At 38.2% G+C, this 72,089-nt stretch overlaps 3 protein-coding genes across 5 annotated transcripts; 1 reads left to right on the top strand and 2 right to left on the bottom strand.

Annotated features, from left to right (window-relative positions):
• Positions 1 to 1,128: 1,128 nt before the first annotated feature.
• STOML3 (stomatin like 3) lies at positions 1,129 to 17,904 on the bottom strand. The gene is made up of 7 exons (XM_069467309.1): positions 17,853 to 17,904; positions 8,753 to 8,856; positions 8,599 to 8,671; positions 5,819 to 5,901; positions 4,892 to 5,095; positions 3,059 to 3,193; positions 1,129 to 1,353 (listed from the first exon to the last, which is right to left on the bottom strand). Exons 1-7 carry the CDS (start codon positions 17,902 to 17,904, stop codon positions 1,129 to 1,131), a joined length of 876 nt encoding a protein of 291 aa, XP_069323410.1.
• An 11,270-nt stretch (positions 17,905 to 29,174) lies between these two features.
• Positions 29,175 to 57,831, bottom strand: PROSER1 (proline and serine rich 1). 2 transcript variants are annotated; one of them, XM_069467306.1, is made up of 13 exons: positions 56,943 to 57,831; positions 53,485 to 53,550; positions 51,232 to 51,300; positions 49,029 to 49,123; positions 47,927 to 48,020; positions 45,927 to 46,037; positions 44,029 to 44,112; positions 42,609 to 42,687; positions 41,900 to 41,995; positions 36,833 to 36,877; positions 33,339 to 35,124; positions 32,691 to 32,841; positions 29,175 to 30,816 (listed from the first exon to the last, which is right to left on the bottom strand). In XM_069467306.1, exons 1-13 carry the CDS (start codon positions 56,985 to 56,987, stop codon positions 30,694 to 30,696), a joined length of 2,844 nt encoding a protein of 947 aa, XP_069323407.1. In that variant the 5' UTR covers positions 56,988 to 57,831; the 3' UTR covers positions 29,175 to 30,693. The 2 variants fall into 2 exon arrangements, with proteins under 2 accessions (XP_069323407.1, XP_069323409.1); XM_069467308.1 differs by lacking the exon at positions 53,485 to 53,550.
• A 358-nt stretch (positions 57,832 to 58,189) lies between these two features.
• Positions 58,190 to 69,709, top strand: NHLRC3 (NHL repeat containing 3). Of its 2 annotated transcripts, XM_069467304.1 has the most exons (7): positions 58,190 to 58,481; positions 58,902 to 59,054; positions 59,359 to 59,506; positions 61,582 to 61,782; positions 63,577 to 63,668; positions 66,882 to 66,994; positions 67,544 to 69,709. In XM_069467304.1, the coding sequence occupies exons 1-7, from the start codon at positions 58,398 to 58,400 to the stop codon at positions 67,794 to 67,796; spliced, it is 1,044 nt and encodes a 347-aa protein (XP_069323405.1). In that variant the 5' UTR covers positions 58,190 to 58,397; the 3' UTR covers positions 67,797 to 69,709. The 2 variants fall into 2 exon arrangements, with proteins under 2 accessions (XP_069323405.1, XP_069323406.1); XM_069467305.1 differs by lacking the exon at positions 61,582 to 61,782.
• Positions 69,710 to 72,089: the final 2,380 nt, after the last annotated feature.

Here is a 72,089-nt window from a genome sequence, read left to right as displayed (position 1 = left end):
CTGGCTAAGGCACCTTGGGCAAGTTATTTAACCTCTTAACATCACTGCCTCATCTGTAAAATAAGGATTTTTTTGGCATCTATGAAGGGCTGAGTACAGTGTAACCAAGAGAAGACAGTCAATAAATAGTAACTTTAAAAAATTCTAGCCCATTTCTCAAAACTGATCCTAACAGACAATTGCACCTTGGCAACAAAATTACCTCCAACAAAGCAATTTTCGAGATACATCCACATTCTGTGGCTTCTTTATTTTTAACAGGTTATTTACATGTGTGGGGGGAGGCATGGGGGTAGAGTTCACAAACAATTCTCGATTACCTATGGCTCTTGGGACACAGAACAGAGTGAAAACATGAAATCCCCAGGATGATGTTCCCTGGGGGCTTCGACCAGCAAAACCTTTGGCAAGCATTCTCCCTCCCTCGTAAGCAAACGAATTGACTGGAGCTTGCCGCCACTGTGCCTTGTCCCCGGCTCTGGCAAAGGTGCTGGGAAGCTGAGGATGGCCAACACGCCCAGCAGGACATTCAGCAAGAGTGCTGGGCTGTGAACCGAGGGCAGTTTGCCTTGTGGGGTTGGTGACATGTTTGAGGCTAGAAGCCTCTATACCTCTCTTGCCCTTAACATCTAAATCAATCATAATTTTCAGCATTATGGGGTTTGGTTGCAACTACCGGAGATTTAGCAAGGAGCTACTCTGGAATTATAAAGCAAATATGCAGTATCAATATGAGGCCTATGTCACTTTACAAATAATCTACAGCGCTCCTTAAAACAGTTAAAAAGTAGTTTTGAAATCTTAGTCTCAGTCACCCAATGATTTCCTCTCCCACTGCAAGAAAATTCTTGCTATAAGTCAGAGATAACCACTAATTAATTATATAAGGCTATTGCAAAATTGGTTATGTTCTTAAATATAAAAGCCTAATAGTATACAGGCCTCATTTTTGCCTTTTTTAAATTTTTTTCTTTTGTAGCCTCTACAGCTTTTCCCTGCTAATGCTATTCCAGCTATGGAGTTACTACTGCATGAACAGTGTTGGAATTCTCACTGCTTCTAACTGCTGGCTTCTCTGTGAGAGTAGATGGGACTGTCTAAGCAATGCCTGGCTACTGCAACAAGACCTCAGGCTCTGTTAGAGAGCTTCTTGTTGTTGTCATAGCTGACGCCACCAATGCCCTCTAGTATATTCATGGGCAGAGGAAACACGATGGTGGAATTCTTCTCCGTGGCCACCGTGGTTAATGTCTGCAGGTAGCGCAGCTGCAGGGCTATGGGGGACTCGGCCAGCACCATGGAGGCCGACTTCAGAGATTTGGAAGCATTCATTTCTCCTTCTGCTGCAAGGACCTAAAATGACAGAAATAAAATAGTTCAGAAACAGAAGTTTACGACTGTGCCCAGTGCTTTCTTTTTCTGGGTATGTACCGATACCTTTCCCCGCCAGCCCCAGCATTATACATGTTTTATCTACTTACTTCTTAGGCAAGGATAAGAGTTTCACATCCTAACGTGATTAGGGAAATTCAAGGAGATTAGAGGAAGCGGGGAGAGATATTTTACAAATTAGAGGTCCCTGGGTTTCATTTTCAAACAAATATAAAAGCACTATCTTTAATTCAAATGAATACTTGGCATCTACCCTACTAATGCTCTTGAAGCACATTGGAGCCCTACTGCTCAGTGTGTTTGTTTTCAGAGAAAGCTGAAATTCAAAGCCTCTAACTGGCTTTTTTTTTTTTTTTGTAGTTTTTACTTATCACAAGAGATGTTTTTATTTTATTCTGTTGCCACCTTAGTCTCATTCTTACAAAGAATTGTTCTCTCAGCTCTTGATTACAAATAGGAGCAAGTGCCAGCCTTACAACACTCGTGAGACATCTCATAGGTGCTTCCCTCTCTTTTCAGTTCTCAGACTGCCCGGGAATGCCCAGGGCAGGACCCAGCCGCCCCACCTGCGGGCACTGCTGCTGCCTGTGTGCCAAAGTGATCGCTCATCCCTCATGGCCACCTCCCTGCTTGGAAACTGCTGGAGCTGAACAGATAGACGAGATGTGAGTAAGGAATGAGGGCAAAGAAACACCCTCATCAGCGCACCAGCCAGATTTCCAAGAGGGTACACAAAGGCTTCTAATCTCAGTTGGTTTCTGACACTTCAGGAAACCCATCCACACAGACATGAAGGCTGCAGATCCAACAGATTTAGGGACACTCAGGGCCAGGGTGCACTTACACTTTGTAATTCTAACCTGGATTGTATTTAATCACCCCCCCCCATTTTTGCAGAGGGAGACAGGGTCTTGCTCTGTTGTCCTGCCTAGAATGCAGTGGTATCATCATAGCTCACTTAACCTCCAATTCCTGGGCTCAAGTGATCCTCCTGCCTCAGCCTCCTGAGTAGCTGGGACTACAGGTGTGTGCCACCATGCCCGGCTAATTTTTTCTATTTTTGGTAGAGACAGGGTCTCACTCTTGCTCAGGCTGGTCTCAAACTCCTGAGTTCAAGCAATCCTCCCACCTCAGCTCCCCCCCACAACCCTGCGCGCCGCCCACCCAGGAGTACAGGTGTGAGCCATCATGCCCGCCTAATTAACCCTTTCTAATCCAGTAACATGTAATATATTAATACTAGAACAATGATGTTCAAAAGACAGGCACCAAGCTGGCTACATCCACATCACCAGCTTTATAAAATTGTAGGTTCCTGAGCCCACCCAAGACCCTGCTTCAGGGGGTCTGAAGCGAGGCTGGGAATTGGTGTTTTGTTTTGCTCTGTGAAATTCTCTGTAGGGAATGCTGATGCGCAGCCAGAGTTGGCTCCCACTCTGCTAGGTTGCTCAGTGTGCTGCTGAACAGCCTCTAGCCCCAAGGCCTGCTACCAAGCTTCCTCAAGGTCCATTAAACTGCTCGTTACCTTTTAGATCAGGAAAAATTCTCAGTAAACAAAATAAATTTTTTTTTCTTAAAAAAATAATGGAGAGCCCCCAGTCTTCTGTTCGAGCTCTGTCCTCGTCTGCCCCAACAGCAGCTGGCCCACCCTCCACCTGTAACTTACCCTGGCTCTGGCTTCCCGCGTGGCCTCAGCCTCGGCCGCCATGGATCTTTGCAGCTGCAGGGGAATCCGGACATCTTTGATTTCCACTCGGGCCACCCGGATGCCCCATAGCTCGGTAGCATCGTCCAGTAAAGTCTGTTTCCAAATCAGAAGAAAAGACTGATCAGAAGACAAGGGATGTGGTGTGCATTTCTGATACGCTTTACACTTGCAAGATAAATTTTTCTTCTTTTTCTTTTCTTTCTTTTCTTTCTTTTTTATTTCTTTTTTTCTTTTTTTGCACGTGTAGCATTTGGAGTGAGATAATTTGGGAAGGGAGTAGAGGTTAACATTCTTGTTGATCACTTTCTGAAATTTAAAGAGAATCTCACAAAGAATTCAGGAACAAAATCTGACAGATTTTTCAGGGGGCGTCGACCAGCAGGATCTACCCCAAAACCATCCCTTAGGAGGTATATGATATCTAGCTAAATGTGAGCAAATATCCCAAATTTGCTTGTCACTGATACGAAGCATTCAGCAATGCATGGGCTTCTCAGACAGACCTGGATTTTATCCCGGCTTTGCCCTTTGCAGCTATGAATCATCAGGCCAGTTTCTTAACCTCTCTGGTCTGAGTTTTCTTACCTATAAAAGGTTTCCCTTCAGGTTGTCATGAGATTTGGAGATAATACATATATCTCTCAGTGCCTAGCAATGACTAATGAATATTATCATTACTGGGTCCTTTTTGAGATATTATTTACCTTGCCCTGTTTAACCTCTGCCCTATGGCCAGTTTTAAACAAGTAGCAAAGCATGTTTTTTAGAGCAGAAGCTGCTTAGAGACAAAGATATTCTTGTCCTCTGTAAAAGCTTAAAACCACTGAAGACATCTTGCTGGTTATCCTGGAGTGAAGAGTATCTTGAAAACAGTGAGCCGAGAAGGGTAGTTCCCCCGAGGGAACAGGGGACAGAGATCTCTTCTCCCAGAGGGCAAGTGATCCCTTGCCTTTCTGTGATGCTTGCAGGACCCCAGGACCGCGGGAGAAGGTGAGACCTCACAGCAAGTCAGTGACCTGCCGTGGATGGGAAACATTTGAGTTGTCAAATCATGGGGCTTTTGCAAACACTGTGGGCAGTCATGCAGAACCAATATTACCTCTTAAAAGCTTGGGGCCTTTGCTCTACCTTAGGGACTAGAAGAGAGAACAGGAAGGATCGCAGTTGAATTTCCTCCTAAGTTACAGAAACGGGGCTCAGGATCAAAATGGAACTGAGCTCAGAAAATACAGAAGTGTGATTGTCTATAAACTGGTGTGCAAGAAATGAGATCGATACCGGCTACATCTTCATCAACACTAGAATCATTGTTACTATCAATATCATTAGTGATATTGGTGGCAGGGGGTAAGAATTCCCAGAGATGGCAGGTCCATGCTGTCTCAAATGAATCCTCTTCTAACTTTCATACTCCACTGAAATGTGGGAATATTTGGGTTGCCAGAGAAATGGCTGCACTTCAGAAATAAGCTAAACTAAAAATAACTCTGATCTCTAACCTCCTCAGAAAAGACTAAGGTGTGTGATGTTAATTCCTAATTTTGAATTCCAGAGAAAATGGATAAAGGGCACAATTTCAATAACTCCTTTCTTCCACCCAGATATTTAAATCTATTCCTTGTGATAACAGATAAATGAAATCCCAGAGGGAAGCTCATCTCTCTGGAGCAGCTGTATGTGTGAGTGGGTGCAAATGCTCACGTGGGAGGTGCTTTGAACTGCTGTTTGATAATCACTGATAATAAAATGAATGAGTTACAGGTGCAGGCTGTTAGTTCTCGCCACCTTTACCTGGATGCTATGGGCGATCTCCTCTCGTCCAGCTAAGATCTGGGACAAGGTCTGTGTCCCTAAGACATTTCTCAGAGTGGTCTGAGCCAGCAGGAACGTGGCTTGGTGGACGTCATTGACGTTAGCCACTGCCGAGACAGCACTATAGATTCTGTAATAGACGACTCCGTCCACCTGCGTAGTCACAGAGTCTCTGGTGAGGATCTGTAGAGCAAGAACAGGGCAAAATCACATGTTGATGACTTTCACAGCTATTGACAAAGTGACAGCCAGCCCAAGAGCCACCCCCTCCCTCCACAAAAGGAGAGCATTAGTGACAGTCACGCTGCAGTCACCTAAAACCTGCCCTGGCTTGAGTAAAGTATCTTCCTAACTGATGTGAAATTCCTCCACAGGTGTGGTCACACCTACCCCTGTAGCTTTGTCTTAGGGAAATCTTATATCCCAGAGGCAAAGGCCCTTGATTTGCCATGGTGAGAACAGACACTTTATTTTTAAACGTAACAGTAGAACCCTTCTGGCATTTGACTGTCTTCTGTCTTTTAAGCAGAGGTAGAACACTTGTTTCCCTGATGCCTGTGATCTTTTTGGTTTCCAGTTTTTATCAGACTTGATGAAGCAATGCCGCTTAGAAAACGTAGATGGCAGCAGAGACCATGCTCTATCTTCAAGTAATGACAAGTCCGTTTACCTTAATAGAAAGGCCGGTACCCTCAATTCAGCCCTCGCCCCTGACTTCATTCGCATTCGGCAAAACCAAGGGCCAGTAGTTTCAGGGGCCACCTAGGGGAACTCAGGTAGGTCTCTGGGGGTATTCAGTTCAGCCTTCCCCTTATAGTTTAACAATATACCATTAAATTGTGATTGCCCATGTAATAGGGAAGAAACAGGTTTTATTTCTAGTGACATATCTTTAACCGGCATTACCTCTTGTGGAGGAATGTTGCAAGTGACTGTTCGGAGGTCAACTTTGACAAACACATCTATGCAGGGCAGGATCACGATCAAACCTACAAAAAGAAGAAAATCGGTTTAAAATTTTGCCCTACTGAAAATAACTACAACAGATAGTCTCATAGCTATATGGTACATCATTGTCATGGGGCTATATATGAATGTGTTTCCCAGATGATCTTCAATATGAACACATATAACTTTGGGGAAAATGATTTTTTCCTATTAGTCAGACATGAAGAAAAGTGGTTCTCTACGAATTAAAGTCTTTTGGTAAGAAGGTAAAGATCCTTGACGTTAATTTTTAGATTTTATTTTTAAAACAAGCTAGTTCTATCCAAGTGTCTAATTTGACATTAATTAAAAAGAACATTTTTTAATTAAAAAGGAAATTAGTTTTCTTAAAATAAAGGTACCTATATCCAATATTCAAGTAATAGACTTTTCGCCTTGAATATCGGTCGACTGCCAACATTCTCTGGCATCTTCAATAGTACTGAAGGAATATTGAATTAAAATCTTCCCAGGGTCTCAGATTCCCCAAAACCAATGTATTGCAGAATTAAGTTTCTCCATAGCCATGTTCTAGTTCAAGAACAATGACATTCCCCAATTGTAAACACCTTTACTTCTCTCTGAGTTGTGAAGTATTAGGTTCAGCCTAGGCCGAGGAAGGATGGGTATAACAAGACTCTTTTGAGAGCCCCGAGAATCCTTAACATCACCCTGGTGAATGTTCTTTCTGGACTCCAAGAGTTTCAAAGATCAGAACCACAAGGTATGTCAGCAATGTGGGGACACTAATCCCTTTCCATTTTTTAAAGAAGGTATTGTGTTATTGTTTTTGTTTTTAAAACAGAAACAAATTTTGGGGCCGAACACCATAGGGCTGGTAACATCAGCAGAAAATGCTGCTGAAGTGCTTTTTCTTTTGGTTTCTAAACCTTCGTGAGACTTGCGGTAAGAATTTCTGCCCAATTTACTTCCCTTTTTGGTGCCAGGTCACTGGTTCAGATCCTGGCCTTTAGAACTAGAGAGAGCTAAGTCCCAGCCCGAGCACCTAGTAGCCTTGGGACCAGGGAACTTCTCTGAGCTTCTGTCACCTAATATGTATAAGACAGTAGTGAAGATCAAGCACGACTTAACAGGATGTTGAAATAAAGCACTAAACACAGTGTCCGGTCTGTATCTAGTGCTTATGAAGTGGCAGTTCTTATTATGAATACTTTTATTACTAAAGAATAATTCTCAATTTATGAAAGTGGAGAGGTTTTGCATGAGCAACTTGGCTTGCTTCCCTCCGGTCCTTATGACATTCTGAGGTAACGCGTTAACCCCAGAGACATGTATGACGAGAGTTGTTATCCTGGGACATTTAACAGCGAACTCTTCTGGGAAAAATTATTTAAAAGAGATAAATTTTTCTCTAGAGTCCTCTTAAGTTATGGCTATTCTGCTTCTCTTGGATCCAACTTTATTTTAGCTTCAGCCCACCAGATGGAATATAACCGGAAATCGGTTAACTTTGCTCTGTGATACCTCAGTTGATTGATTCTAATACTTTTGTTTTGCCAAACTTAACATGCACAATAAGTAATTCTTGCCCTCTTTTTGTTAAGTCCTTTATGAAATTAGACAAGTAAGATTATACTGAAAATGGCCAATCTTCTTCACAAGGTTTTCCCATATTTTTTCATGTCACAGATTATCTGAGTGCCTCCCATGGGTTATGGTCAAGAGTGCAGCACACAGAGAGATTAGGTGCATAAGAAAGTTCTTACCCCCAGAGATCTTATAGTTGGGGAGAGAACAATTTATTCACATAAGCCATAAAGCAGAAAGCAAGTGTTATATTGTTTTTCATGTGCCTTCTGAGATGCTATTTTTGATGGCCTCTCCTTTCAAGAATATTAGAACTAACCATATGAAATCACCATTTTTGTGAGTCAAAACAAATATTATCAATTTCATATAGTTCAACGAAATATACACTAAGAGAAGTTATGAGGATTAAATCAATATCTTACTTCTAGGGAGTGACATCCTCACCCCAACCCCTGACCAAACACAACAACAATGAAAAAATCCTTTTATAATATGACCAGTGTGGAACATTTTTCCTTCCAAGGTTGTTGATAATGGATAGAAATAGATACTACATTAAGTGTTAGAAAGCCTGAAAACTTATGTTTACCTCCAACTGTGAGATAAACTTAGGTAACTCATCAAACCTATGTTGGCCTCCGATTCTTTATTTTCAAAACCAGGGGATTTGACAAAGGGAGTTGTACAATGGCTTCTAGCTCTATCATTCTACTAATCTACTTGCCATGAGAGGCAACTACCTTTTATGTTTCCATTATCCGTTTTCAAAGAGAATCAAAAATCAGCTCCTCGAATATTCTCCCTGAACAACTCGATGGTCTACTTCACCCTTTTACTTTCTCTCCCATCACTCCTCCCACATTCTCCTAGTGGCCCTGGTAATAAGTGATGTTCCTTTGCTCACATTCACTGAACCCCTCAGAGGGAGGGTTAGGAAACAGGTTCCCGTTTCCAAACTCTCAAACTGGTGGTCACTGCCATTATCTTTCACAATAGGGCAACTTCCTTCTATTGTACAGAAGGGCAAGAGCGCCAGCTTCCCGTGATTTTTCTTTGACCCTCAATAGGTGGCACCCAGGAAAATGTCAGAGGCTGTAGCTGGAGTAACAAATGCTACTGGTCAAAGGCAGGGGCAGCCGGTGTCATACCTGGACCCTTGGCTTTGCCAGCTTGGATGCGTCCCAGTCGGAATACAACGGCGCGTTCATACTCCTTAACGATCTAAGAGATTAAGGGAGAGCTTTTAGTCTTCGTGGTTCATCAGTTCCTAGGAAGAGTCCAATTCATTTCCCAGGGTATTACCTTTAAGCACATCCATATGGAGATGGGGAAGGTAATGATCATCAACAGGCAAGAAAGGGAAAACAGAATCCAGCCGCACACACCAAGCCGTTTATTGTTGATGCCTAGGGAATGAGAAGGGAGCAAGTGTGTAATCCATGGGGTTGGTACAAAAGCCTGTCAGCTGCATGGGTGAGGAAACTCTCTAGACAGCCGGCCACACCGGATGTGACTGAGGGGGAAACTTGAATCCATCCACACGTGTGAATGCAGCTAAACATACACACACACACACACACACACACATGCACACATGCATGCACCCACACACACGTTTATTCAGGTATTCAGGTTTTTAGAAAATAAAATTGACCTGTCCCTTCCAAGAAAAGTCTCATAGCAGTAAAGAGCAATCCTTATCACTACATTTATATAGGGCTGTCACGATTTATTATTCTCAAAACACATAAAACAACATTTCTCAAAATGTGATCTGTGGACCCACCCACACCAGAATCATTGGATTATCAGATTTCTGGGCTCGTGAATTTTCCAGGTGAAGTTCAAAGCAACCTCTAAAGTGGGTAGGTAGGTACTATCATCCCTGGAGGGGAACAGTGTGGCCCATGGGAAAACATCCTGAAGAGGCCTCGAGTATGAGTCCCTGTTGTGAATTCTCTCACTTGCCAACTCTCTGGCCTTAGGCTGCTCAGTCTGTCTGAGTTTCCATTTCTTCATCTGGAGGAGGGGGTTAGAAGTTACCTACCTTTAAGGATTTGATGGGGATTAAATAAAATTACTTTTACACGGCTCTTAGCCCATACGTTAACATCTACATTCATAAATACATATTACTACTAGTATTCCTATTTTACAGATAGATAGGTATTCCGGGGACTCGTCAGACCTTGATATTTGACATTTCTGACTTTTCAGTTTTGTTATATCGGCCCATTGCATGAGATCTCTTGCTAATCACACATGGTGATAGCAGGAGCATTTGGGCCTAATGAATTTTGCCCTGCAATAATATGGGACTGAGTTCAAATCCTACCTAAAATTGTATAGATTTAATCACATAGATCAAATAATTTCTCAAGTCTTAGAATTCTTGTTGTAAAACATGCACGTCTGGCCGACCCTTTTATTTTAGAATTCTTAATATTCTCCATGTTACTTCCTTTTCAATCCTTGTTGCTTGTTGTTCCCTTCACCTTGACAGCCACCCCCATTCTCATCCCATGTACTCCTCAGCTGATTTGCATTCTCCATACACGAGCACTAGACCTAATTATATTTCCTAGGTATTCCTAGGTCATCCAACAAACACCATGTCTGTCTCTATCCCAGTTAATGCCTTCACCCTCCACCCTGCGGCCCAGGATAGAGGCTCAAGTCATCACTGCCTCTTCCCTATCCTACCACAGAAGTCACGAAGCCTAAATGATACCACCTCAAATCCACCCCCACTTACACACTTCACTGTTGTTCATTCTTTGAGCCCTGAGCCAAATTTTTGAATATTCAGGATAGTTCTAGGCTTTCACTCTTATAAACAATGCTCTGATGAATGTTTTTAAATGTGTGTTCTTGTGCACTTGTGTAGGATAAATTTCTGGCCGTGGACATGTTGGGTCAAAGGGATCAGTGTTTACAATTTTGATAGATAGTGAATACCTGTCACAGTTTGGACCAACCTCCGCTCTTATAAACGGTGTATGTGAGCCTGTTCCCACATGGCCTGGCCTCGTTAGATAATTTCAATCCTCTCAATCGTTACATTCTGATAGGTGAAAAATATCTAAGTTTTAGATACATATTTAGCATTAAAAACTTTTGAGTACAAATGTCCTTTCATAGGCTCTAAGTACACATAAAGATATATTCTAAAATATAAAGGCTTGCCTGCATACTCTGAAGTTTAAATTCTCCAAATATCACCTTCCAAAGCCTTGGATCCACCTTGAGGTGGGTCAGACTATCATTATGCAAGACAGACAGTCGGTGCATTCTCAGAGAATCTTTATTGTATTTTCTCTATTAGTGCTTTCTTAGTATTGATAGCACAGCCCATATTTATATACATTCTCTTTGAAAAAAATTCAAGCAATAAAACTAAAGTCCCTCTAATGATCCTCTTCTCAGTCCCACTTTTATCTAGAGAAGGTCCATAGTGATCAGTTTGGTGTACGTCTTTATAGACCCATTCCTCTGTGTTTACATACATCTCTCTACATTTAGGACATAGGTGGCTTTGATTTGTAGATTGTATTTTGTGATTAATGGCACCACACTGTGCCTGTTTCTATTTTTAACTTAATATATCTTGTACATATTTCCATGTCATTACATACTTACTAATCCATCTCATTCTTCGTAATTGTTATATATTCTTCCATCCTAGACCTGCATCTCAGTTTACTTACCATTCTCCTATTGGTCAACATTAAGGTTATTTACAATTTTGCCTTTACAAAACAAGTAATAACTGTGCTTGTATGTGTCTCTCGGGGTCAAATGCACTTTCATAAAATCTTGATAAAAGTGTTGAGAAAGCAGCAGAGTTCCTGCCGATTTTGGTGTGTTTCCTTCCTCCCTGCTGACACTGCAACATTTGGTATTCAGAAACCTCGGGTTGTTCGGGGCTGTGATTTTAGCAATGCAACACACACAGGCAGCTGGGACCCCGACAAGGATGCCAGCTCTACTAAATGCCCACAGCCAAGCCCTAGACATTTCCAAAGTAGCCACAGCCTTAACACCAGCTTCATAAGCAAGTGTTTGTCACGGAGAAAATCACCCTGACCTTAGGAGCTCCTCCAGAGTCCCGTCAAACACTTGCATCATTACATGTACGTGTGAGGCTCACCTCTGTTAGGTACTAAACATGCTGAGCGAGACAAGAGACGAGGGTGCGATTAATCTTCCAGGATTTACACCTGAGCATGGGAGTCACCCACGCCACTGCTGCTGGGAGAATTGGTGGAGCCTGGGGGTCTCATTAGCTGCCAGTTAAAGTGGGGCTGTGAGCGCAGTTGTCACCTTCTCTGCAGGCTCCCCAGCTCAGCCTTCTGAGCTAGCAGAGCTGGGGGTGGGAGGCCCACAAAGTGCTGCTTTTGCAGCTTCCAACAGAGCAAATCTTTCCGGCAGCCTTTCCCTCTCTCCACTCCTTCCTACGGTTAGAACCAGGATGCTGTGCGGAGAACTGGATTTGAGGATTACGATCCTGCTGAAAGGATATGCTGGGATTGTGTTAGAGCATCTTCAGAAATCTCCCCATACTGCCTTTACTTCAACCTACACAAGGCGCAGAGGGGATGATGGAAGGAAAAGGGGCTGCACAACTTCTTTGTTGGCCACTAATTCCTGACCACATCTAATTACTCATTTTAACAAAATCCACAAATAGGTATTTTCTGTGAACAGTTATCATATAACCATAAAGCCATCATTGTCTGCTTACTTCCTGGTAGAGAACTGGATTTTCCTGCCCCCAACAGATTGCTCCTGGTTTCTCCTTCATTCATTTAACAAATATGTTATCAGTTATATGCCAAGCACTGTGCTAGAGCTGAGAATTCAAAGGAGAATAAGATGGGGAACTTGCCATCAAGAATTCAAATCTAAGAGGGGAAAGAGACAATAGGGACAGGTGTAATAACAGGTTAAGTTCTCTGCTGCGCTTACTTCTATGAAGGCTACAGCCAGTAAAATAAGTGGAGACTCCCTCCTGCGTGTGGCTGTGACAAAGAACAGCAGAGCATCTAGTCGACACCTTCCTTTCAATGTGCAAAGGGAAAGGGAGAGCCACACATACGGAGCCTGAGGCCTGCAGCCACTGACACTGGGAGCAGCACTAGGAACTTCTGCTCGATGGACTTCAGAGATAACCAAGGCCAGCCCTTCATTTTGCAGCCAGAAAATTCCCTGCTTAGTGTTGTCATCATCATCCTTAATCTCTTTTAAGTAAGGTGGCACCCACAAGTTCCACAAACTGACAGTAATTCATATCTACCTTTATTGATTTAGGCAGTGAGACAAAAAACCAAGCTTCACCTGCAGAGACATGCCCCTGGGCATCGTTCCTGGTGCTTAGATACAGCCCTTTGCATCAGAGGAGACTTACGTGCCCTTTAGGACCAGGGGGAAACACTTAAGGCAAGATTGGTTATTTGTTTGAGGCCAGGAAGTAGGGGAAAAAATTTCACATGGCTAGCCCCACTTAAATGACACAACTGGACATGAATTACAGCAAATAAAACAGCCTAGGTGACTTGGTTGCTTATTTCTCAACATTGGCTTGGTCAACAATATTTAAATATTAGATCAATACAACCATAAAATATTTGACCACAGATCTGTGTTACATTAATAGTTATTTCCTTTCTTAGCAGAAATAGCTGTTTAAGTATCATGATGTTATTCAAAGCCATCAAAATACAATGATGTACATAACTCATCAGGGAAATGAAGGTTAAAACCACAATGAGATACTAATACACAGCTACCAGAATGGCAAATATCAAAGACTGATAATGTCACATTTTGGCAATGGTATGGAGTAACCAGAGCTCTCAGATATGCTGTTGTAAGTGCAAATTGGTACAATCACCTGAAAAACTATTTGGAAGTGTCTCCTAAAACTAAACATACACCTACTTTATGACTCAGTATTCAATTTCTAAGAAATACCTGAGAAATGAGTGCTCATGACAGTGAAAAACATATTCAAGAATGTTCATTGCTTGGGAGGCCGAGGCGGGCGGATTGTTTGAGCTCAGGAGTTCGAAACCAGCCTGAGCAAGAGCGAGATCCTGTCTCTACTAAAAAAATAGAAAGAAATTATATGGACAACTAAAAATATATAGAAAAAATCAGTCGGGCATGGTGGCATATGCCTGTAGTCCCAGCTACTCAGGAGGCTGAGGCAGTAGGATCGCTTGAGCCCAGGAGTTTGAGGTTACTGTGAGCTAGGCTGATGCCACGGCACTCTAGCCCGGGCAACAGAGTGAGACTCTGCCTCAAAAAAAAAGAATGTTCATTGAAATTTTATGTATAAAAGTCAAGAAATAAAGTTTCACCCAAATCCATCAATAGTATAACGGATGAATAAAATTGTGGTATATTCACACAAAGGAATATTACTCAGCAAGAAAAAAGACAAACTTCCATATGCAAAATATAGATGCATTTCATAAACATAATATTGGACAAAATAAGCCTGACACAAGAGGACATACTCTTTGATTCCACATGTAACAGTACATACAGTATGATCTGACTTGTATTATTTCATTCAAGAACAAGTAAAACTATTATGTTTAAAGTAAGAGTAGCAGCTATCTCTGGGTAGCGGGGCTATTGGTGGTTGGGGTATTAACCGGATGAGACATGAGGAAGACTTTTGAGGTGCTGGAAGTGTTCCCTATGTTTATATGGGTGATGATTACACATGTTCACACATATTGAACCTGTGGAAATAAATGAAGACAAACCAAAACAGAAAAGCAAGCCTATGTATTCTGAACCTGCTGTATCAAGGGAGTCAGCCACCATCACTTGTGTTTCTGCAGAGACTCAAAGGCAGGCAGAGGAGTGGGAAGTCTTTAGAGTGGATAAAAGGGAAGGCTCGGTGTGCCCTGACTGGGGCTGTTGGCGTGGGGAGCTGCAGGCAGGCTACCCAGGAGCCGGGCATCCTGTGGGATTGGTTAGCGGGGACATATTTGACTTTCGCTGGTTTGTCCTAAGTTGGAAACGAGGAGAAAATTAGAGAAGCTGTCAGTTATTCATCAAATCTTAGCTATTTGGGGATGATTCTTCCAGCAGTTATTGTTTGGCTTCCTGGATTGTTACTAGAGATGACAATCTGCTTCCTGCAAGTCTGGCTTAGAGCAAACTGTCTTCCTGGGTTGCTTATTGCAGATCAGGGAGTTGGTTTCCTGAGCAGGTTGCTGCAAGTTGTGGGTCAAAGTTATATTTTTATGTATGATCTGGCCATTGTCTGTTTATATATTCAATCTCTCAAGCCAGACACTGAAGACTTGCATACTTTACTGTTTACACATTATATGGGTTGAGCATCCCTAATGTAAAAATCCAAAATCTGAAATGCTCTAAAATTCTCAACTTCGAGTGCTGACATGATGCTTAAAGGAAATGCTCGTTGGAACATTGGGGGTTTCAGATTTTCGGATTAGAGATGTTCAACTGGCAAGTATAATACAGATATTCCAAACTCTGCGGAAAAAACAAAATCCAAAACACTGCTGGTCCCAAGCATTTCAGATAAGGGATACCCAACCTGTATCTCGATCAATAATTTACATGAAGACCAGAGTATGTGAGATCAGGCTAGTTGTGAGGATGGAAGATCCTGTTTGCTCGGCATTCTCAGGAGGAAGAGAGTGGAAAACCCTGGGCAGAGCCGGCCTGTGTGTGGACAGGAGCGATGCAGAGCAGGGTGGAAAGGGCGGGCCCTGCACCTGTTGGCCACACATTCTAACTCAGACACCTCCATTTGACTGGGAGGTGACATCTCACTAGTCACCAAACCTGCTTATATCCTAGTTTTCTCCCCCGGAGCATGATAATAATGAGAGTAATAGCTAGTCATGAGGCTGAGATAAAATAAGACACTTAAAGAAATGATTTGTGTTTCCAGAGCGGGAAAGACCAGATGTTTCCCAGGGGGAAAACAGAAGGTGTGTGGAGTGAGCACCACCACCCTCCTTGGCTTGGGGATGAGTGTTAACAACCCTCTCTCTGTATTCACCTCCAATCGCGTGAAGATACAGTCAGTAAAACAGAACTTCAGCAACGCACTGGTTCTTTCTCTAGACAGTCAAGGACTTCAAGAATCAAGCGTGAAATCTAAAGTAAAACCCTAGGGGTAAACATTATCTTTTCATCCCCTGTAATTCACCTTCCCTCCTGCCTTTTTCTCTAAAATATGCACACAGCTTGCGTTAAGGAACACTTTACAAGCAAGTACAGAATTGCTGAAAAGAAAAACAGTGCTACTTAAAATGTGATCTGACTCTGACAACTTCACCAGCCCCTGGAAGCTTGTTTGGATGCAAAAGCTCCAGCCCCATCCAGACCCGAAGTACCAGAACTTCTAGGGGTAGGGCCTGAGAATCTGTGTTTTAACACGCTCTTCAGGAACATTCCTTTGCATGTTAATTTTGAGAAGAGCATCTAAGATCTAGGTGATCTAGATTTCAATTGACTTTAACTCTTAAAAAACGAAAGAGCGACAAAAGGAGGCAGGAAAGAATGTCAAAAGCTAGTAAGTGCCACCACTTACTAGCTAGTAAATGCCTAACAACTGGGTCTCTATGGGGGAAAGCCCTAATTTATAGAACTTCCGTGGTGTCAATACTTCCCCTTACAGGTGAGTCTAATGTACCTTTGTGACGTCAGGAGCTTGGATTTGGGAAGAGATGCACACAAGCAAGAGGCTTGCAAATGCCAGTAGGGGCACACTACTGCATCCCGCGTCTGCTGGAGTTGATAACAAGGACTCAGCTATTCATGGAATTCCCTCACCATTTGTAAACAAAAATGTCTGTACTGCTTAAGAGACTGAATAACATTGTCCTGTTAACGTATCCAAGTTAGAGGTGAGCAAGAGCAAACTTATCCCCCAAATCTCAGAGAATGGTCCACATTGCATCTCTCATAGATGCCAAAAGCATATGAAAGTACTGCCAAAAGCACAGGAAATCAGAAGCTGTAAAAGGGAAACCCCAGCTCTGTTCATTCTGAGATAGTGCAAGTTTCTCACTATATTAAAAAATCAAAACCAAGAAAACTCATGCGTGCTTTCAAATATTTCACTGATGACGCAACTTCATGCCATCCACCCAGCTGATGTCTTAATCTGTTCAAATGGAAATGAACGTGTCTCAGAAAACTTCTTGTCTAAAAAGATAATGAAGGGGACTCTTTTTTTTTTTTTTTTTTTGAGACAGAGTCTTGCTTTGTTGCCGGGGCTAGAGTGAGTGCCGTGGCGTCAGCCTAGCTCACAGCAACCTCAAACTCCTGGGCTTAAGCGATCCTACTGCCTCAGCCTCCCAAGTAGCTGGGACTACAGGCATGTGCCACCATGCCCGGCTAATTTTTTGTACATATATATTTTAGTTGTCCATATAATTTCTTTCTATTTTTTAGTAGAGACGGGGTCTCACTCTTGCTCAGGCTGGTCTCGAACTCCTGACCTCGAGCGATCCACCCGCCTCGGCCTCCCAGAGTGCTAGGATTACAGGCGTGAGCCACCGTGCGCGGCCTAAAGGGGACTCTTGACAAGACCTCCCACTTGCGTTACCAAATGATACTTATGCCTCCAGCATGTCAGTGTTGCTATGCCTGCTTCAAGAGAACAGTGTCTGTTCCAATTCAGGTAAATGTCTCTAAATGTATATTTTGTCTTTTATGAATCAATAGCCCCAAATGTGTTCTCTATTTCTTCCTTGTACTATGGCTTCTTTGGCAACGCAAGGTACAGAGCATAGGTTAGATCACACAGACTCACACACGCACACACATGCACACCATCATCATCACCATTTCTGGACAAGTTTTTAAACTCTCCAAGAGTCAGTTTTATCATCTGTAAAATGAGATCATAAGAGGACCTACCTCGGAATTATTGTAAGATTTAAAAGGATAATGCAAGCAAAAGGCTTTGTAATGCATAACTGTCATTAGTATTAAGGATGGTAGTTGGTTCTTAGAGGCTAAGTTTTATTTTTCTCAACTTCTCTCTATTTTTAAACAAGCCAACTTTTCTTTTTAATCACAGCATCATCAGATGATATTTGAAGGTGGAGAAAAGTCAAGCTCTTCAACACATCTTTGCTATTTAATGCCAAAAACATGAATGCAAAGATAAACACCAATTCTGTCTAAAACTGAAGAAAAAAAGTAACTTATGGACCGATGTTCAAGAAGCAAACAAAAGCAGCATAATCAGTGAATCCAAAATCTTGAGCTCTAAATGAAATTGAAGCCAGTTTCAGTAAGTATATCCCTTGCTTACTCTATAACTCTCTATAAGACTACAACTTCTGTTTTGCTTAATAGATGTAAAACAAGCTTCAGACAGGGAAAAGGAACTTACCCACTAAATTCTCTTTATCTTGCTTCTCAGGTGTAGACACCCCAGAATCCATCTCATTCTTGAGACGCTTTACACTTGGCAAATTTTCATGGGTTTGGGCCAAGCCTGGACTCCAGGCAGCAACCCAGGCGAGCTCGGGAGAGGGGAGAGGAGAAGGACAGTATGAGAGAGTGAGAGAAGTTCCTTCTCTTTAGTGAACACTCTAAGGAGTAGTTACCCTGGTGAAGGAAGCCTGGTAACATAAACAAAAAGCTTGCTTTCTTGAGTTCAGCCTGCTTTTGTTAATAGAGAAAATTTGAAAGAATGTGATCTTCTAGTGACATTGCTTCCTATAAAATATCATTATGTAATTTTCTCTATATATTTTATAAAATATTTCTATGTAGCTTGTGTAATTTGTTCAGCACAATGAGCTGTTTGTTACACAGGGCAAGTCTACCCATCCTTATGTTTCAGATGAGGAAATTGAATCCAATTCATTCTACGTACTGCAGTGGGTGATCTTTTGAAACTCAGATGTGATCATGTCACCATCCTGCTTAAAATAGTCCAAGACTACCAACTGTCAGTATGGTAAAGACCAAAATCCTAAGTGCCATACGAGACCCTGCAGGTCCGCCCCTCCCTCCTCACATGACATGCCCCTCACTCTCTCAGCCACAGCCCCATTGTCTTCCATTAGTCCCTCTGAAGCTTTACGTGTCTTCCTGCCACAGGGCCTTTGCACATGTTACCACATGCATAATTATTTGGCTTATATCTGTTTCTTCCCCTAGGCCAGGGTTTAGAAAACTAAAGCTTGCCAGCCAAATTTGGTCTAACACCTGTTTTTGAAAAATAAAGTGTTATGGGAACACAGCCATGCCCTTTTGTTTCTGTATCCTCTATAGCCACTTTTGCACTACACCTACAAAGTTGAGTAGTTGCAAGAGAGACCATATAGGATGCAAAGCCTAAAATATTTACTATTTATCCCTTTACAAAAAAGATTGGTAATCCCTGCCTTACACTATGAATTTCCATGAGGAGAGTGACTTGGTCTAATATTATTTACCGTTGCATCTGCAGTATTTAAATCAATGCAGGCACATGGCTGATGTTCAACAGATATTTGTCAAAGGAATGAATGAATCGTTTGCCAACGATAACAGCTCACAAGTGGCAAAGCTCTTTCTCAAATCCAGATCCTTAGGCTCTTGTACTAGGATTCCTTCTTTCATCACACCACTCAAAATCAAGGACAATCTTGAGCTTATTCCAATACCAGAAACACCAATTTTATAATTTTCTGACGTTCAACTCTCTATTAATATTCCAAATAATATTTTTTTCCTTTGTATGTTATTGTATTCACTGTATTATATTATTTTGTTAAAACAATATCAAAAATCTCTGCTCTTTCCCTGGTTGTCTTGTCTTTTCTAGTTTTTCTTCTCCCAACCACCTAGTTATTTTCTTCTTAGCAACTTCATCTTTAAACATTTCCCAGATTGTGGGTTACTTTGGCCAACTACTTGATAATCTTAATTGCCTTCCCCACAAACTCAAATTGCAGTAATAACCGTGGCTGCCAGCCACAGTTTGTAATTATAAGAATTAATAGAGAATGTGAGAACTTCAGGCAAGGGCAGAAACACAGATTAAACCAGACACACATGAACACACACGCGGAGTCCGTGTCTGTCTGCTGCAGGACGCTTGCCTGTGCATTTTCCTTCAATACCCTTGGTCGTGGCTTGAGGTAGGAAGCACAGTGGGTACGAGAGCAGGCTCTGGGCTCACACTCTCTGGATAAAAAGAAATCCTTGCTCTGTCATGAGCCAGTGTGTGACATTGGGTAAGTTATTTAACCTCCGTGTGTTTTATTTTTCTCATCTGTAAAATGGGGATGACAATTGTATCTACCAGAGTTGTCTGTGTGGATCTCATGAAATACTACATGTGAAATACTCAGAATAATGACTGGCATTCATAAATGGCAACTATTATTACCATGAATGGGAGCCAAGCTATATTTCTCAGGACTCAGTGACCCTTTCTCTAAAATGGGAAGATTGAGTCCATTTTCACAATGTCTCCCTTTTCCCCTGGTTTCAAGTGAAAGGAAGCTGGATCAGAGATGGATTTGGTATGTCAACAGTCACTCACTCTCTTCTCTCCCTGCTCTAGAGCTACTCCAGTTTGCTACGAATCTGAAAACTTGAGGCCCATTCCTGGCTCTGCGTTGTCAATACGTAAATTCCGTCCTGTTTTTTCCTGGCCTCTACTCAATCACCACATCATCCTCACTGTCTGACCAACCTCTCATGGAAAGAGCTATGGGAAAACTTCCTGTTTCCATCATTCCTCGTGACCAGGCCAAAGACAATCTTTGCCTAGAACTGGCAGCCCCTTTCCCTTTGAATCAGATGCCCCTCCACAGTCACGCAGCAAAGTGTTCTGGAGATGCTAGTTTAGCTTATTTCTAAATACATTTACCCTTCTTATTAGCCAAATCCCACTTACGCTAGCACTGCCAGTCTCTGAGTGAGGTGCAAGGTTCAAAACAACACAAACATTAATTGTTCCCTGGGGGCTGCATGAAAAGAGCCTCGAGGGTGCTTGCTACGAGTGCAGAGTGCATCCCCTTGGAAGATGACTAAGCAACTGTTTTTCTTCTTCCTGCAGAATGTTCCAATATCTCAGCCTAGAAAGCAAGAATGGTTTCGGCAAGTCCTGAGCACCCATGACAAGCTGAATCCCTAGAGCAGGGCCTCAGGAAATGAAATGTGAGCCCATTTGTAAGCTTCTTCCTTCTTCATTTTTAAGATGTAAACTATTAGGCCCAGATTCTTAGCATCTGTGGACTCCATTAATGTAGTGTTCTCCCCTTTATCACGGGGAAGTGAGGACAGGGGAATTGCTTGATGGTGCTCCCAATGCAGATTTTTCTGTGTGTGTCTACAGTGTCACTCTACCAATTCCCACACTAGTGAAAGTCTTGACATACACGGCATCTGTCCCTAAGTATGAATATTTGCTTTTCCCTGAATGTTCATCTTAGAGCACAAAGCATCTCTTGAGACAATCCATTCTAGCCTTTGACCTTTTTCCTTTCCTAAGTTCTGGTTTCAGAACATTCTTCAGCCCAGATATCATCACCATCATTTCCTGCTAAGATGTACCCATGTGTTCCGGGACATTTGCTGCTTTCTTAGGAATATATTCCCTTTTCTTTAAATGAAGTAGTTCTCTTATTCCATTAAGTTTTCACCAGTACACATCATACATTCTAGCTTATTCATTCTCATTTATTCAATTCTTGAATTCCCACGTTTTTAAATGACAAATAAAGTCCCCAGATCTGTAAGGATAGTCATGGTGATAACTCCCCAAACTGCAACTCTGGCTTAGACCTCTCTACAGAATAATACACACTTTCAACTATCAGCTGACTAAATGTCTCTACCTGGATGTCCCCCCAATTAAATATCCTACACGTTAGAAAGCAATCTATTGAATAAAGGAATTTTTATCATGAAAATGTCATTGATACATTTGAAATAATATATACAATGTATGCATGTGTATATACTATGTGTGTATGTATTTGTTGAATAAAGCAAACAACCATGAATATACTACCCACCATCACAGCTACAACATTGCCAATATCATTGACACTACTTGAGTATTCCTCCCCAGGTCTTATCCCCACCTCTCCATAGCCACATCCATAATTTTGCTGATTGTTCTCTTGCTTTTAAAATACAGTTTTTTTTTTTTAAATCATATATGTATTATTTAGTTTTGCTTTTGACTTGTGTAAAAATTCTCACGTGGCGTTCTGTGGTTACTTTGGATATTCTATATTACGTCTCTAAGGTTCATCCACATTGTCATATGAAGCTAACACTTGTTAATTTTCAGTGCTATTTAATAAATCGTAGTGTAAATAGACCACAGTTCACTTACTTATTTGGATATTTTTAGGTTTTTATTATTATTATAAATGATGTTACCATGAATATTTTTGTACATGTCTCCTGATACATGTACATGCAAGAGTTTATCTAGGCCCTCAAGGTGTATACATCCAAAAATGGAATTGCTATGTTTTATGTTCAACTTTACAAGATTGTTGTAAACAACTTTGCAAAATTATTTTCTGAAGTGGTTTGCATCAATTTAATCTTACTAGCAATGTACAAGCATTCCCTTTGTTACATAGCATTGATGCCGCTTGATATTGTTAGACCTTTTAGTATTTGGTAATCTAGTCAGTGTAAAATACTATTTCATTATAATCTGAACTTAGATTTTCCTGAATTTTAATGAGGCAAAACAACTTTTACAAGACTATTTACAATTTATGGCCTCTCCTCTGTGAATTGCATGTACATGTCCTTTGTTCATTTTTTTTTTTTTTTGGCCTTTTTCTTACTAATTTAAGGGTAGTCTTTATATATACTTATATATATACAGGGTGAGTATTCCTTATCTGAAATGCTTGGGACTAGAAATGTTTCAGTTTTTTCAGACTTTGGAATATTTGCATATATATGAGATGTCTTGAGGATGGGACCCAAGTCTAAATAGTAAATTCATTTATGTTTCATATATACTTTGTAAACATAGCCTGAGGTAATTTTAAACAATATTTTGAATAATTTTGTGCATGAAACAAAATTTGTGTACATTAAACCCATGTGGACAATCTGTGGTTGTTTAGCATCACCATCATTCCTCTCAATTTATATGCTACCAATAAGCAATCATTTTCTTACACTTATTCACATATAAATACTTAACAGTAAAAAATATGACATATCATTAATACAGTGAAAAAAATAATGTGTTCAGGGTAAGTGGGCATCAGCAGAATACCTGCACCAGCTGTTAAACAGCAGCAGCAACCGACGATGGCAGACTTTCAGTTTCTACCTAACAATGCTGTGTTTTTAGTAAAAGGCTACTATGCCTAGTATTTTTTTAGGTGAGAAGAAACATAAGAAGCAGTTGAGGGACCAGGAACTGGGTCCTCTAGGGATAAGGAGGCATTCAGTGGTATGGCTTTTCAAAATGTGTCCTCCAGAGTCATCTGTCTCATTAACAATGGTTTTTGTCTTGCAAGTGTCTCTTTGATTTTATAAACTGACATGATTTCCTCTTCTGTTATAAATGCATGTTGCTGTGCTCCTGCATCACACATTTTCATGCTGTCCTCTACAGACATATTTTCTGCAGTGCTAATGATGTCATCTTTATCGTCAGCATTATGGTAGTCACCTTGAGGCAGAATCATTTTTGGCTATTTCACAATTTTCAATTAATGAGCAACTGGGGCCTCATCATGGATGTTAAACACTTCTTCAATATCTGCTTCTTCCAATTTACGGATGGACTCCAAAGGTATATTTTTTGCATATGTAAAGAGGTCATACATCTTTTTTTTTCCTCACTTGACATGCAGAATTCTTCAGAATCGTCACCTTGTTCATCATCACTGATCATAGTCCCAGGCCAGAGGTTGTGCCAGGAATGCACAGCTGTGTCTTTAGTCACTGTGTTCCACACATTGGCAACACACATGGCATTCTTCGTGCTAAACTCCTGAAAACCTTCCACACACACATACATCTGTTCGCTGCTACTAGCACACTGGTCAAGAAAGTTTATTTTTATATTTGCTCTTCATTGATCTAAGGATACCCTGGTCACATTTAGAAAAAAGTACATGACCTAAGCATTATTTTTTATGAGAATTTCAGCTGGAGGATGAGAACGTTTGTCAAGAAATAACAAAATCTTGCCATCATCATCCAGTCCAATTTCCCTGCAGTGAGCATGAGCTGTTGGAAGAAAATGTTTGTGAAACCAGTAAGAAACAATGTCCCTGGTGATCCATGACTTTTTGTTAGCATAATGAGCTGGTAAGAAACTCACTCTATTTTTGTGTAGAATGTTCTATAAATGTCTGTTAGGTCCATTTATTCTGGAGTCTCATTTAAGTCTATTGTTTCTTTGTTGATTTTATGCCTTGATGATCTGTCTAGTTCTATCAGTGGAGAGTTAAAGGCTCTCACTATTATTGTGTTGCTGTTTATTTTATTTCTTAGGTTTTGTGGTACTTGTTTTATGAATATGGGAGCTCCGGTTAGGTGCACATGTATTTAGGATTGTTTTAACTTCTTGTGGAATTGATCCCTTTATCATTACATAATGATCATTTTTTTTTTATTGTTGTCAAAGTCTGTTTTATCTGATATAAAAATAGCTATTCCACTTTTGGTTTCTATTTGTATGGAATATTTTTTTCCAACTCATTTACCTTGAGTCTATGCAACTCTTCACAAGTTAAACAGGTTTGTTGAAGACAGCAGATATTTGGGTTGTGGGCTTTTGTTAAAATCCATTGCATCAATCTTTATGTTTTAAATGGGGCGTTTAGACCATTTACATTCAATGTTAATATTGATAAGTGAGATACTGTTCCAGTGTTCATGTTGTTACCTAGTTGCTTTGCATTCTCTCTTCTCATCAACACATGGAACATTTTCCAGGATAGACCATATGTTAGGCAACAAAATAACTTTCAGCAAATTTCAAAAAATCAGAATCACACCATGTATCTTCTCAGTGGAAGACCACAGTGGAATAAAACTAGAAATCAATTCTGAGGAGAACTCTCAAAACTATACAAATATGCAGAAATTAAACAACCTGGTGCTGAATGATCTTTGAGTCAATGATGAAATCAAGATGGAAATCAAAAAATTTTTTGAATTGAATGACAATGGTGACACAAGCTACCCAAATCTCTGGGAAACAGTAAAAGCAGTGCTAAGAGGAAATTTAATAGGACTAAATACCTACATCAAAAAGACAAAAAGATCACAAATTAACAACTTAACGTCACACCTCAGGGAACTAGTAAAACAAGAACAAACCAAACCCAAAGTTAGCAGAAGATAAGAAATAACAAAGATCAAGGAAGAACTAAATGAAATTAAAACCAAAAAAAAAAAAAAAACCCAGCAACAAAGGATTAATGAAATGAAAAGTTGGTTCTTTGAAAAGATAAAATAGATCACTAGCTAGATTAACTAAGAAAAGAAGAGAGAAGATTCAAATAAGCTCAATCAGAAATGAAAAAATGTTGTCTAAAGCCACGCTACTCTGAACATGCCTGATCTCAGAAGCTAAGCAGGGTTGGGCCTGGTTAGTACTTGGATGGGAGAAATAAAAAAAAGAGACATTGCAACTGATAAAACAGAAATATAAAAAAATCATCCGAGACTGCTATAAATACCTCTATGCACATAAACTAGAAAATCTAGAGGAAATAGATAAATTTTTGGAAACACAAAACCTCCTAAGCTTGAATCAGGACGTAATAAAAATCCTGAAGAGACCAATAATGATTAGTGACATTGAATTAGTAATAAAACATCCCCTATGCAAAAAAAAAAAAAAAAAAAAACCCAAGTACTAGATGGAATTCACAACTGAATTCTACCAGACCTACAAAGAACTGTACCTACTCTGCCGAAACTGTTCCGTAACATCAAGAAGAAGGGAATCCTCCCTAACTCATTCTACAAAGCCAGTATCACCCTGATACCAAAGCCAGGAAAGGACACAAGAAGAAGAGAAAACTTCAGACCAATATCCCTCAAGATAACAAATCCAAATCCAATAGCACATCCAAAAAATAATTCACTACAATCAAGTAGGTTTCATTCCAGGGAAATGGTCCTAGGAAAATTGGAGAGCCACATGTAGAAGAATAAAACTGTACCCTTATCTCTTGCCATACACAAAAATTAACTCAAGGTGGATTAAAGACTTAAACGTAAGACCTGACACCATAAAAATTCTAGAAGAAAACTTAGGAAAAACTCAACTGGATATTGGTCTAGGCAAAGAATTTACGACTAAGACCCCCCCAAAGAAAATACAACAACAAAAATATATAAAGAGAACTTAAACTAAAAAGTTTTTGCACAGCAAAAGAATTAACCAACACAGTAAACAATCTACAGAATGGGAGAAAATATTCACAAACTATACATCTGACAAAGGACTAATATCCAGAATCTACAAGGAAAGCAAACAAATAAGCAAGGGAAAAAAAACCAAACAAACCCAAATAACCCCATTAAAAAAGTAGGCAAAAGATACGAGCAGGCATTTTTCAAAAGAAGTTATGCAAATGGCCAAGAAACATATGAAAAAATGCACAACATCTCTAATCATCAGAGAAATGTAACTTAAAACCACAATGAGACATGCCCTTGCCCGTCAGAATGGCCAAAAAACAATAGATGTTGGCATAGATGTGGTGAAAAGGGAACACATACATTGTTGGTGAGGATGTAAATTAATACAACCTCTGTGGAAAACAGAATGGAGATTCCTCAAAGAAATAAAAGTAAACTTACCATTCAATCCAGCAATCCTATTACTGGGTATCTACCCAAGGGAAGAGAAGTCATTTTATCAAAAAGACAGTATCTTATGTTTATTGCAACACAATTCACAATTGCAAAGATATGGAATCAACCTAAGTGCCTATCAACTGATGAGTGGATAAAGAAAATATGGGGAATACCCCCCCCACACACACCATGGAATACTACTCAGCCATAAGAAAGAATGAAATAATGTCTTCTGTAGCAATTTGGATGAAAATAGAAGCTATGATCCTAAGTGAAGTATCCCAAGAATGGAAAAATGAATAGCGCATGTACTCACTTGTGAGAGCTAAACAATGGGTGTACATGGCCACACAGTGATACAATGGACTTTGGACACTTAAAGGGAAGAGGGTTGGAAGTGGATGAGGGATCAAAAATTACCTATTGGGTACGATGTATACTATTTGGGTGACAGGTACACTAAAAGCCCTGACTTCACCACTATACAATCCATCCATGTATCAAAAAACCGCTTGTACCCCCTGAATCTATTGAAATAAAAATGAAATAACTAAATAAAAACCTTACTCCGTGAAAACAGCGTGGACACAAGCTTTTGCCTGTCACAGCAGACTTATGCGTATGTGTGCCTGTCGCAATAGCATCCCAGCACAGTTTTTCTAGCCTTGGCATCCTTAATTCCTAGGGTGGCTTTTTCATCAGCTATAGTCAGTATCTTTCTGGAGCAATAACACCAACACAATTACGTTTCCTCAGCATTGTAGACTTGTTTTGGCATCCGATTTTCATCAGTGATAACCTTGGCAAACTTGTCAATGAATTCCTTCGCTGATTAGTGATCAGCAGATGCTTTACCACCACAGATCTTTAAAATTTAATGCTGTGTCTTTCCTTAAATTCCTGCAACCAGTCTACTGAGTATTCACAGTTCCCTTTAATATTCAGTTCATCATGATAGATCTTTGCTTGTTTCATGATCAGAAAACCATTACATGGCATGTGTTCACTGCAGCACTGACAAATCTACTTCTTTTACACCATGGAGATCTTCATTTTTAGATTTATTTAGTATTTTTCTATTTTTCATTAACTTCTGTTCATCACTGTCAGCCTAGAACTTCACGAGTGTATCCTTCTGTTTCTTCAGGTCATACGCATGGTCATCTCAACACCATACGCTTTTGTAAGACATCCCATACTTACACCGCTGTTCAGTTTCTCCAATTCCACGCTATAGCTAAACATAAATGCTTCCTCTTTTTCTTATCATTGTTAATAAAAGGCGTATCTGCAAGCCTTTTTGACATTTTCAACAGTATGTTTACACCACAGAGCAGAAAGTACAAAAAAAAACAAAAACAAATAAAAAACACAACCCAGTAATGCATCTAGGCATTGACCCTATGCGGGGCACTGTGGAGAGCCTGCCTTTGGTGCATCCAGCCTGCACATGCCATTTTACTGCCCTTTGTGGGCATGTTTGTGCAGGGGAATGTGGGGATGCACAGAAAAGATACGTTATAGTTGAAGGGGGCTGGGAAGGTCTTTTTTTCCCTAGGGGATGCTGAATAAACTGCATCATGCACCTGGGTTTTAACTGCAACCTGTCACATGAGATGAAGTGTGGAATTTTCCACTTGTGGTGTCATGTTGGTGCTCAAAATGTTTCAGATTTTGAAGCATTTTAGATTTTGGCCTTTTGGATTAGGGATGCTCAACCTGTATATAAATACATCAACACACAAAGTGTGTACACAAACACACATACACTTTATGCATTATCTTTAGCATCATAAGGCCTCATCTGAATACAAGGACCTTGGGGACACTTTACTTTTGATTATCCTTCCTATTTTACTTGCTAATATTCTTCAATGTTTAATCTTGTAACTGACTATATTGGACCCATTTACCAATAAGTTGTGTCACCTTTAGAAACAACAAAGTCTCATTAAATTTGGAATGAAATCTTTTCTAAAATTCTAATACCAACTGTATTTTATAAATACACAGACTAAACTCATTGGGCAAATCAAATGGTGAGGCTTAAAATTAAGGTTAGCCAATTAAATGCATTAACAGCTTTTGCAAAACTACAGGCCTTCACATAAAAGGAACACAGAGGAGCACAATCCTCACAATCTTCATTTTTGGGTTTCTGCAGTAACTATCCAGTTTACTTCCTCTAACCCCATCTCCATGCTACAGCCTAAGTGATTTTTGTAAAGCACATTCTGATATAATACATTTCCAAACTGTTAACCACAGAACAAATTCCCAATTCCCTGGCATGGCTTAAAGGTCTTTCAAGATCAGGCCCCTCTCTTGCTGTTTGGCTTTATTCAAACTATGTACTATGGTCCTTCCCGTTAAATGATTATATTGCTATGCCAATCTATCACACTTTGTGCCTTTATAAATGATGCTAACTCTTACTTATCCTTTAAGACTTCAATGTCACTGAGAATCTTCCTGGACACCGGCAGGTAGTAAGTTATTCCTCCCCTCCCTGCCACTAATGTGTATTCCTGTAAGTGCTTGGTTCAGATTTACCACTTAGTTACTGTGTGTGACCGACACATCTTGGCTTCTTTGTCTAGTAAATTAGGTTACTAGTACTTATCTCACAGGGCTGTGAAACAGATATATAAAACTAGTCCTCAGGAATTAATGCCCAGGTTCCAAAAATGTTCTCTTCACTTTTAGATGAAATTTTCAGTTCTCAATATGTGCAAGATGTCAGGGATACGTTAAAGGTGAATAGGACAAAGTTCCTCTGCTCAAGGGGCTCACAGAAGCAGAAATATATCTCATATCTTGTAGTAGCATCACACTGTATAAAGATTACTCATTCAATAACTATTTTCTGAATGGATGGTCAACATATGTAAAAGATACAATATAATTTTAGAAAGTTTTATGAGTATAGACTTAAAAAGAACAAATGAAAATTTCCAGCAACTGGTATCAGATTAATTATAGGTTACATTCTGTATTCAAAGATCATTAAAGACATAAATCAGTCTGTTCAAGTGTTGATTATGACTTTTGCATAAGATAGTATTTAAATGAATGAGCAGTCAGTAGCATAAATTGAGTTTCAACTAAATTTGGACAGAAATGTTGAATATATTAACCTTAGCACATACAAAAAATTAAAATGCCTATCCAAGAATATAGTAAAACACTTATAAAATAGTTGTCATATCCATAAAGTTTATTTTAAAAAACTGTTAAAAACTAACCATACAGGAATATTTATTAATAACATACTTAAAAAGTTTGTTCCCTATTTTGAAGGAAAATACATTAGCAACATCTTCCAGACACCATCTTTATAAAAGTAAAACTTCTAGATGCTGAAATGTACTACAGTAGATTCTATAGTTTACCCTTTTAATCACAGGATTGGAATCCATTGTCCCTACTGCCCTAACCCTCAAGGGTGGCAGTTATATTATTCATATATTAATGACATTTGATCATATTATACTACCACAGATCCTTAAATAGAGTACACACTGCATGTTTACTAACAGAGCGAGTCTTCTCTATTTATTGTCACATAATTATTTCAGATAAGCATTTGACTTTAAGTACAAATAGAAAGAAATACTACATCCCATGATTGTAAACATTCACCAAGAGCTTCCACAGTAGAATGAGTAATAGAGGTGGCCCGAGAGTCAGTCAAGTGTTCCTCACTCATTTGGATACCGCTGAGATTAGGAAAAATGTTTTGAAGGCAAATTATCATAAGCCTTACTTGTATTTCTGTAAGAAAGTAGTTCTGGATATTTATTTTTAGTCGAAAACACCTGAAAGTCATTCTAAAGACTATCTTAAGCACCATTTTCACTTACCTGAAATATACTGAGTTAAATTCAGCAGTATGCATGATTGTTAATATCAGAAATTAAAAACAACTGTGGGTCTCAAGCTCCCTTTTGTAGATACATATGGAGTACTGCTAGTAGGAACCACTCATGCGTAACAAGGGTAGTAACTCCCCCAGGGCCACATGCAACCCCTAAGTCTGAGGCACAATTATTACTTCTGTCAATGGATGCTATACAAGCAGATTTAAGGCTATATCCGGCTATAAAGAGTTCAATTTCCTCTTTAATATTCTTTCTACATAGATCACATACACGATTCAAAATTCTGTAGGACAGGAGATGAAATGTCCCCAAATGCTTTTTAAATACTATTCTCCATACAATTTATTGTCAGCATATTTACATGGGGGAGTGCCATTTAAAAAATGCAACCATGATTTTCAAACTCTTGTCACAATGTCCCCAGGATTATCCTTACTCTCATTTTCTGACTTTTGGCCAACTTCACATTTGTCACATTGTTCACTGGAGTCCTCAGCAATTCTGATGTTGCTCTTAAGGAGAATAAAGGTTAAAATATATTCACTGCCACCCGCTTTGGGACAGGCCTGGTTGCAAAGAAAATGGTGTTCCTGGTGCTGAAGGATAAGTAGGAAACCCGTCAGGCTGAGCTGGATAGCTTTCCAGGGCTGACGCTGAGTGGACCTGATAGAGAGAAGAACATGTAGTTTAGCAGAGTGCCAAGTTCAGTCAAGTCTGCATTTGCCTGTGCCCTATGCCACACTCTAAATATCCAGAACAGGAAAGAAAGAAAAAACTTTGGGGATAAAGTCTGCTCAGTCTCCTAAAAATTTTAAGAAACATTCAAACTTCTTCAGGTGAAGGAGACGCATAGAAATGTCATTAAAATATTTAACATTCTTTCGAAAAGTAGGTTTTCTGGAGATAATTGGCTTTAATGGTCTACTATTTTGAATAGCTTATAGAAAACAAGTTATTAAAGGTTGGTGCAAAAGTAATTGTGGTTTCGGACTGAATTTTAAACCATTGTAAATAGGCTCAGACACATCTTTATTAATCAAAATAGGAACCATTACAATCAACACATTTCTGCCAATGAGAAATAATTTTGTTTATTCCTGTAGTGTAAAAATTCATGCTTCAGGATTCGAGGAACTCTTGGAAGGCATTTTCTGCATCCTGTTGGTTGTGGAAGCATTTTCCCTGCAAAACGTTGTCAAGATGCTTGAGGAAATTGGTTGGCAAGAGGTCAGGTGCAGATGGCAGATGAGGCAAAACTTCATAGCTCAATTCATTCAACTTTTGAAGCATTGGTTGTGTGCTGTGTGGTTGGGCATTGTCATGGAGAAGAATTGGGCTCTTTCTGTTGACCAATGCCGGCTGCAAGCATTGCAGTTTTCAGTGCATTTCATTGATTTGCTGAGCGTACTTCTCAGATGTAATGGTTTTGCTGGGATTCAGAAAGCTATAGTGGATCAGACCAGCAGCAGACCACCAAACAGTGACCATGACCTTTTTTGGGTGCAAGTTTGGCTTTGGGACATGCTTTGGAGCTTCTTCTCAGTTCAACCACTGAGCTGGTCATCACCGGTTGTTATATGAAATCCTCTTTTCATTGCACATCACAATCTGATCAAGAAATGGTTCAGTGTTGTTGTGTATAATAAGAGAAGGCGACACTTCAAAAATGATTTTTTGATTTTCGGTCAGCTCATGAGGCACCCACTTATCGAGCTTTTTCACCTTTCCAATTTGCTTCAAATGCTGAACAACTGTAGAATGGTCAACGTTGAGTTCTTCAGCAACTTCTCGTGTGGTTGTAAGAGGATCAGATTCGATGACTGCTCTCAGTTGGTTGGTGTCAACTTCCAATGGCCGACCACTGCACTCCTCCTCTTCAAGGCTCTCGTCTCCTTTGCAAAACCTCTTGGACCACCACTGCACTGTACGTTCCTTAGCGGTTCCCAGGTCAAATGCATTGTTGCTGTTGTGAGTTGTCTCCGCTGCTTTATGACCCATTTTGAACTTGAATAAGAAAATCACTCGAATTTGCTTTTTGTCTAAAATCATTTCCATAGTCTAAAATAAATATAAAATAAACAGCAAGAAATAAGTCATCAGCAAAAAAACATAAAGCGAGAAATGCACATTAAAATGATGGTATAACATAACATTTATTTAGGAATGTATTCCAATATCAAACGGCAAATTTCAACAATGCTAAAGCCGCAATTACCTTTGCACCAACCTAACAAAATTTAACTGTCACGAATAAAGATTCTTAAATTCTATTAAAATCTCCAAACTAATTTTTAAAATCTATAAGCAGGAAAAACAATTCACACAGATGACTACATCTTATCACCTTTGTTACTCTTCTGCAAGAAGACAAACATAATTTGCAAATTTTAGGAGAACTAATCATCAACTTGCACACATTCTGCTAACAGCTATTTTTTGCCAATGTAGGGATATGACAATGGATATAGCAATGTTAACACTACAGAAGTGAGTTATATATGTTACCATTTTATTTCTGCCAGACACTGCCTACTTACCTGCTGTAACAGTGCTGACTGTGTAGCTGCGTTATGCTGTAACTCTTGCAAGGATGACTGTGAAGGGTTCTGGGAAAACCCGGGGATAGCTGGGAGGGACAAAAGACCTGGAAAAACAGAACTGCCTGCAGCTTGAAGCCCAGATGATAACCTAAAACAATTGACAGAAAAACAGGTCAAACTGCAGATAAGACACAAAAGCTATTGCTTCTATATTCGTCAAGTATTATCTTAAGACGTTGAAAACAAAAAAAAAAATTAGGATTTATTTGTCTGTTGGAAGGAACCATAAAAGTCAGCCATTTGCTGATGTAAAACTTTTTATTATAAAGTATATTATGCCGAATTCAATAACTTTGTATGTTATATAATACTTTCTGCTATTTTATAAGCAATTAAAACTACAAAATACAAATCCAAAAATTATGTCCATAGGTATATTTTATTTATTTATCTTAACATGGTTCAAGAGCCATAAAACATTTTCTGAGCACTAAAGTTTCAGCACAGAAAAGCATCATTTAGCATCACCAAATAATTAAGATTTTGACTTTTGCTTGGACTTTTGCCTAGTCTTACTAACATAAGACTATGAACTACAAGTTAGGTGAAGAATGATTTTATCCTATTTCTAAACTATTCACTTACCCAGCTTGTGCAACGAGAGCAGAGTTGAAATTGGAACTGAATGCGGAGGCGAATCCTGGCAGGACAGGAGCCGGGGATGGGGCTGTGGCAGCCACAGGAAGTGGTGTGACAGCTGCGACTGTAGTGGGCGCCTGCAGCCCCGGGAACGAGGGGAGAGCAGGGGTGACGCTTGGGGTATTGGAGACAGAAAAGCCAGGGTAGGAGGGATTTGAAGACGGCAGAGGTCCCTGGGTAACTGAGAAAAGCGAGGGGACGGCAGTAGACAAGTTGAGGGGGAAGGGTGCTGCCGAGACTGGTGCTGAGGCAGAGAGCCCTGAGAGAACAGCTGCCGTGGAGCTGGGATGAGACACAGATGTGGAGGTGGCGGTGGTTGATGAAGTGGCTATCAGTGACCCTGGAAGAGATACTGGCGGATTAAGAGATGGGTTGCCAGTTAAAGGAAAATTATTGGTCAAAGAAGTAAAAGGAGGAAGAGCAGTGAATACTGGAGCAATAGGAGTGGAGGAAGCGTGTGGTGGGAGGGAAATGGAGGAAAGGGGATTTGAACCATTTAAGGGAGTACTCAAACTGGAGAGACCTGACAACGCAGGGTTAAGGCAAGTAGATAAACTGATGGGCACCGATGTTGAAGTATATGCACAACCCAACGTCCCCGACAAACCTAAACTGCCGTGAGAGGGATTCACGGAATGAGCTGGGCCTTTGAAGGCCGAGGGAGTAGGACTCGTGGGCTCAGTTTTGATCATAACAGGAAGAGTCGTTACAGCAGGGGTAGCTGAAATATGCAGGTCTGAGGTACCTGGGTGGGAGCCATGCAAAAGGGCAGCCGAGGAGCCACAGCTCACTGGCACTGACGTTGACGATGACGTAGCGGTGGCTAAAGGAGACTGCACAGGCAAGGTAGGAGGGGTGGAAGTTGAGTTAGTCACAGGAGAGGGAAGGCCTGGGAACACGGCCAAGCCTGGGGTGGAAGACCTCTGTGGGGTGGGAATGGCCGATGGCGCATAGCACTTGTTAGGGGCCGAAACAGCAGAATCAGAGTTTTGATTAGTTAGAGAAGATAATGAAGCCAGCCCACTAGTAACAGCAGAGGATAGAGCAGAGGAGTTGATTAAATTGGTGTCGTTTGATGTCAGAAAGCCTTTTAATGCAGACAAGAGAGGACTGTTTACACCAAGTGGACCAGCAACACTGGGAGCAGAACCACTGGCAATTATAGAAGGAGTCGGATTGGCTACGCCCTGGGACGTTGGTGGCAAGGGCAAAGAAAGACCCGCAAAACCTGATGACAATGAAGCAGCATTTTGGTTGCTGGTAGAAGCAGCAGTAGAGTTGGCGGAAAAGGGGAGGCTTGTGAAAGGAGCAGAAGTAGAAGCAAATGATTCACTAGAAGTAAGAGTGGCCCGAGGTGCAGATGTGGCCTGAGGGCCTGGGGTAGGAGGAGCAGGAGGACCTGGCAGTGGTACTAGGCCAGAAAAAATAGAAGGGACAAGAGGGGATGCTGTACTGTGGATGGAAGCAGCAGGTGCAGCAGGCAACGAAGGGGTTCTGATAACCGTTGGGTTTGGTGTTGATGGCTGAGGTGTGTGAACGGCTGAGGAGACCTGCCCTGGGAACACAGGAAGGACAGTATGTGGCAGGTTAATTCCAGAAATGGTGGCAGCTGCTGATGCTGATGGGTGATTTACTGCCTTGACCGGGGATGCAATAGGGACAGGAGTTGCAGCAGGTGTTGAAGGGTTAGAACCATGAGGAGAAAAGAGTTGACTTGCTGGGGTGGAAAATGCTGTGGGAGGGGAAAAAAGGCAAGAATGTTATCAACCTGCTGAAATGTCAAATTTTAACTCAAAAGAAATGCATAACCCATTTTTATACTATTTAACAAATATCAAAGAAAATCAGTGACATAGGCTTTGAGGCATCTGAAAATCTTTGTTAAAAAAAGAAAAAAAAGAAAAGAAAAAGAAAATCAGTGACAGGTAGAATAGGCTCTTGTAATATCTAAATCGCTGGATTCCGTTAGCCTGATCTTCATTCTGGAGCCTTAGTCAGAACCAGTTGTCTTCTAGACTCTGCTCAGATTAGGAACAGCCCTCCCATTCACAGTCGGGAAGCCTCGAGAAGCTCACAAACCTTCCTTTTATATTTTTCTACTTTTTTAAAATTCAAAGAATTTATTTTATTTGTGATTAGTGTCGGTGCACTGACTTTATCTCTCTTTTAAACAGCTTGTCTAGAGTAATAATCACAAGTCAATCCCTCTCTTGAGAGTTTTCAGGACATGGTTTCCCTTTCAGGGCCATACAAGGCCTCCCAGAAGTCATGCCCATTTCTCTAGTAATGTTTGTTGCCACTCTGAACTGAATTTAATACTCTAGATTATTAATTTGCGTAGTTTTTCCCCACATACATTTGCTCATATTGACCACTATATTACATTAATCCCCAACCTTTACCTGGCTTGTCCTGGGAGCTCCTGTAGGGGCAGAAGCTGTGTCTAATTCATCTTTAGAGTCTCAGCACCTAGCACAGCACCTGTGTAGTTAAGTGTTTGCCGTGCTGGATGAATCACGATGACCTCAAACTATAGTTCCCAAATCCATTCAAGGACTATTCTCAACAATATTTCTAAAGTTTGCTACAATATTTTTATTCTGATAAACTCCACAAATAATTAATATTTAGCATTTTGGGGGATGATTTGCGTTCCTCCCTGAGTAAATTCAATGACTATGTCTGCCTGGGATAATGTTCTTGGTGCAAAATGGAAAGCATGACTTAAGTAGCTAATGTCATAATGACAAGTATCATCTGATCCTGTACTCACATCAAATTCTGTTCCTTTTTCAGTGATAATCAACTGAAAGACATTTTCACGGACTAAGATATTTTAAATCTATACATAATTAAGACTTTTGACACAAGAAGCTGACATGGTCAATGAAGTACCTCACCTAGGGGAAAAATAAGTGTTATGGAGCTGCTGCCATCTGGAGGCAGCGCATAGGCCTCAGTTCATCTTCATTTTTCAATTTCATTTTCTGCTTTGATGCTCATTATTCTTTTCTACTCTAAGTTATGCTTAATAATACTTACCGAAATAATTAAATCTAAAAGCAGAATCTGATATAGCATTTGTCAGAATGAGTTTTTATCACCCCATATACTTATATCAAAAAATAAATGAGGCTTCCAATATCACAGAATGTAAAATGAATGTGGATACAATGTCACACAGCACTTACAGTACATTGCAAGTTTTGCGAATAGGATACAAAGTCCTAAGATTAATTTTAAATCCAGTTAATATGCGCATTTTATGTTGTGTGTATAAAATGTACCAATATTAAGCCACCTTTAACAAGTATTAATTACATTCCTTAACCAGGCACTTTTCCTAAAACACAAAAAATTCTAAATATTCTCAACTCATATTGTTCTCAGTGAATAAAAGAGCAGACAACAGCTATCCCTGGATCAAATTTGGTACTTACTTTGACTCTGTGCAGGTTTTGACTGATTGGACAGGTCTTCATTCTCTACATAAAAATAATCAAAAGTTCACTTTAAGCTTTAATCAAATTATTCAACACCACAATATACGGAGATTGGGGTAAAAAAAGAATAACCTAGCATATAAATATATATGTACACTGTGGTAGGAAACACAATGCATGCACATGAAAAAAGAAAGGAAATGAAGATAATAGTAACTATATGAGGACTGAGAGGATTATGAGCAAATGATCTATCCTACCCCCCAACCTTAGCTTGTCACATTTTAAATACACGTTGTTATTTTATAGATACACTGTATTTATGAACACTTTCTGGAAAGATGTCAACTGCCTGCCATCCAGGAGAAAGTGTAGCAGGCAGCTGGAGTACAGAAAGGACCACCCACTGTCACTGGCTGTGCTAACAGACAGCACCCTCTGGGCACCACCGCCCAGACATGGGAAGACTGGGAAGTAGGAGGTGGCTGCTGGGTGAATGAGCGCAGAATCCACCAACAGCCAAGCAGACTTTTCAAGCCAACAGAAAGAAACCACCTTGCCCACTTGCCGTATTAGGCTCTGGGAAAGGCCCTATGCCAGCAGCTGTCAGAGAACTAGCCTAGCTGAGGCGACTTGATGTCTGCAAGACTGACAACCTAAAGCACATGCCTCCCCACCCGCGTGGGAAAGGACTTGTCCAACCAGCTCGTCTGCCAAGGATACAAAGGCGAAAAAATTACTCTCTCTTGGCTTGGCAATAACTGCCAAAGAAACCAATACTGTGACAGGCATAAGGTGCAAAGGGAACCCACAAGCCCTGGCATAAGTGAGCAAAGAAAAATCACAGTTTGTTTAAGGGATTTACTAGCTTAACCAAGGTAACAACAAATAACCACCAGAACAATGGAGATTGAAGCCGTAACAAAAGAAAAAGAACTTTTAAAACCTGTAATACAAATTAAGAACAAACACGCATACACATAATACTTCGAGGAAATAAGCAGAGAAGGTAAAGACTTTTAAATATAAAAATCTGATTCCAAATTAATAAATGCAAGGAATGGCAAAGATTAGAAATAACATTACTAAAAACTAAACTCCTTAGTTGAAAATAACTAAAAAAAATCCTGCTTAGAATGCCAAAACACCAAAAAAAAAAAAAAAAGTCATAAGTGAACAGGTAAAGAACATAGAAAATCTAATAAATACAATGTTAGAGTACCAGAAAAAGGAGACGAAAAAGAAGAAGAAGAAAAAAAAAAAAAACCACATGAAAATGCAATGGTTAAAAGAATAAAAACAAAATTTTCCTAAGCTTCAAAGACTTGAGTTTTCACATTCAAAGGCCTGACATAGTGCTAGAAAAGATTAATGACAAGATACACACCTAGACATCTTGGTAAAATTCCTGAAATCCAAAGATAAAAAATATTTTCTTTGTAAGCTTACAGAAAGAAACCAAGTTTCCAATAAAGAAAATAAAATTAACTGGAATTGGATTTCTCATATACAACTCTACACATGTGCCTTTTATGAAGAAAATTCTTAAAGATATTTTCTACCAAATGAAAATTAGAACAAACATAACAGGATACAGTATCAAAGAACAGAAGAAACAGTACCAAGTCATGATTAGAGGCAATTTTAAAGAAAAATTAAATATCAGAAGCAAAAATGGGCCGGGCGCGGTGGCTCACGCCTGTAATCCTAGCACTCTGGGAGGCCGAGGTGGGCGGATCGTTTGAGCTCAGGAGTTCGAGACCAGCCTGAGCAAGAGCGAGACCCCACCTCTACTAAAAATAGAAAGAAATTATATGGACAGCTAAAAATATATATAGAAAAAATTAGCCGGGCATGGTGGCGCATGCCTGTAGTCCCAGCTACTCGGGAGGCTGAGACAGGAGGATCGCTTGAGCCCAGGAGTTTGAGGTTGCTGTGAGCTAGGCTGACGCCACGGCACTCACTCTAGTCTGGGCAACAGAGTGAGACTCTGTCTCAAAAAAAAAAAAAGAAGCAAAAATGTATAGTATTCCAACAAAACACAGAAATTGATAAAAAGAGTGCATCAAAGTAAAATGATATATAGAATAGTTGGTTTTTTTTTTTTAGTTTTTGTATACTGACAACCATTAAGAATATGAAGGTAATCCCTACTAACATTAAAGATAACATTTTTAAGTTCGGGAGGGGGCAAGGAGAGAAGAGTTGTTAAAAAAACAAAACAGCAATTTGATCCAATTTAGCAAAGGTAAGGAAGCCAAAAACTGAAATAAAAGAGTAATGAATATAAAAATAAAATGGAAGGACTAAGAACAAATGTGTAATATTTATGATTACCAGAAATTCCAATTAAAAGTGTCTTCAATGGGTATAAAAATAGAAATTCAGCTACATATAATTTACAAACCAAACTAGTCTACCAAATAAACAAAACCCTGGGGAGAAAAAGTTGAAAATAAAGGTACAACAAAATATTTTTTGTACGAGAAAAAGAAAAAGGAGGTGGGCAATATTATTACTCAATAAAACCTAGGGAAAAAAGAAATATATAGTTAGAATATAACTCACTTAATATTATTTTATACCTAGAAAACTCCGCAGACTTCAAAAAAAAAGTTTTCATATACACACAGGTGTAACTCTGGGTTCTTTATTCAGTGCCAGGGTAGTTATTTTATGATTATATCATATTGATTTCATTAGCAGATTTACAGTATATTCTAATACTCGATAAGGCAAACTCCCCTTCATATATTTTTATATTTTTCTTACCTATTTATAAATTTGTTCTTTTATATGAGACTTAAGGTCATTTTATGTAATTAAAAATAACAGTTGAATTTATATATATGTAAGAGTTATATAGTAATTTGGGGAGAATTGACATTTTTAGTGTATCGTCTTACCATTCATTCATGTGTATGTCTTTATATCATGTCTAGTTGGTAGTGTTTTCTTCACCATGGCTTATTTTACCCCTTTCAAGAAGATATTATAGTTTTGTATGTATAGGTTCTAAGCCTTAAATTTGTCTCCACAGAATTTAGAGGTAATTTTATTACAGAATTTATTATATGTTATCAAGGGCAGAAAAAAATTAAGTTCTATTACTACTCTATGCATATACAAAAATATGAAGGGCAAATGGATTAAAAGCTAAACATTTAAAAAGAACCACTATAAAAGTAATTGATTTTATACGATATTTTCATACTGTTAGGGTGGAGAAGGGTTTCCTAAGTAAGACACAAAACTCAGAAGAATCAAATAAACAATAACTAATCTAAATAAAAATTAAAATTTTGTAAAAAAACAAAAAACGTAAGCTAAAATCAGTCTATCAAATTGGCAAAGTTAAAAAACTGATAATCTTCCACATTGAAAGGGTATGAAGAAACTGTATGCTCATATATTCTCATGGGTAGGTCTAATCTGGTAAAGATTAATTGGGAGAATACAATAGTTTGGCGATATATGGAAAACTACTTATTCTTCTTGCCCCATGTAGCCGAAAGACCTAAAGCAAAAGGTTGGCAAGTGCTGGTGAGTTTTAGCCCTTCTCACCGCTTTCTTATAAGCTCTTCCTCCCCATGGTAGGACTAATTTGCCCAAATAATGGCATTCATTAAGTCAATTATACTTCTCCATAGCTTGTCAAAGTTTATCACTGGAGAGAAATAGTTCTTTTTTCTGCAACCTTACTGTGTTCACTCAAGGGCCACTATGGGACTCAAGGCCACTTGAGTGCAGCCTTTATATCACTACAAAGTGAATGGGGAGACAACCATGCCAACTGGCAGTGGAACTTAGGCTGCAGCGAGCTGGATCCCAGCTCCTTCCCCACTCTGCCAGGCACAGGGTGCCAAATCCACCCCTTCAAAGGTCTTACCTTTCTAACCTGCATGTGATAAACTTCCTTGGGCAGAGTATCCTTTGCTACCCCACTGTTAACCCGATACATATTCATCCATCAATTTCAGCGTCTCTCTCAACAGCTCCTTTGCTGAGTCAGACAGGCATCTGCCCTAGTGTCCAAAAATTCTCAGTAAAGGAGGCAGAAAGGCCCTCAGCTCTCTTTAATCTGGCAGTTAACAAAGAGCCTTGAAAAAAACTGATGCTCTGATTCCTTTTGGGTTATGTGCAGATTTTACTATTTCCCAAGTTTGCTTGAAGAATCACCTGGAGATCCTTAAAAAAACAAAGATACCAGGGCCCCACCTCTAATCCACTGGAGCAGAATCTCTATACAAATGGGGAACTGAGGATGGTTTGAAAAAGTGCCCCAGGTAGTTCCAGGTGACAGAGAAATCACATCCTTGTTATTTTGCCATTCCTAATATTTCATTACCAGTCTGTTTTTACCTATTTCTTCTTCACTTTAATTCAATTAAATGGTAGCTGCATTTACTAAGTCAACTATCTTTAGCAAGCAGCTCACATTTATTTTAGTGGGACATTTATTTTAGGGGTTTGGATGCCCCTCCTGTGAGTTTCCATAGCACCTGTACTCTGTCATAGCACTGATCATCTTTTCTCTCAGAATCTAGGATGCCGTTTGCTGTAAACCACATTCCAATTTCAAAGAAATTAAACTATAAAAAATGTGCAATTCTTCTTCTGTGGTTCGGGATTTAAAAGAAAAAGAAAAAAATAAAATTAAAAAAAAATAATGTGCAATTCAGAACCAATGAAGTAGAATATATTGAAATTGCCTTCTCTTTCCTTATCTGTATTTTTCACTAGACTGTAAACTCTTTACAAACAGGACTCTCTGCTCATCTTTGTATCCCCAGCATATAGCACATGGTAGGATCATCTAATATTAGTTGAACATGTTCCTGATCAATACTATTTGTTATCCCGTATTGCAAACGTGGAAACGGAAGTTGATATTATGAAAACTGCCCAGTGTTGCTAAGGATTCCTGCCCAGATCCATCAGGCTCTTGGGCTTGTGCTCCCTCTGTTAGGATACATCACACAAAACAACTGTCCCCTCCAAGTACAAATTATTATGTATGAATAAATTACTTACTTTTAACACCCTGTATTGACATGACTTTACCTGGTGCTGTGGGATTAGGAGTATATGGAGGTGGAGGGGGCACGCCTGGAGCTATGACATTGGCCAATGGTACCAGACCTGCATTATTATAAGCACCTAAAATAAAAATATAATAGAAAAAAGATATAATTTAATATCACTCTGCGACCAGTAGTTTAAACTGTATTAATGCAGCTATTCCATTTATTTTTAAAACTATTATATAATACAGTTGCATCTTACATGGAGGTTTGGATCAGGGCTAAATGAAAACAGACCAAATGAGACAACTAGAGATTCCTCTTTCCCATTGCGTGCTCATTCCAGGCATTAGCTCACCGAATGGCAGACAGAACCTGCCACACTTAAATTATTTGTCTTTTCTGTCAAACACATATACTTGACCTTTTTCAGTTAAATGCATTAATAATGCTTCTGAACAGCAACTATCATAGAAAGATTCAAGATAATTTACCAAAGTGAAAAGCCATAAAGAATGATTAAAAATAATCTGTAATTAATTTATCATAAGGAAAATAGCCTAAATAGACCTTGCCTGATACTGTGTTACAGACCAGGATTCTAGTAGCTGTCTATGGGCATAATTAAATGTACTATGGAATTTTATAAGTGCTACAGATTTCCTAAGAACATAGACTAGCACTTACTTTCCATTTAATACATAAACAACAAAAAACAAAAACAAGGAAAAAATAAGAGAACTCCTTACTTGGTGCAATAGTTGCGTGTGGTCGGCATGGAGGTATTGGGTAAGGAACAGGTTTATGTGGATTGTATGTTGAAGGAGGCTAGAGGAGTGAGGAAAGTATAGCAGTTATTCAGAAAACCAACCAAGCTGTCTCCTGACAAAATAAAACCTGTCTTTGAAAATATTTAGTCCTAATAGGCTAAAAACACCCTAGCATATCAAATGCTACTGGACTACATAGCACAAATGAGAGAAATTTCTTTGGTTTAATAAATGTGGTTCCTATTAAATTCTAAAAGTAGATCTTGCCAAAGAAGGCCATAGAGGTGTTTATTTTTTTAATTCATCTCTAATAAAGAGTCAGATCTTATCTTAAACAATAGCAAACTCCTCTTGGATCCAGTCTAGGCTAATCCAAGAATTGCTTTCTCCTCTTATGTAACTAATAGAAGAAATCTGCTAGGTTTTATAATCTCAATGATGTAAGAACTCCCCTCAATGGCAACATCCACTTAAACTCATTAGGAATTCATCCTATCATTCCCACCTTCTTTTGGAAGAAAAGAACCAAAGTTTCTTTCAGACATTTAGCATTCTGACAACTCTAATAGAATGTATACTAGAATTAGGAATTCAGTATTTTAGTTGTTTTGCTTTTGAATTCCAAAAATTCACAAATACTTTATTTTACAGTTGATGGAACTTATATATAAGTAACAAAGAACATTCAAAGAATTGGTCTTTAGAAAACTGGAAGTATCCAAAGCTAAGCCAGATGTTATACTTTTACCCTGGGGAAGCAGAGGAGACGTACTGGGGGTAAGAGACCCAGATTCTTTCCAGCTCTCACAACTGTGGTCCTATTTGAAGCACTAGGCTTGTGCAAGGATTATGATCTGCAACTATTCTGCCATAAACAATGGCCACTGGAGAACTTGTCATGTGGAAGGGGAGGGTCTGCCTGGTGACTATGTGTAGATCTCTAGTACTTCAACTCCAAGTATTCTTCAACCCACAGGGTTGTCTTCTCCTGTCTAGTTTATATTCCAATCATTCTAATCACTCCCTTGTAAATACTCTCAACTTCCTGGCTCCAGTGTGGTTTTACAAATACTAACTTGGCCAAACCACAACCTTAATTAAAGCAAACTCTCTACATGTCAACCTCCAACTGAACAGCTGAATATGTCTAGAGGGAAAAAAAAAAAAAAACAATCTAACTGGTCTTACTTTATAACAAAATACTTAACCTCAAAAAGGGCCTACCATACTGTTAACTAATTATACTATTTTTCCCTAGACTACTCACTCTCCCCTCCTCTCCTAGAATTTCTAACATACTTTAAGCTTTGCAACACAAAAATAAAATTTATGCTTTGAATAGACAGAATACTTCAAGTAGGAGTTAAGGCTTGTTTCATCATTTGTTTTCTAAACATACTGGTTTGGATGGTCCCAGAATCCGTGCAGCTATTCCTTTGCCTTCATTGGTACATTCTTCACCATCTTTTTTCAAAGGGGTTCCCTATTATTTTTTCAAAAGACAAAAAAATAGAAAGGCAATTGAGACTTGGAAGAAGGAAAAAAACCCCAAACCAACAACCACCACCAATCTCACTGTATTACACCGAAGAAAAGGACCTGGTAGAAGTGTAAAGACTTGGATTCCAGACCTAATTTTACTCTGGCTGGCTGCATGACCCTGATTAGGTTTTCAATCCTATGTAATGTAACCCTCATAACACGTGCAAAGGTACTCAGAAGTAAACATGCAATATACAGAGATGACAGAAGGGAAAGACAAAGTATCCACAGGGGATTGGTTCCAGGATACCAAACTCCATGGATACTCAAGTCTCTTACATAAAATGGCACAGTATTTGTATATTTGTAAACTATGCACATCCTTCCATATACTTTAAGTCATTGCTAGATTACTAATAATACCTATTAATAATACAATGTAGGTACCATGTAAATAATTGTTATATTGTTAATATATACTATGTTTTATTTGTATTCTTTATTACTGTATTGTTATTTTTTGGTTTTTTGCCAAATACTTATGTTCTAATTTTTTTCTCCTCCACAAAAAGTGGCAACAGAAATAGACTTCCAATGCCACGGTATGGATAATACTCAAAGAATAAAAAAAAAGTACCTGTATTACAGTTGAAAATAGATGACAAAAAATGTTCTCTATAAATAGTAAGTGTGATTGTTATATTGTCAAGAGTAAGTGAGATCTCATTCAAGACTGCTATAATTAACAGATCAGAACAGGCTGACAGACTATTACAGTTTGTCTCCCTAATAGTGTGTGCCCCTAAATGGTATACACTAATATGGCAGCCAACTACCAAGATGGCCCAACTGTTTCTTGCCTCCTATGTGCCCTCATGCAATTTCCTTCCAGAATGAAGAGGATGGACCTGTGGAGCAAATAGGATACTGCAGAAATGATGGCATTTGACTTCCAAGGCCAAGTCACAAGAAACACTGCAGCTTCCACTTGCTCTCTCTTGGCTTACTTACTCTAGTGGAAGCCAGCTGTCATGCCATGACGTTACGCAAGCAGTACTATGGAAAAGTCCTTGTGATGAGGAACAAAGATGCCCGGCCAACCCCCAACACTAACTTGCCCATCATATAAGTGAGCCACCTTGAGAGCATATTCTTGAGCTCCAACCAAGCTTTCAGATGAATGTAACCTTATAAGATGACCTGAGCCAGAAGTACCCAGCTAAGCCACTCCCACACTCCTAATCTATAAAAAGTATGTGAGATAATAAACATTTATTGCTTTAATCCACTAAGATCTGGGGTTGTTACTAGCAATAGAAATATTCTTTGAAAAAGTTATTTTACAAAGTGGTTTGAGGAACACTGGATGATATAAAAAGTTTCTTTATTATAGGACTTCTCAGGTCCTCTATTATGCAATGGGATTCCCTAGGAAGGAAATATTGCAAGCAGAGTTTCCCAAACATAGTTAACTAAGTGAAACGGGGAATATAATAATGACAATTTGAGAACTGCTCCTTTACTAAATGTAAATGTAAATCAGTACTTCTAAAATACCTGGAAAAACAAAATAAAACAAAATCATCTTCTTTTCTGTTTAGTTTGTAATGTAGGTTTTACATAAATACTTTAATGGAGTTTACACACGAACTTTCAATCAGTGGTAAAGGTATGAATTAAATTGCTCACATAATAAAATTCCTTTCCTTTGGAGAAGCATCATCAACTGGCATTTTCTTTAAGTATCATTAACTTCTGTTACATTTCATATTTAGCTACGAGAAGTTTCAGATACAGCCATAAAAGTATGCTTACTGGGAATATTCCATTTATGCGACTAGGTTTTCCTTTGGGATATGGATTTCCCGGGATTGTTCCACAAGAAGATATCATAGCATGAGGAGCTTTGCAGCCCCCCTTGAAAGCCTGTAATAAAAAAAGAAGAGAGTGGTTAAAAAAAAAAAATAAAATAAAATAAAAGAACTCTTAAAGTCAAGTATTCTCAACATTGGGGAGCACAGCCAAAAAAACATGAATTAAGGAACAGTATTACTTCATTCTGTTCATATATCATTCAGTAATTACAGTGGTGAACATGACCAAAAGTATTAATACTAAGTAAAATAACTTTATTTAAATGGAATTATTAAAATGGTAACATAATGTTAATGTTGCAACTAATAGACTCTTATACAAAGATACCTTCACAACGGATTTTGTAAATTGTGTGCATAAATGTCTATTTATTATCTAACCTATCCCATTTCTCCAACTACCAAAAAATAACATAGTCCAAATCTATAAACACCAAGCTCATGTTACGGTAAAGGCAAGGAGGACACAGAGATGAAAGGGACATGGTCCCTGCTCTGAAGAAGTTTACAACTTAGTAGAGAAACACAAACAAATAACAGGACATTGGGTGTTCAAAGAGCTATGCTGTTGAAAAGCAAGAGTTATTTGGACACATAACCTTCAACATACTGCTACATAATTATACAATATAGTGAAGGAAGGGATTTTGGTCTAGGCTTTTTATTACTGCATCTCTAGCTTCTAAAACAATGTTTCACATGCTGAGTTGGTGCTCAATAAATACTCAATAAATGAATAAAAAACACTATACTAGGCAATTATATTCCATTGGATCTGTCTTGTATTAAAGGAATATCCAGTTTTATATATATATATTATATGTTATGTTATGTATTTTGTTATAGAACTATATTGTTTTTATGAGTCCACTCACAACACATATAATTTTATTAGCTATAGAATCCAGCCCCATACTAAACACCTAAAAATCACCTCAATTTTTGGCTACGAATATAAATAGCATTGGGGTGAATGCCCTTATATATAATTTGTATATATTTCTACTATTTTCTTAGAATAAATTCCTAGAAGTAGAACTTTTGGGCCAAAAGGTATAAACATTTTAAAGGCTCTTCAAGTTTACCTTCTAGAAAAGTTGTATTAATCTACATTGCCCAGAGGGCCTACTCCACAAACACTCAGGCCCAGAATATTTCTGAGAAAGAGGGCGACATGGTCAGAATGTTTTATAAAATGACAACAAAAAACTACAGCAGTAATATGCATGATGCCTTAAAGATTTTAGTCAAGAAAACCAATGAAGAAGTTACTGAAGTAAAGAAACATGGCTCAGATCTTGACTTCACTACAATAATGTATGGTTAAAGCAAAGTTGCCTACCCTACCTAAGCTTAGAGGAGGTTTTGAGGATTAAATATTAAACACAACTGAGCTGCAAGGCCCTAGGAATCTTTATCTTCCTCAAGTAGGTTTCTAATTATTATTAATTCAGCTTCCAGCCATCAGAACCCTAGGAAATAACTACCTTACACATGATAAATCAAGTTTTCTAAGCTTAAACCAGTACTCTCTCAGTCTTATAGATTTTAAGCTAATAAACTGGAATTTTGTTTTAATATTCATTTCTTGGAAATTCACTTAAAACAAACCTGATAACAAATTTGAAAAGTCACGATTCTAAATAAAGTTAAAGACAGAAGCTTGGAGCCATGGCAAAGGGACCAAGACTTAAATGCCCCATGAAGCTAAAGCTGAATGGTCAAGTGGCTTCTCACTCTCAAGCCATCTCATCCCCCTCCAGCATCCCCTTCAACAAGCTGCTTCTACTCCAGAGACTGCAGGGATATTCATTTTTAACCCATCATATAATAGCTTTCATGTTATACAGCAAAGTTAACATAGGAGGAAGAAAGGTATTTTTTCATCGACATTCAGAGAAAACCCGCATACCATGCACATAGCAATCTTGAGAAAACTACCTGTTCAAGTACTCTCTTGCATCGTTTCTTCTCAGACATATTTATCCTAAATAAATCTTCAATAGGACGAGAATTCTGTGCATCAACAATGTTTCTACCAAGAAAATATCAAATTTTAAATTTTCATTTAAAAACCCAAACATATATACAGAGGTCAGCAACCTTTATTTACTGCACAAATGTATCTGAATAAGCTTTTTCTGGGACATAGGGAGAAAAGTGTGATTAATTATTTACTTTAAGTTGAGTTTAAATAACCTTTATATAAAGGTGATAATTATAACTGAACTGAGGTTTATCTAACTGATTATTGGATTACAAAGTAATACTGTAAATAAAAATTACTATTTTGAGATTTTTCAAACTATACCTTCTCTTCAACGATTGCTAGGAGAGCTATGGCAATAGAACTAACCCATGTGTTAAAGGCATAAAAATCATGGTTGATCTAAAAATAAAGTTTTACCTTATGCTTTATTTTGTCTATTTATGGACTTAAAAGTATGTTCTATAAGTAAACAATAAATTATACACTGTTAAATTATGCAAAGGTTCCTTCCTTTTCTCTTTGAGCTTCACTCACTATGATCATCTATCAAATGCTGTGCTAGACATTTTCACATACCTGATAGTATTTAAAGTTCATATACCCTACCTAATTAGGTGAGATCCTTATTTTTCCAATTAAGGAAAATAAGGCTTAGAAATAATAAGTACCTTGCCAAAAAAATGTATTGTGTTGATAAGTGGCAGAACCTCTGTTTTAACTCTTAAATTCCTATCTTTACCAATATGCCTTTCGAGTTATTCAGAGTAGGAAGGCCAAGTAAGTTACGGAAATGCAGAAACAATCAAATTAAATAATTAATCTCAATAAGCTCCATTATTTTATAAGTAATAATAGCCATGTGTGTAATAAGTACACTATTTATTCACATGAAGAAATCAGAATTTATCATTATGATTTCATAGACTATATTTTATTACAGTTCTATTACTCATATAGTTCTGACACAATAACACACACTAATGCGTTAAAAGACATTTAAAAGGCTTTCAAATTTTTTTTAAATGAGGTAAAGAAAAAAAAAGAAATACTTACGAAGCTAACAGTTCAAGAGCAACTAATTTGTCTTTACTGAAGGTGAAACAGTTGAGTATATTGACCACTTCTGCTGGGTGCACTGCCACCATTTTCTGTTAATATAAAAAATAATTTTATGTCTAACATGAGCTTTTCATGTCAGAGATTGCCCTTTTTTAGAAGTATAATTAAAAGCTCTTAATATAAACATTTTAGGTAAAATATTTTGCATTTTAATTAATATTTCACATTTTAGTTGAAAACTACTCAAAAAGAAGTTCTAAAAATACTTCATACTACATATATGTTTAAATATGTTATACTTATGCTCTTCCCAGGTAATTATTTCAGTTGAAGAACTAAGTTCTTCTCCAAGCTCTTTTAAATCCACATTTCTCAATGTGTTCACTTATAGAATAAAAAAAAATTTACAAGTAGTACTTTCCTCAGAAAGGTTACATAAAAAGGTGAGAGAGATATATATATATGAGGTTAAATTGCTCAAGGAGTTAGAAAAATTATTATATTCCGCAGTTAGTGGGTTAAGTATGCCACAGATCAGCACTTCCCAAAAAGGAGTCCATGGTGCTAAATAGTATTACCAAACAAAAGGTACACTAGTCACATAAGTCAGGTTAAAAACTGAGATAAACAGGTTTCTTAACTGTAGAACTTTAAGTCTTCTGTTAATGTACATTGTGACACTCCAAGATTGTGTGGGATATTACGTAATTTTTTGCCTAGGGTATCTTTATTCTGAAGAGTATCCAGGTGATTTGGTCAATTTATAGATTTATGTTAACAGTGAAGAAAATTTAAAAGCAAAGTCAATGTAAGAAGTAAGACGGTTAGAATTAATACCCAATATATATAGCAATGGTTTTCAAACATTTTTATTAATGAAAGAGAACTGATAAAACTTTATAGCCCTTTGCACATTTTTTAATTGACATCTAAAGATTATACCAGAAGTTTAAATACTTACAAAACATCAATTTTCTCATATGCATTTATGTATCTGTAAAACTTCAGAACTACTAATTTAGCTCATTTATTTAATTTATGGAAATGTTCGTTATGGACCCTAATTGGAAAGGCAGTCTCCAGTATGAAAAAAAAGTCAAATGGGACTGACTTTGTCAGAAAAAGTCAGACTTAATTTAATTCAAATAAGTGCATTGAATTGTCCCTGTAACACCCTTCTCACCTCTGAATTTTAATTCTAAGGTAGGTAGACATGCAAGCCGACCTTAGAGCTTTGTTATGAGTTTGTCCTCTTGATAAAAATAAGGGAAGCCCTCAGCAATTATTTCTTACAGATGCTCTCTTTGTTTTTGCTCTCCCTCCCAGGAGCAAAGCATTGTCTCTGGAACTTAAGAAACCATTTTACCCCCCAAGGCATAGCTGAGATAACCCTTCTTTTGTAAAGCAGAAAAAAAGGTGTTAAAGAGGAGGTCAGAGAGCAGCACTAACAGATCCAGATATTTTCTTAGGCAGATCAGTTTAGGAACTTAAGGATGCATAAATTGATTCCATTACAGTTATCCATGCCTGATACTGCTTGGAAAATCTTCTTATACAGCCAGATACCCCTGCTGTGATGGTGTGATCTAGACACCCCTGTTGACCTAGGTTCTAGAGCTGCACCACTAATACAGTAGCCACTAGGCACATGCACCTATTTAAACTAATCACAATTAATAAAATATATAGTTCCTCCAACAGATGAAGCACATTTTAAGTGTTAATAGCCACATGTGGCCAGTAGCTACCACGATGGACAGTGCAAATAAAAAAATTTCCATCATCACTGAAAATTCATTTGGACAATGCTGATATAAAGAATATAAGTATAACCTGTCTGACAACTCTTCCAAGACTAAATACAAGAAGGTAAAGATGGAGATTAAAAAATAGAAGGCAGTGTATAAAAACACTTAAGAATTCAAATCCCGTATTTTTGCTTGCCAATGAATATTTTTTCTCTCCAATTTGCCAATTAGGACACTGTGGTATACAATTTAATAGTACAGCACATTCATTTTAAATTTACAGTTTGGAAAGTTATATTTTTTAACATAATTATTTTGAATAATCAATGTATAATAAAATTGGGGGTTAGCTTTTCTGATACAAATTACAACTTAAGATGAATTACGGAAAACTAAGACAATTAAAAATACTTAAATTCTATATTCTAGGGAAAAAATAAGTTACTTACATGTTGTAATGCTTTCATTGCCTTCAACTGAGGCTCAGCCCAGGAAAAATATCTCAGTAAATCAACCACCTGAAAGCAAAGAACTAATTTAGATCTAATGATAGTGTGTTTGCAAACATTTCTATAAAATTTATTTCAGTACTTGGAATTACTATTCAACATGTGCAGCTCAGGCCCAGGTGATGAGAGTGGGACCAGAGTCTAGATTATGCTAACAGAGTAGTAATGTGTGATTATATAAATTTAAATCACTTCCATTTCAAGTGCTCAATAACCTTATAAAGCTGATAGCTACCATAATGGACATTGCAGATAGAGAACATTTCTATCATCACAGAAAGTTCTGCACAGTACTGGTCTAGAAAAAAAGGAAAACATGTAATACAAGAAAAAGAAAATATCCTAATAAGAAAAGAAACGTTTGAAAAGTACTAGATAGAAATAAAGTATCAGCTTAGGAATACAAAGATGTACTATGAATAAAAAACTTTAAAACATTAGTGGAGATTGGCATAGTTTTAATCATTCTCAAGGATGTGGTAGTGTGGTTTAGTGTAGGTCCATTAACTTCTACCCTTTTACTTGAATCTGGAGGGCATAATACCCAAACCATAGATCTAGTCCCTAAAAAATGTAAGAATCATCATGAATTTACTCCAGCACCTTCTAAAGGATGCATCATTTTAAGAGCTCAGATAGTCTGGCTCCCACCAACACCACCCTCCTCCACCACTTGAGAACTTCATATATATGAAGGAAACATTTTGAGTCATCCAGCAAGAGATGAGCAGGGTATAAAGATCACAACATTGAAGTCTCAGAATCATTACCACCACCCTGTTGCACTCCCTCCCAAGTATACTACAAAAGAAAAGAAAAACATTCAATAAGAGAGTTCCTGAAAATGTGCAAAGGTTGCAATTATTCTACAAAGTAAGGTTAATGATGCAAACTGGAGTGGTATTTGAAGAGTGAAAATACATTTTACTTCCTACAAAGAGATAAATAAATAGCAAACAAGTATTATGCATACTTTCCAGTTAATTTGGTAAGAGTGTATGTCCTCACTTTTATGGGAATAATGTTCTTTGTATATAGTAAATGTTATATTTTACCAACCATAACACTTTATCAACCATGAAACTTTACAAACTATCATGTCTGATATAGGAAGAAAAATCTTTAATGCAGTAATTAGGATTAGAATGTCTCGGAAAGTGGCTTAATAAAGTTTTTAATGACTTTAGCAAAGTGGAAGCACCATTAAAGGTGGTATATCTCACACTCACACACACTCACACACAAAAGAAAAAAGCTATTAACTGTGAGGAATTATAAATCTTTTCAAAACATTTAAAGAGCTTATGGTGACTTTGTAAAGCAATGGGAAAGCTAAAAAAACTGTCATTAAAAAGGGTGCAACAAATGCATTATAATAAAGTAGCTTGTGAGAATTTAGTAGGCAGAACTTCTATAGGCTTAAAGTTATTCAAGCTTTCAAGTTTTGAAGCTCTTGAGAAATCAATGAAAAATTAGAGCTTTTAGTAAATCAATCTATAGATTCATCCATTGTCCATCCCTCCCAGAACTGTTATCTGTATGCACATTTCTATTTCTGCCTGACTTCTCTATCAAGAATATTCTACGTATCCCTCAGAAATCCTCACCCACCTACTGTGTATATACATATACATGCACATTTTTTTTTTAATTAGTGAACTCCTCCTAAGGTGGGGTGAAAGTTTCCACTAAACTACCATGCTTAAAACATTAGTCGTCTTCTGGCAGTTACAGAAACTACTTATTAGACATTATGTATTTTTTTCTTATTGCTGAAATTTATATATAGTGGCTTCATATAAGAACATATTTCATTTGTTGATACTTTCTTTCATATTATGTAGTGAATTTTGCAATTATTACCTTATAAATAACTGTACAAAATTGGCTATGTTTTCCATTACAAATTTATAAATCTTTGATATTCTGTCCAGAATGATAAACACTTTGAACTGCTTTTTTTGGACAATGTATTTTAAAATCATTTTAGAATATGAATTGTAGTAAAAGTGGGTAGGCTTATAAAACCGTCCCTGAGCTATAAATTCCGCCAAAACTTAAAGCTTCTAAAGTTCCTGAATAAATACAGCAAAAAGGTAAAAGCAATTCTGAATTTGACCAGCAGGTAAATAGACATTAACCAGAACACTCTCATAAAAATGTGACTTTGTTTAAACAAATAATGCAGAATACCTGTTCACTAGAGAAGTATCCATGCACATATTCAATTGCTTTTAATTTGTATTCTGTCAAAACAGCCTAAAAAAATACAGAAAAACAGCATTAATATACGTAAGCATCACAGTAATATGCATACATCAAAACTGCCTAAGCAATTCAACAGTGACAGGTCTCCTTTAGCCCTGGCACACAGATGCAGCTACGGCCAGCATGGTGACAGGACATTCTACTTTTCCAGGTTCCATATTGTGAGGGATACACCCAGTGAACAGGAAGCCCTCCCTACTCACTCCTACAAAGAAAGGGAATAAAACTGTAATAGACATGATTCAACATTAGTGGAAATCACATATACAATTCCTGAATATGTGATTAAAGAGTTTCAAAAAATTCCAAATCCAACCAAATTTGTCATTTTTCAGATTAAATGTATCAGCTGTCACTCATCAATTATTTATTGAATAACTATTATGAGCTAAGTCAGCAGTCCCCAACCTTTTGGGGGGCACCAGAGATGCGTTTCATGGAAAGCAATTTTTCCACAGGGGTGTCTGGGGTGGGGGGATTCAAGTGCATGACATTTATTGTGCAAACCTCTTTGCTAATGATAATCTGTATTTGCAGCCACTCCCCGGTGCTAGCTAGCATCATCCACCCCAGATCATCAGGCATTAGATTCTCATAAGGAGAGAAACCTAGATCCCTCGCATGCTCAGTTTACAGTAGGGTTCACACTCCTAGGAGAATCTAAGGCTGCTGCTGATCTGACAGGAGGAGGAGCTTATGTGGTGATGCGAGTGATGGAGGATGGGGAGTGGCTGTAAACACAGATGAAGCTTCACTTGCTTACCTGCTGCTCACCTCCTGCTGTGCACCCGGCTCCTAACAGGCCACAAACCTAACCAGGGGTTGGGGACCGCAGTGCTAAGTGATAGAGAAGTAAGAATAAGACAAAGTCTAGTTGAGGCACTTAGTATTTCTACCGGGATATGAGAATGCAAGAAGTCAAAAGGCCCTGAATTCAATGTTTGTACCTGCCACTAACTGGCAGTGTGGCCTTTGAGAGGCATTTTAATTCCCATAGAGCTTCCTCACTCATAAAGGGAACACCATTCACCACCCACCTCAAAGAGTTACTCTGAGGATTACAATAGTCAACATTAGATACGACAGATAATAGATACTCAGTACATGATGGTTACTTTCCTCTATGTCAGTAGGTGAGAGAGAAGTTGGTGGCCTTGACCCAACACTATCTAGAGCCCACAGAAATCACATATGCTCCCCTTGTGGCTACTTACCTAGCTTAGAGATGGAAACACCAGGCTATTATAACTTGATAGCCACTAATGATTAAAAGTGTTCTAATCCCTTTGCTTTTACTACAAAATAATTATATTTGTACTTTCCATATATATCATTCTGCTAGGAGAAAATATTATAACCAGTCAATTGAAACATCCCAGGCATTCGGTAGTTTAACTTTCACTGGAAAAGGGAGGAAATGGTAATCTGAATAAAGTATTCTTAGGAGTTTGATTATCATTATAATCATTGGACACAGTCAAATGCAAGTTTCTGAACCAAATCCTGATTGTGTTGAGACACCAAGTCAAGCGTCAATTCTTTCATCAATCAGTGCCTAAGAGGCCAGCTCTAACCCCAGGCATGACAGCATGGAGCTAAGGAGTCACAGTGCCTGAGTTTGAATATTAGACCCCCCACTTACCAGCTGGGTAACCTTGAGCTGACTGGTTAACCTCACAAAGAGTAGCTCTACCTTCTGTAAAATGAGGGGGTTTTTACCTTCTGTAAAATAATGGGTTGTTAGAGGATCAAAACAAACAATGAATGGAAAAGTGTTTAGAACAGGCTCACAATAAGTGCTCCCTAATTATGGCTATTATTACCCCCTCTATGAAAAATAAATTAAACATTGTCTTTTACTGTTTCTTCTCCCCTTCCTATTTCTTTTCATAGTGTCTTCTTAACATGCCTGTTTTAAATGACAGAAGTGACAACCAGTATTATCAATAGATCTATGGTGATATTTAGGAAAAGAGATGACTTGGTTTAAACTGACTTACATTTACAAAGTCTAAGATCAATTTTTTAAAAATCAGTAGTAATGCTCATATCCAGATATGCCAATATTTTATTCCGTTTTAATAGACTAAGACAATGTAGTTGTATCTAATCATTTGGCAAAGCCAGCAAAAGACATATTTTGATTGCAGACCAGAAATACGGACTTAAGTTGCCATCTCATGTGAACATGACCTTCACATCTGGAAAATTTCCTATTCTCATCATTAGCATTTACTATGTAACATTTTGATAACACTTTAAAGGGAGAAAATATGCACAAAGACAACCTGTATTTTCCAAAAGTAGAAATCTGCTGGTCTACTTGAACTAACAAATTATTTTCTCACAAACAGTAGTTAAAAATCAGCTCATGAACAAGTTGTGACACATTTTAAGTATACTGCTAGCAAACCCACATTTTATTTCAAATCTTAATTGAACAAATTGGGTTTGCAAAAGCAGACACTTGTTCAAAAAAGAACATTCAATATTATCAAATGTGAAAAATTAAACATGTGAATTTGAAAAAAAAAAAGCCCTACGAAGAACAAAGTAAAACAAGTTCAGAGATTGTTTTACTAATAACTTCGTAGGGTGAAATAAATAAGCACTAGAGTACATGGAAACCATTACTTCCAGGTCAGTCAAGGGTCATAAAGACATGGAAATGCAGATAACAATTGCCTGGAAGGCCTAAGCACACCATGTTGATATAACAATGGTCAACAGATAACCTCTTATTTGGGGGCTTGAAATACTTTCAGTTCAAGACTGCATTCCAAAATTTTTGCAGCCTGAGAAGCAGGATACAAACAACAGCCTCAAAAAGCAAAAGCACAGAAAGCAAGAGAAAAAAAGTTTTGAAATTCAAGTTATTTACAGCCGATTCCTTAGAATGTGACTTTAAATGTAATGCCACACATCATTAGGACACTAATTTTGTCTGGCCAACACAACAAATATATTCCGCCTATCCTCAGATTGGAAAAACCTACCATAACAATAACTACCACAAAAGAAACTTTCTTCGTGTTACCTCTAGTTTTCAGTTACTTTTATGTTACTGAAATAAACTCAGAAATATTAAATCACTTATTCAAAACCATACCGCCATCAAGGATCTGTAAAGCCGGCACTGGAAACGAGAATTGTCTGAATATAATTTCGACAATACCCCACTGATTCTCAACTATGGCGTTAACATAATTTCTGTTTGTATCGTGAAATATATCCAGATATAAGCTCCTACATTACACGTGAACATTCAAACCAATGTGGCAACTCTCAGGACCCTTATTTTGCGCCATCTACACACGGTACGTCAAAGAGAAATCATGAAAATTCGTATCTCATAAATAATTTATGGAACGGACTGTCATTACCTTTCTGATTTCATCCAGCACTGTTTCAAAGGATTTTTTGTCCATCTTGACTACTATCTGGACGTAGGTTGAACAGTTACACGTTCAATCACAAAATGTTCATCCCTGGTCTTCCCCGCTGACAGTAAAAACGTTTATAGCTGAGGAGGAAAAGGGCTCCACGAGCAGGAGAAAGGATGTAAAGAGGTAGAGAGTACTGTAAACTCTGCAAAAATTTCCAAAACCGGAGACTTAGAAAAACTTTATTAAAAACAAAAATCACTCCCGCCAGGTTTCCCTAGCTTCTTTACACAAAGCTTTAGGGCAGCCTGGGTTAGAGCTCGATCCTCCGGGTCCCGCAGAGAAATCCAAAAGCTTGGCGGCCAGGGCTGAGCGCCGTTTGCTGCGGCAGAGGGCCAGGTGGCGCCGGGGGAAGGTCACGAAGCTGCTTTCCCGGGTGGAGAGGCCGGGAGGCCAGAAGCACCTGTCTCAGGAGCCTCGCGGACGGCGAGGAGGGAGGCGCCGGCCTCTCGGCCGCCAACAGCGACTCGGCCGCCGGCCGCGCCCCTCACCGCCGCGCACCCGGACTCATGGCTCGCCTCGCGCTCATCCCTAGCCGCGCCACCTGACTCCTGGGTCCCTCAGCCCGGAGAGCAGGCAGCCGGACAGGCTCTTTGTTATCAGCTGCCACGGCTTCCGGGAACAGGCCGGCGGCCAGAGAGAACCGGGAGCGGGGCAAAGAGGGTCACGGCCTCGCGGAGGGGGACTCCCGAAAGCCACAGCCCCCGCAGCGCCAGGTGCTCGGCCCGGTTTCCCCTATGGCCCCCACCAGCTCAAAACGACCTACAATAAAGCCCGTCGCACCCGAATAAAGTCAACTCTGCGCCGCCAGCTAGGGCCACTCTTTCCTGAAAGCCACCGGAGGGGTCCTGCTGTGGGAACATAGGCATCCATTGCAGATGCCTAGATGTCTCGGAAAAGGATATGGCTAAAATCCTTCCCAGAGCCTGGAAGTCATTTCTTGAGTGACACCCCATTATGCTTCGTGTTTGAGTGTGGCGTACTTTGATTGTAAAATCTGAATTTTATTTAAAAAAAAAAAAAAAGGCAATCGGTTACGGCATATCCATGGGCGCCCCTATTTTGGGGTCCGGGAGAAGTCCGCGTCGTGGACCGCCCCGAGGGGCGGGGGAAGGGTGGTCACTGGGTCGGCCCAAGTCACCTGACTTGGATGTGGGGACTTTGGAGGGCGTAGAGCATCTGGAATTGGTCTTCTCTGATTTTCTTTAGCCCTGGTCTCCGCTCGCTTCCGTCCTCAAAGCCCGCTCCTCCAGGAAGAGGAGATTGGCAATAGGGGTTCAGCCTGGGGTTCCGGGCAGAAGCTCGGTGCAGCAGCGAACGGCCCGGACCTGAGGGTGTCCGGCCGCCTTCACTCACCGGCGGACCCTCCTCTCTTGCTTGGCTTCCCGTCTGGCCATGGCGAGATTCTGGGTCTGCGCAGCCGGTGCCGGCTTATTTCTTGCATTCCTGGTTTTGCATTCGCGATTTTGTGGCTCTCCAGTGAGTTGAGTAGTGAGGCAATGACTGTTGGGTGTGTGGATGGCACTATTGGGAGGCGACGCCGCGATCGGGGGATGGAGGTGGCGAGTCCTGCACCTTCATTAGCTTGTCTCAAAGTCTGCACCTGGGACCGAACTGCCGACGTGTTTCCTTGACTCTTAAATGTTAAAAAGTTTGTATATGGTGCATCGCCAGTTTCCTTATTTTTTCGTATTTCCTAACTCCTCCTACGCCCTCAAATAATTTGCAGATTTGTATTGTGGTCTTCTTGGTCTTTAGACATTTAAGCCCATTTCTTTGGAATTATTTCAGTCCAGCAAACTAATGGTTGTCAAGGCATGCCTTAAAAAAAAAGTCCCACCCCTTTTTCTTTCTCACCTAGAGGGTAAACTGAATCTTAATCTCCCGATTTTATTTAAGGTTTTAAGGAACTTTGCTTTTCAAATTTCCTGGAGAACTGAGAAAATTCTTTACCGGCTAGATGTGGGCTGGCCTAAGTATTCAGAGTATTTTACTGGAACAACATTTTGTGTTGCAGTTGACTCCCTCAACGGATTGGTTTACGTAGCACAAGTAAGTAAAATAGGGATTTAAAAATATATATATGAACACTACGAAGGCGACAATAGCCTTACTGTAATAACTAACCATATGCATTTATATTATGCTAATTGTACAATTTATTTTTGAGTTGGTTTCAGGTAAGTATTTTGGTTTTGAATGTGAAAGATAGTAATATTGTTGGGTTTTGAAGTTGGTTTCTCAAATGTTACTGAATTTCTCAATTAACTTTAATTTTTGTTTCTCTTTGCCAAAATAAAGAATACGTTTCTTTAAAACTGATCCTATCTAAGAAGTTATTTTTGTATACCTTCAGAGAGGGGATAACATCCCAAAGGTATTAGTGTTCACAGAGGATGGATTTTTCCTTCGATCCTGGAATTATACAGTTGACACACCTCATGGTATATTTGCAGCCAGTACACTACATGAACAATCCGTCTGGATCACGGATGTAGGAAGTGGTATGTGTAGTAATAACTATTAAATTATCTTGCTAAAAATCATATCTTTGCCCCTGTTCCTGCTTGTGCGGTTTAAAATTAGAGTTGCCAAAACGAATAGTAATTTCTTTAATGATTCTTGAAATAACTGTTTTTAAAAATCTTTATATTGTACTTCTGCAGAATCAGGAAATTTAACAAGGAGGCTATAATCATGATCTTTACTTGAACTTGTTGTCAAGGGATTTTTCCTCTTTAAAGTGTGAGTTGCTCTTCTCAGATTAAATAACTCTAAACGTCTTCAGTGAAGCCAAATAAAATGACAATCTCTAAAAGGGAAATAATGGAATACTTGACTCTCATTTGCCTTTACCAGTTCTCTGTCAAAAGAGATTGTGCTAAAAAAAAAAAATAACATAATTGCTTCGTTGCCCAAAGTGCAGAGATTTGCAGAAGTGGGTGTTACTATTTTTGAAATTCCACTCACTGAACCATGTCTGAAATCTTTCCTCCATCAAATATTCTTAGCAGAAAATGCTGAAAAATGAAGTCAGCACAATTGAATTTATAGCTATGGAGAATGTTTTTGGAGAAAGTTATTCACCTGTGCTGTGGCTTAAGACAAGGCAGTACCAGAGAGAGGTGGTCGTTACTGAGAAAGTCAGGAAGGAATGGGATTATAAGGATGATATCTCTAGTATTCCTTGGCCCAGTTTTTTAATCGAAGGACATCGGGTCTGGCTAATTCAGATACTATTTTGGGGAAATAATGAGGTCTCAGTTTTTATAAGTAGTGTCTATTACCACATCTGTTCTCAGAAACCAAAAGATTTCTGGGCCTCGGCTAATGACCTATTTTTTTAAAGCTATATTTTAGATAGTAAGATTCTGGTTAAACCAAAAAATCTAGATTATCTCTGAGTTCATCGTAATGAGATTCAACTATTTTCACTCCCCCCCCCAGGATTCATAGTTAAAGGTGTGTCATTCTATTCATGTGATCCTGTATGATTTCAGTGATTTCTAGAAATAAAAAGAATACAAATGATCTCTTCTTTCTTTCCATTATAACTTGTTTTCCTACCCACAGATCTGAAGACAGTTTCTATGTTCTCATTTTCCAAAGGAATAAATTTTCTCTAATCAAAAATATGGCTACAAATCAGCCACTTTTTAAAAAACATTATTTACTAGTATTCTATCCCTTTTGCTAGTTCTTTAGAAACTTTGAGGTTTATGTGTTCTCTTGTTACTATACACTTGAGCTCAAGTATCCAAATCAAGTATTTAATAAATATGTTTTTGAAGACAGAATTGTAATGGTAACTGATTCACTTTATTTCTGCTAAACCTAATGTATCTAGTTTGTCTTTTGAACACCTATCAGTTAGTTTGGTCTTGTATATGTTCGTGTTGATTTCTGTTAACTGCTTTATGATTTTCCCTTATTTATTAATATTCTACTTTAGGCTTTGCTTCTAAGATAATTTTAACTCAAAGAAATTTTAATGTGAGAAAATAAGATACTAGTGATCTGGAAAGATTATTTCCTTCTTAGGAAAGAAAAGTTGAGGGGCTGAGTTTTGAATTTGTTTTCATTAGGAGAAAATGTAGTTTAAAAAAAATCAGTACCATAGAGAATTTTTTTGTTGACCTACTGAAATTTAAGATCTGTATGTGAGTGATTAAAATAACAGTTTCAAATATAATTTATTTCTTTTATAGTTTCTTCTCGATTTCTTCTTGATTTTACAAACAATGCTTATTCTCAAGGTCATTAGATTAAAAAAGAAAATAGTACACCAATAATTTAATAACATGATGAGGTTTCTGTATATGAGTCAAATTGGGGATTTATTTATTTGAATTTAGAGTCTACTTATTTTGGAGTAACAGATTTTAATTCATGAACAAATTTGGCTATAACTTATGAAGAAGCTTTTTTGCTTGTCAGTTATAACATTTAATTACCTAAGCCCATAAACCTTTTATTGCTGTTTAATTCTTATCAAATCTTTGTTCTTGGCTTACTTGAAATACATGTGAATGTTTGTACAGTGGTATTATTTGTGAGATGTGCATATCTATCTTTACAGGATCCTATGGTCATACTGTTAAGAAATACAATTCCTTTGGTGATCTTGTTCAAATCTTGGGTACTCCAGGCAAAAAAGGCACTGGTTTGAATCCCCTGCAGTTTGACAATCCCGCAGAATTGTATGTAGAGGACACAGGAGATATTTATATTGTGGATGGAGATGGAGGATTGAATAACAGATTGATCAAACTGTCCCAAGGTACATGGCTGCCTACTGTTTGTTCTATGGTATTATAAGAATATTATAAATTGTATTTAATGTTTTTGATACTTGGTATAATGTAACAGTGTTGTTTATGAAACTGTGTGTAAAGAGCTAAAGTGTATTACTAGGAGAGAACTAGAAAAAAGATGGGTGGGATTGCCAACAATAAATGAGTCTGATAACAGACCTGCTTATTCTTCACCGAAGGCAAGGAGATTCCTCCAAAGGAGCTGGAGGCAGAATGAGAATTTTTAGTGAGCTCAAGAGATAAGTGGATATCCCATCCAGTTAAGATGGAGAAGTAATGAACCCAGAATCCCAGAGTCAGATATCCTACAGGCTGATTAATCAGCAAAAATCTGATTGAGTGCCTGCTCTGTGTCCTCTGTAGTATCAGGAGGTGCGGGTCTATTTTGTATGAAACAATGACATGTCATCTATCATACTGATTCTTAAAGGAAGATGATAATTAGGAGGAGAAACTAAATTGGAGAAGTAGGACAAAATTTCATGATGGCAGTAGTTCTTGAACTAGACTGGTTTTGGTGGGAGGAGAGGGGGACGAGGGGAACTTACTTCATGGAGGCTTTATCATGCATGGTTCACAGATGGTTATTAGGAAAGGAGGTGAAGATGCACTTTTTGAGCAGTGGAAAATAAGATCTGGGATGTCCTTAAAAGCTTATTTGAGGATTTTTAAAGGCATATTTTTGCCTATAAAGTGTCTTTGAGGTTTTTTTAAGTAGGAAAGCGATGTTACAGAAGCAGAGTTTTTATAAGACACAATACTATATCGGTATCTATTTTGAGGGAGCTCTGTCATTTGGAGGTTATGTAATTATCACTTAGTAACTGAATTTGGTTGGTAACAGTTAAAGCAGGTAGGTAGGGTGAGGAGTAAGCAAGAATCTAACAAATTCTATGAAAGAAACAACCAAATTTAGGAGACAGATTGAATATGGGTATATTAGTTTCCTGTGGCTGCCACGAAAAATTGGCACAAACTAGGTGGCTTCAGGAAATAGAAATTTATTTTTACCATTTTGGAATCCAGAATCTGAAATCTGGTAGGCCCTGCTCTCTCTAAGGGCTCCAGGGGAGAATTCTGCCTTGCCACTTCTAGCTTCCGGTAGCTCAGACATTCCTTGGTTTGTGGCAGCGTAACTACAGTCTCTGCCTCTGTCTTTACGTGGCCTCCTTTTCTCTCTGTGTGTATGTGTCTCAAATCTCTACTCCTTTCTCTTTATAAGAATTTATAAATCCAGGATGAACTCATCTTGAGTTCCCTAACTTAATTACGTCTGCAAAGACCCTGTTTCCAAATAATACCACTTTCACAGGCACCAGTGGTTAGGACTTGAACATTTCTGTGGAGGACCACAGTTCAACCCACAATAGTGGGTAATAATGGAGATAGACTATAAAAACATAATGTGAGTGTTTAAACTTAGTGGAATAGTAATATCAAATAATACAGGTTGTGAAAGGGAACTGGTTTGAGGGAGAAGACGATATTAACCTTAAATAATGATTTTGAAGCAATCATGAAAAATTCAAATGAAGATAATAATTAAAGAAGTAGATTAATTGCTTGAAGTAGAGGATTGTTTTTATCTTTTGTAAAGGATAAGAAATAGGCAAATGAGTATATAGACAAGAAGCTAGGAAAACATAGTCAAGTGAATTGGGGGTATAATTGAATAGTCTTTTGCAACTTGTATCATAAAATATGCAAATACAGAAGACATTCTTTATGTTGCTCTGACGATATATTTTTGCCATTGATAGATTTCATGATCCTTTGGCTGCATGGAGAAAATGGGACAGGGCCTGCTAAGTTCAACATACCTCACAGCGTTACACTTGATTCAGCTGGTCGGGTAAAATATAGTGTCATCATTTCTGAGACTGTGTGTGTGTGAGTCTGTGTGTTCTTGGGCATGTTTATATCTTGGTGTACGTGTGTGCCTGGACATGTGTATGTGTGTTAGTGGATATGTCTGGGCAAGTGCTGTGGGACTGGGTATGCACACATATTCACATACTCTCTTATAAATGTTTGGGTTTCATAGTGAGGAGGTTTCCTAAGTAAAAGTTGTCCTCTTATTCAGAAAACTCTACTAAAAGCATTTGAATATATTTTCAATTCTTGAGAAAAAAAAGTTTTGATCAAAAGCGGGGGTGGGGGGGTGTGGGAGAGGTTAATCTTGAAAGCTTGAAAAAGAAAGCCACCTAGTAGGCAAACTCTTGCTCTCACTAACTCCACTCTTAAGGGAACAGAAAGCTTTAACCAACAAATTTCAATCAATTTCTCTTTCCCACCCCCATCCACTACCACCTCTATTGCTTTTACTCACCTAAGCATAGATATCACTTCTTTGGGGTTACCTTCCTACAACTAAACCCCTACCAAAAATTTTTCATTTTCTCCTGTTTTCCTACTATAGCTTGTACTTCCCTATTATAGTGACTATCATGCTATATTATATTCATTTAATTGTCTCCCTTAATAGACTGTAGGCTGTATGAGGGCACATACTGAATCTCTTTTACTCTATATCTTAGTGCCTAGTACATAGTAGTCATCTTATATGTATCTATTAAATGATTAAATGTCTTGACACACAATGGATGCATCAGGCTACTTGCCTTTATGCCATTAGACATTTAGTCCATCTCCACTTCTGATTCTGTGCTCCGCAAGCAAACTTCTAATTATAATTTGGCTTCCTATGTTGACGAAGTGAGAATGTTTTGATCCTTAAATCTTCCTGTCTACCATTAGAAGTTACCTAACCATGTGAACTTTGTATGTAAATTAGGGGCTAGAAAGTTGGAATTAATGGTTTTACACATCACCCTCCTGAGCTTGGTTAATTGATCCTATTTTGTGCTAAGAAAAAGGTCAAGTTTCAGACCATGCAAGACCTATTTCCAGGTTTTGCGTGGTCTGAAACTTCGTCATAGTGAGGAACACCCTTGTAAGAGGCCTTGGAAATCATTTAGTGGGAGTACTCTGACATTACAAAGTGATAAAGAAGGAGTGTCAATTTCTACATACTTGTGTTTTTATAACTACAGCAGTGCTGTTCTGAGCACTTTACATGATAAACACATTTAATCATCACCATAACCCTATATGAAAAGTTAATTAGTTCCAGAGTTAAAGACTTGTTTCTATAAACAGAAAAGCCCAAACTCTGTGAAATAATTAAAAGAGGTTTATTCTGAGCCAATATGAGTGAGTACAGCCCCAAGGAGACACAATCTCAAGACTTCCTGAGAAAGTGTGATTGAGTTATAGTTTAGCTTTATACATTTCAGGGAGACAGGAATTGCAGGTACAGTCATAAATCAAGTCATGGAAGGTGTACATTGGTTCAGCCCAAAAAGGCGGGATATCTTGAAGTGGGGGCTTACAAGTCATAGGTGGATTTAGAGTTTCTTTAATTGGCAATTGATTGAGAGTATTAAGCTTTATCTAAAAATTTGGAGTTAGTAGGAAGGGTTGCTTAAGTTAAGGGTGTCTGTTACCTGTCATGTGATACCATGCTATTAAAAAAAACTATAACTGTTTAACTAGATTTTACAGATTGTAAGGTGTGACTTAACCCTTGCTTGGCAGCCCCTTAGGTCTTGTTTATAAATAGTTGTCGTATTGCCACAAGGTCTGTTTTATCAGTCTTATGATCTCTATTTTAACATTAATGCCGGTCAGTTGTGTCTAAACTCCACAAGGGAAGAGGTATAAAGAGGCATGTCCAACCTCCCTTTCTGTCATGGCCAGGAACATAGTTTTTGAGGATTTTTATGGGGGTCCCCTTGGCTGAGAGGGGATCTGTTCAGTCAGTGGGGGGCTTAGGATTTTATTTTTTAGTTGACATTTCTTAAACAGGATTTCCCATAATCGAAATTCCTTGAATGTTGAGTAGGAAAGATAATGCTGACTGTCTCAAGTATCTTTCAACCCTAGGATGTAAACTGTATTTCTGCCTTGGTCATTTGTCAGAGACACTGATCCCAAAATCTTTAAGGAAACCTATCCTTAGTAAAGAATTACAGATCAAGAGAAGACCTTGAGAATTTACCTTACTTAGACATCAACAACCTTTCTAAAGATAGTATAATGAGTCTTTTGTCTGACTGGGGATGAATTCAATGGCTGTTAAAATTTATGCACATTGATGAAGATATAGACAGGTTTACCCTAAAAAAAAACAGTCCCTGAATCCACAAACCCACGAAATCCAAAGGACCTGCAAGGGGCAGGTGGAGGTCTGCAGGGTTGGCCTTCCCTCCAGTCCATTTTTTTGTTCCTCTCTACAACCTTGGCCACATGTCATCAAAACCCTTTGTGTATGCCATAAATTGTAAGCATATGATTTATGCTATGTCATTAAGAATGCATCTAACTTCCTGTTTTATACCAATAGTTGCTTAATAACTCATTACAACCTGTTACAAACCTAAATTAAACCTGCTATGATTCTTTATATGTTACTAAAGTACCCCAAGCTTCCTCTCTAAGTGGTCCAGCACTTTGAAGGTACCTTGGTAATAGCAGGTGTAGGTTGAATGATATTGCAGTGTGAATGAATACCCCACTTAGCACTATCCTGAGCTCCTAAGAAGTAAGCCTGCTTTTCTTTGTCTTCCCAGGGACTGACAAGCTGGCAGTACTCAGTGAAAGTGAACGCTCATTAGAGGAATAAATGAATGTTGTCACTTTTCATTATCTACTAATCCTCTGCGTTATGTTGGAGTACGCCAGGGTTTTAGTTATTCACATGTTTAGTACTATAAACAGCATTATAGGCTGTGGGTTAAGACAAGATTGTTCCTGTCCTACTTGTAAGCTTATTTCAGACAAGGCGTTTATCCTTTCTGAACTTTAGTTTTTCCTCATCTGAAAATGGAGCTTATAATACCTTCTTCTTTGTGACCCTCTAAGTATTAAGAATTCTTTTTCTCTTCTTCTTCTAAGTATTAAGATAATGTATGTGAAACTAATGAAAATAAGCATTCTCTCCTCTTCTTTTTTCTTTCTTCTCATGTTATAGGTCTTTTCCAATTGACATTTTTTTGATTTTCAGGTGTGGGTTGCTGACCGAGGAAATAAAAGAATCCAAGTATTTGATAAAGACACTGGAGAGTGGTTAGGAGCATGGAATAATTGTTTCACAGAAGAGGGACCTTCTTCAGTCAGGTAATTGTTTCTTTTTATTTTAAAATGCTTGTTTTAGTCAGTTTATTTTGCTTACTTCCTCTGAATGGCTAGCTGAAAGTTTAAATATTTATTGTTAATTTTAAATCAGTGAAAATGGAAGGAAAAAGTATACAGAGAAATTTGATATCTCAGTTTTCCAAATGCCAAATAAAGTGCAAACAGTAAACTCCAGTGCCCTGGAGAATCCCAGTTAATGTGTGCTGGACCTCTCCTATGCCTTTACCCTGTGATACATTTAGTAAAGTTTTAGACACAGGGCGAAAATCAGATACAACCTAACACCAATTCTCCATTAGTTTCACGGACTCTGATTTTGATACTTTTTAAAAATTTAAGATAATCTTTGGTTATGTCTACAATCACGGATGGCTTATCCCTGATAAACAGAGCAAGTTTAAATTCTCCTTAAAACAATCATTCAGCAAGTAGGTGCCTACTGTTTTTAGCACTGTAGGTGATAAAAATGTTGAAAAAAGCAAACATGTTTATTTCACATAAATTTATTATGTTAAATGTCTTTTTCTCTAGGTTTACTCCTGATGGGCAGTACTTGATCGTGGCCCAGCTGAATCTGAGCCGGCTCTCAATCTTAGCAGCACCCCCGGTGGGAAGCATCGGTGACTGTTCTGTGGTCAGCACGATCCAACTAGCAGATCAAGTTTTGCCACATCTCTTAGAAGTCGATAGAAAGACTGGAGCAATCTATGTAGCAGAAATTGGAGCAAAACAAGTACAAAAATATGCCCCTTGGAATAGCTATGTTTCTTCATTTGGTTCATAACTTTTTTTTTTCTGGAGATATTTTAGGCAGTTCAGATTCTCAAATTCATTAAGTACTTGAAAATGGTGTTCAAGCACAAGAATCTATTTGTCTTTACCTGATGTAATATCAGAAAGATTTGTTTTTATATCATTAAGAATCATATATTTGTTGCCATTCTTGGGACTTAGTTTTACATATAAATGCATATGGATATTTTAATGAAAGAAATGTAACTTTTAAAAATGGGGTTGGAAAGAGGGACTAAATTTGTAACCACCTTGTTTCCCGTGGTAGACTAATTCTCCATGGGCAAAAAAATGGGAATAAAAACAGGTTTGTAGGATTATATATTGAGTTTCATGTGACATGCAACCTCCAGTTTGTTCAACTTACATAAAATGAACTGCTTGAGAGCTTATGAGTAAGAAAAGCTATGGATTAATTTGAGTATCCACAGAGTGTTAGGTCCTGAAGATTCAAAACTGAGGAAGCAGAGTTGTCTGCCTTTTGAGTAGCTTACAGTCCAGTGGGGAGACAGGTGAGCACACAGTGGCAACACAGCGACAGCCACTGGGAGTGTAGTGGTGCTTTTGGAAAGAGGAGCACCACATCTGACTGAGGGGTTAGTGGAGACCTGGAGGGGAGGTGAATTTGAGCTGGAACTGGAGAGCTGAGGATGAGCTTGCCAGGGGAGGAGGAGGAGAAAACAGCATGGTAGAGTAGAGAAGGTACAAAAAATTATAAACGTGCTGTAAGCTTTGGTAGGCTTTTAGGCTTCCTTTTAAAAGTTCAGCTTTTTAAAGTTCAGCTTTTGTCCTTTAGCTGTAAGATACTTAATGTCAGCCTTTAAATGTCGGAATAAAATGGCTGGCGTCTAAGCACTTTACTGAAAGTGGTTTTTACAAATAACTGGAGTGTTTTTTAAAGGTGGAATTAAGAAGGGAAAGGGGGCCTCTCCTCAGTGCTTCCTTCTTTATTCTTTTTTCCTTTTTCTTCTTTTAAACATGATCTCGGTTCATTCCTGACATTTGTCTACCTCACAGAAGTTTCAGAAAAATTAAATGGGGATGTGCCAAACACGTTGAGCTATTAAGATGAATAATCTCCTGCCTTTCTACTTCCATATCTCATTTTCCCCCTTTGGTCTCAATATTGGCTTCCCAATTAAGATCATTTTTTTCTGTTTGTTTTAGTTTATTCTAGGTTTTGGTGGAACACTGCCATATTATGAATTGTTCTTCCTCCTTCCTCATGTCAGCTTCCCTCTTTATCCATGTTTTACTGTAAATTCCCTAGCATATGACAAATCTAGAGCTGACTTTGCTCATCACGCGTTCTGGCTGGAGTATTTTCCATACCTGAAGGAACTTTCATTCATTTTGATACTTGGATCTTATCTTAACGTGGTTAGGAAGGTAAATCTAACCAACAGGAAACCCTATCTTATATCTAAGGCCATTGATAAATGTGTTTGTACCACTGATCAAACTCTATGATGTTGAACAAGTCCCCTTAGTTTTCTCTTCAGTAAGATGGGACCATCATTGTCTTTCCTCCTTCATAAATGCCGTGAGGATCAGACACGCAGTGGGTACAGACATGCCCTTTGAAGTCTGTAGCTCTGGGTGAGTTAGAGCTATTTTATTAACAAACATCCTTCTAAATGAGCTATTTTCCTGATACCGACTACCAGGTTTGCCTTAATTTTGTGTTTACAGTTTTTATCAAAACATATCCTAATGAACTTTATGTAGTTTAGTTAATATGGTCAATTGGTTTGGGTGAAAGAAAGTGGTTTTAGGGTTGGTTTGTTTTTTTTAAGCCAGGACAAGAAGTACAAATGTCTCTTTGAAGGAATTTAGGTTAGGTAAACTGATTTTGTCATTTCCAAAATGATTTATTTAACTTTGTTTTATACTGGATTCTTATAAAACTTGCCAAAAATATTGTTTCTATGTTATCTTGCTAAAAATGTTTATTAGCATTGTTATAATCATAGTATTTCACGTTTCTCTTTAGATTAATTGGTTAAATGAAAGATAAATGTATTTTCTACTAAAAAAATGCAAATTAAAATTTTATAAAGAAAGGCAATATTATCTGGTTCCCCAATTAAATTTTTATTTTATTGTTATAAAAACAGTGTAAAATTTTTATTCCATTAAAGAACTACAGCAATCATGAAATCACAGTTTGGTGCTTTAAGAATATCCCCCTTTTCATACACATATAGAGTATGAGCTGCTGTGCCATAAAGACTGCTTGAAATTGCTTGGAAGGCTTAAAGTGATTTCTTTTGAGGTGGTGAGTGAGTACAATGAACAGTAATAACTAGCTAGTTGTTGATACTACTGCATTAGAAGTGGAACCTCTTTATGCCTCTACTAGGTCTATTCTCGGGGGAGAGGGTTCTACTATATATTAGAAAACGAAAGGTGTAGTAGTTATCTTTCCTTACCTTCACAATCAGATTGGGTCTTTAAGATGAAATATTTGTCAATCAGAGAAAACGTGAATGTAGTCTGATGGCAAACAAAGATTTACCACAAATTATTAAACATAATTTGTGCTTAGGTCACTGAACAGATTAAAAGACTGCTTCAAGCAATGCGCCTGTAAGACTAAGGCAGGAGAGTTCTAACTTTTGTTTTGGCTTTGCTGGTTTTAAAAATTTTTGGATTTGAAAGCAGGATAGATTGGGTAGCTAACAGTAAAACTGGGAACTCTCAGATTTTTGCTTTTTCGGCTCATCAAAATAAATGAGGATTATAAAAAAAAGTGTCCTAAATTTATATTACTTTAAATTGTTTTAGTCACTGCTATATGTTTTCAGCAATAATCAAGTGAAAATTTTAAGTCAGAGTAATCAGCTTTATTCATTCAACAAAAAGTTATGGGACAATAAATGTGAAAAGGCACTTGGACTAGTGTCCTCTGCCCTACTAGTTCCCTGCCTACTTGGGAAAGCAAGCTCCTTAAACCGTTGCGTTTCGGTACTTCTAGGAGATGCCTTGTTTTGGCACCTGTGTTGTGTTACAGTCGTGATGCAAAAGAGGGCAGCAGAGTCCTGCTTTTGAGAAGCACTTCTTGAAATCAAATGTGGGCAAATGTTGATCTTTGTTACTGTGTTATTTTTAAATTGAAGCTACGATGTTAACCATATTTTTAGTTTTTCCTCTTTTTCTGCAGCTTGCTTACATCTTGAGGAAATTGATTTATAGATGACACATTTTCCAAGGGTTGTTGGAAATTTTTAACTGCTTAATTGGACTTTTCTGTGTTTAAAAAGAAGAGTTTAAACCTTTTCAATAATTCAAACTCACAGCCAAAAGTGAATTAACTCATGTTAAACAAAGGTGAAATTATAATCTGAATATGTGAGTTCAGTACAATAACAAATATATTTGTATTAGCAGGGAGTTAGTCTTTTTTTCTCTCTACTAGGTTTTTTCTTAAAAAAACAATTTTGCCCTGTGGTTGCCGACAAATCACAAAAATGAGTTACTTACAAAAAGGCCAAGTCATTTCTCCACCATAGAGTTATGTGGAGAATCCATGAGTTTATAGAGTAAATTCATCCTCTAAACACTAAATGACATGTTGATACTCCTTTTGTATATAAGAATTCAGTAGAATTTGAGTAATGAAAAATAGCATTTCTTGAAACTTTTGTCTCTCCATTGCAAACAATGAAATAATATTATGATTTAATTCTACTTTGATACAATTCATACAAGCTTGGTCCAAATTCTCATATTTGTTCTTAACCAGAATTGGTTAGTATAATATATGTCATGAAATTTTTTTTTACTACAGGACATTTATATACAAATCGTCAGAATCACCAAAGTTAAATGTTTTTCTAACATTTTTCTTCACAGAGTATGTAAAGGACTATTTAAATGTTTTGATGCTTACTCTGTTAAACTGAAATACTCATTTTTTCTTAACTAAAGGAATTTAGTTAAGAAACTAATTATATATGGAACTAATTATATATATGTTTTTAAACAATATTAATTTTTAAAAATGTATTTGGTATTTTTTTGTGGTATATGGTGACAGGCTGTCTTGCAAGGGGAGGGGTGGATCCTATCTTAAATTAAAAGTGTTGAAATTATATTCATCATAGGGTGTGTTTTTCTGGCATTCATTTTGATTTTTAAAAATACTACATGATAATATTCCTTATCTTGATTACTGCATTTTGACATCTGCTTAAATGTTGTGCCTGAGCTGCATGCCTCACTACATCCTAATGTTGGTTTTGAGAAGATCTGGGAGCCAATCCAAGCCTGAGAAATCATCCCC

This window comes from Eulemur rufifrons, chromosome 4, assembly GCF_041146395.1.
Source record: "Eulemur rufifrons isolate Redbay chromosome 4, OSU_ERuf_1, whole genome shotgun sequence".
Classification (NCBI taxonomy): Eukaryota; Metazoa; Chordata; class Mammalia; order Primates; family Lemuridae; genus Eulemur; species Eulemur rufifrons.
This window is presented reverse-complemented; position numbering and strand designations above follow the sequence as displayed.

Excerpts from the sequence above, each read along its gene's own strand:
- STOML3 (XM_069467309.1), bottom strand. The coding sequence starts at position 17,904 with ATGGATTCTGGGGTGTCTACACCTGAGAAGCAAGATAAAGAGAATTTA. Across the intron at positions 8,857-17,852 it reads AGATAAAGAGAATTTAGTGG|GCATCAACAATAAACGGCTT; the intron begins GTAAGTTCCTTT and ends CTCATTCCCTAG. Across the intron at positions 3,194-4,891 it reads AGATCGCCCATAGCATCCAG|ACTTTACTGGACGATGCTAC; the intron begins GTAAAGGTGGCG and ends ATTTGGAAACAG.
- PROSER1 (XM_069467306.1), bottom strand. The coding sequence starts at position 56,987 with ATGGACAAAAAATCCTTTGAAACAGTGCTGGATGAAATCAGAAAG. Across the intron at positions 42,688-44,028 it reads TTCTGGGACCATCCAAACCA|CCTCCTTCAACATACAATCC; the intron begins GTATGTTTAGAA and ends TCACTCCTCTAG. Across the intron at positions 36,878-41,899 it reads TCCTAATCCCACAGCACCAG|AGAATGAAGACCTGTCCAAT; the intron begins GTAAAGTCATGT and ends ATTTTTATGTAG.
- NHLRC3 (XM_069467304.1), top strand. The coding sequence starts at position 58,398 with ATGGCGAGATTCTGGGTCTGCGCAGCCGGTGCCGGCTTATTTCTTGCA. Across the intron at positions 61,783-63,576 it reads ATTGATCAAACTGTCCCAAG|ATTTCATGATCCTTTGGCTG; the intron begins GTACATGGCTGC and ends TGCCATTGATAG. Across the intron at positions 66,995-67,543 it reads GAGGGACCTTCTTCAGTCAG|GTTTACTCCTGATGGGCAGT; the intron begins GTAATTGTTTCT and ends CTTTTTCTCTAG.